The following is a 72,089-nucleotide window of genomic DNA, read 5'->3' as shown; positions in this document are numbered from 1 at the left end:
CCATTCAATGGGAGGGAATTCGTGCCTGCTGTTGTATAATTATCCAAATACCCATAGCTAGAGAAGTCATATAACCCTGAGAAGTTATTACTGCCACATTGCTAACCAGTATCTAACTGCGTTCTAATACTTCTCTTGATACCAACAGATAAGTGTAGATCTCACTGCTCATCAAAGAAAAGCATCAGGTGAAGGCTATCATAGAGAGCCACAACTGGTCAAAATGGAGAAAACAACTGACTATGCGGTGGCCAGCCCAAATTATTAATGCTTACAGTTATGTGCTAATAGACAATTTGTTATAAATGATGGAATGAGATCATATATATTTATATAAAAATTGGTATACATATACATTATACGATTATAAACACAAAGCCAATATTGTTCATAAAGATAATATATTTGGAGTCTCTATATTCATTAGTCTCAATTGTCATGCTTATAATATGTACATAATAGAAAATATTTTATGATATGCATAATATGAATTATATATACAGCTGTATGCACACTATATACAGTCATACAAAAAAATTCTCTGGCATAAGCAACATAATAGAAATGTCATTGAAAATTTTCATCTTTTTTATGGTTCATGGATATATTTGTATATAAATGCACATAAGTGTTTATATGACAAAAATCACCAAAAATCACTAGGCAAAAAGAACTAGACAAAACAAAACTTTTGACTTTTCAAATACCACATATTACACTATTAATGAACATTGCATCTATAAATGAAATCAGCAATGTGTCTAGAGTGTAAGTTTATATAGCTATTTGTTAACATTTATGAAGCTATCCTAGAGACTAGGAACTAAACAGAGATGAGCTACAACTCTTAAGAGATTTATGATTGTTATTGGAAACATAACATCAAAATTGTTAAACTCAAAATGTCTATTTTTATTCTTTCTTCTCCTTATCCCTAGGCAATATTTTGAAAAGGAAAACCAGACCACCTAAGGAACACTGATCACAGCATAAATATAATCTTTGATTCCTTGAAAAACTTCATGTTATAACACTGTAAAGATTATACTAAAATCTTTGAGGAGTCACATACATTTTACATTTATGGGAGGCTTACAAAGAATAAATCTTATAAGTGTGCAAGATTTATGTATAATTAGCCTGGATAGTATCCGTCTAAAGTCTTCTAATGCTTATATTAAAAACTCTCGGCTTCCTTAGAATGTCAATCTACATTTTGTGACATTTAAAGAGAGCTAACGTTAAAAGACAGTAATTTAAATTTTTATGTATCTTGACAGTTTTGCCAAGATTTGAAAAGAACCAGAGCTCCTTTACATTTCTGTTTGGGCTGAACTTGTGTTAACCCACTGTTTATATGGTTAAAGTAAAGCTATTCACACACATGAGGTGCATGTATACAAGCTAACAAATTGTATTTCTAGTGACTTACGATGTTAAAAAATAATTGTATGAGGCTTAAATCTTTAAATATTCTAATTTATAAAAGAACTGTAAATATAGCAGAAGAGATTTAAAAAATTAAAGAAAGGGAAAATAAAAATGGACTTCTAGAATGGCCACACTTTGCCAGGAGGAAGGAAGCAACCTTACCTTGATGGCCTCTACATGCAACATACAGCGCTTTCCCGCTGCTCACTTCTTCCTTCCCGCCTGCCTGTCCCATGCCTAGTCTGTTACTGTCTTTTTCATATGCCAGCCTACACCATATAAAGAGTATTTGCAACAGCCTCCCACTTTCTTTTATTTGCATCAATGTGTTTCATTTGCAAGATTAGTGCGTTTACAGGAACGTAGAAGGTGGGGCTTGGAGCTACTTTTTGAGAAAATTATAGAACAAGTCTCCACCCCTACAGATCTGCCAGTTGATGACTATGTCTGAAGACAAAGAATTCTACCAAGTCTGGGTCTCTTAGACCAATTTCCTCATAGTTCCCTCTACTCCCCAGCCCCCAACAAGACGGTTCCTCTTTAAAAAAAATTATAAGCACTTCTTTGGGACACGTTCTCTCCAATTTTCACCAAGTCTGGGCTTGAGTGAAAATATCTCTTCTACTAACTCTTGTCTCCTGCTTGGCTTGAATACAGATGGTTGTTTATAGGCTTTCTAATGTCCAATAGCATATTATATAATCAGGGCGAAGTGAGGTGGCTTGGTTGCTTAAGGTTCTTTCTGCCTGCTCTGTTTTCCCAAGGTTGATCCATGAAACCCTCTAGGTAGGAGAGAAACAATTCCCCCAAACTGTCCTCTAACCTCTGTGGGAACCATGACATGGGAGCTCTCCCCTATTTAAAAAGAATGTAGCCCACAAACAAACAAAAACCTATAACTATTGTGGAGTGAAGGCCATTAATAAGAAAACAAAGCTCATCATCATCACAGAATTTTCATAAATATGGTCCAGAGATCCCACACTGCTTCATGCTATTCAGTTACGTCATAGTGCTGCCACCTGGAACCCTGGAACCCAATTCTTTTTCCAAGACTAAACATGAGCAACCAGAGGAATATTAGTGTGGCCCTTAAAGATTATCCAACTGAGCAGCCTATACTGATCTTCCAGAACTATGCAGTGAGCATATGGACTGCCCTCATTCCTATGGTGTGAATTTCATACTGGGAAACTGCACTCCCACTAATTATACAAACAATTCTCCAGCAAGAGACCTCTAAAGCCAGTGCATGAGGCAGCTCTTTAGTTGATGTCAGCATGCTCTCTTTTGTGGTACATTTAATGAATTTTTGTTCTTTTTCTGGCTTGAAGCTCTCTCCTACACATAAATGGGCTGGTGAGACTGGGGGAGCTGGCATCTTCATCACCATGATTTACATCAAAAGAAGCTGATTGGCAGATAAGGACTGTTGACTCCTTCCAACCATAAAACAAAACAGGGCATGTGGAAGACAGTCCTGTGGGAGGCAGGTGCTATGTAAATTACTTACAGAAGACTGCTGCTGGGAACCTATGGCTTTGAGTCTTGGATCCAACCTAGCTCTGTACTCCTTTTATCATCCTCTAGGGCAGCTTTCTCCTTCTTGATGAATGTTCTCTATCACCACCCTTTTGTCCCTGCTCCAGTAATCATCTGGAAATATCAGAGAGAGCCCGCTGGAATGAAATTAACCAAGAGGAAATGACAAACTATAAGAAATCAGTGATATCCTGAGGGAAAAAAATTGAGAGGGGAGAAATTGTCATAATCACGAAGGAATCATCTGTCCTAGCCCTTCCAAAAGCAACTAAAACCCAATATGGCTTCTTACCCTTGGCTACTTGACACTAGTCAAATGTCAACAAACTTTGTCTTCTGCCATCACACTTCAGGACAGACATGTTTCAGGAACTTCCACATAAAATATGGTAAAAGATTCAAAATTCATCAACAATTGTTTTTTTATGAGACTGATACACTACTTTTTGGGTCTTATGAATTTTAAGATGTTTGAAATTAGACTTTCTGGAACACATCCATCCATACAGTTATTTCACAGAAAAAAATCTTTTAACTTTCTTATTAATAATACTATCATGTTAAGCAGGGTATAGGGCTATGCTAATGTCAAAGTTTGTATACATTAAATAAAATGGTGTTATAAATTAATGATATGTTACAATAACGAGAACAAAATTACCCTTGACACATTTCTGGCAAGGAAATAGGAGATATGTTCTGTACCACACACATAGAGTTGGATCACGGTAATGAAGCGCATCGTTGCTGCACACAGGAATGTCCAGGAATGTTCTGTACTTGGGCAGATCCTGCCTCCAGTGGGACCAGAAGCAAAGCTAAGCGACGTTCCAGGTTGAACCAATTCTAAATTGTGGAAGTGTGTAGATTAGACTGGTAAGTTGAGGAGCACCACCAGTGAACTCCAGAGGTGACAAATTCCACAGAGACTTGTGTTTGATAAAGACTGGCTACATCAGCAATTCCACAGAGAAAGTTGAGAACAGAAGCAACTGCTATGGGGCTTCTGAATGAAAAAGAGCTGAGCTGTCACTTCTTGTCTATCCATTTCCTCTTCCAACAGAGAAGTTAGAAAAAAAATTCAAAAATTAAATACTCTAGTAAGAGAAACTCTCACGATGGTTTCTATAAAGCTGAAAAGGAAAGGAAGTTCAGTATAGAGAGGGTAAGCTGCAATCTGTGGCCACTGCCTGCTTTGTTAAGAAAGCTTTATTAAAATACAACCTCAATAATATATTTATGAAAGACTTATGGTGGTTTTCAACCTACGGATACAGACAGAACTGAAAAATTGTTGTACAAACATATGGTCTGCAAATATGAAAATACTTATTATCAGGCTCAGCAGAGAGAAAACTTGGCAGTCCATTTTATATGAGGAAGATCAGTTCCAAATAATTTTCCTTTCCATGGATTTATCTTTTTATACCATCAGTTAATTCCCATGCAAATGGTTTGAATTATAGGGCTGGGAGAGATGGCTCATAGTTGAGGTTGCTTGCTCTGCAAACAAGAGGACCAGGGACAAGATGAATTTTAATCCTCAAATGCCAGAAGGTAGCGGCAATTCTGTAATTCCAGCCTTTGAAGACAGACAGGAGATTTCCCAGAGCAAGGTGTCTAGTGAAACTAGCTATGTAAGTGAGCTGTGGGTTTGGTTAGGAGACCTTGCCTCAAAATAAAAAAAATTTAAAAAATGAAAAGGAAGATTCTTTATATCAATGTTGGGCATCCACACATATGTGTGTACATGTATATAATGCTCCAACACAAATGTAGGTGCACACATGCAGACACACACACAGACAAACACACACACACACAGACAGAGAGAATCAAAGATTTCAATTATATACTTACTGCATATGTCTGAAAACTCCATCATTTCATAATTATCCTTTTCTATAACATGACTGTAAAGTGACAAGAAGCATTGAGAAAAGAAAAAGATAAACAGCAACTATTAAAGGCTCATTAAACATCTGCTCATAAAGTCACCTGTGTTTCCAAAGGAAATATTTACTTTTTAAAAATTTTATTTTATGTATTTCTTAAAGATTTATTTTATTTTATGTGCATGAGTGTTTTATCTGCATGTATGTTTGTGCACCATGTGTACATCTGGTGCCTGAGGTGGTCAGAAGACGGTTTGATCCCCTGGACCTGGAGTTATAGGTGGTTGTGAGCTACCATGGAGGTGCTGGGAACAGAACCCAGGTCCTCTGAAAGGCAGTCAGTGCTCTTAACTGCTGAGCCGTCTCCTTACCTCTTATTCATCACCCGTGTGTGTGTGTGTGTGTGTGTGTGTGTGTGTGTGTGTGTGTGTGTGGTGTGTGTGTGTGTGTGTGTGTGTGTATGTGTGTGTGTATGTGTATGTGTGTGTGTGTGTGTGTGTGTGTGTGTGTGTGTGTGTGTGTAGCATGTGTACATGTGGGGTGAGAGGTATACGCATGTCTGTCTGTGAGCAGAATCCAGAAGAGGGTCTCAGGTTGGATGTGGAGCTACAGCCACTTGAGGGAACCTGATTTCTTGAACGGACTCTAGTACCCAAATTCCCCTAGACCTCACAATTGCAAGGCAAGCAATTGCAGAGATGCGGAACCATTTCTCTGGCTCAAAAAGGAAATAGTTCTTAAAGGATGTATTTCAGCATTTCAGACTTTTGTCCAAGTAACTTACAAAGTGGACATTTCAAAGGACTTAAAACTAAACCACATTATATTGACTTTGCTCTCTGGCCCTTATGAAGTGAGTGCTGGAGATAGAACATGGGTGTTGTGAATTTGGCACCCTGCCAGCCTCCCTTTAAGCCTTTCCTATGCAATGTAGTCCCCATGAAAGTCCTTGCTTCCTGTCTCTCTCTCTCTGTCTCTCTCTCTCTGTCTCTGTCTCTCTCTCTCTCTCTCTCTCTCTCTCTCTCTCTCTCTCTGTCTTGCTTGTTTTCTCTGTCTACCTGTCTCTCTCTGAGATGGACTTTCACTCTCTCCCCTCCCCCAATAACCCTCTTGTATTAGATCTGCTGTATGGTGTGTCAAGGGTACGGTTTTTGCTGCTTTATCCTAACACAGCGCCTTTCATGTACTAGGCAAATAGTATACCACTGATCTCTAGCCCCAGTTTACCACATCTTAATTCTTTTAAAAATATGTATGAAAAATGAGTGGCAAGTTACTCCTTTCCTGTAACAGTAGCTACAGGGTTACAGGAAGATTATTATTATTTTTTTATTAGAATATATGAGGTTTATTAAGTGAGCATAGGGGGAGAGGGAAAGGGGGAAGGGGTACCCCCGAGAGAGAAAGAGTGAGAGTGAGAGGGAATAAGGGGGGGTGGAGAGAGAGAGAGAGAGAGAGAGAGAAAGAGAGAGAGAGAGAGAGAGAGAGTAAAGAGCAATTATTATTATTTTTGTTTGTTCATTTTCTGTTTTTCAAGACAGGGTTTCTCTGTGTAGCCTTGGCTGTCCTGGACTCAATTTGTAGACCAGGCTGGCTTAGAACTTACAGCTATCTGCCTGCCTCTCCCTCCCGGGTGCTGCAATTACAGGCGTGCACCACCACACCTGGCTTTATAGGAAGATTATAAACATAATACTTACTTATCTTCTAGCTAATTCAGGGTCAGCCTAGACAACCTAATGAGATCTTGTTTTAAAGTAAATATTTAAAAGATCAGGGGGTGTTTGAGAAGTGTGCTTAGGGTACACTACTTATTATGTGAATGTGAGGACTGCACGTTAGATTCCCCAGCCATCTGTCAAGGTCTGAAAGGCATGGTAGTCGGCTTGTAATTCCAGCACGTAGGAGCCAGAGAAGAGAAAGGGCTCCCTGAAGCAAGCTGGTGTAACCAGAATCAGGATATTCTGGGCTCAACAAGAAACTTGTTCAATAAATAGAGAGTGATCAAGAAAGATGATAAGCATCAACTTCAGGTCTCTATATGTGCATATGTGCACATATACATAGAAACATAAAAACACACATGTGCACAGCAAAAGTAGTTATAATTTTAACAGTGAAAATTTACATGAATGCATCACTCGGTTTTACAAAATATTATTTAATGTTTTTGTCTGATAATTAAATATAAAATAAACTAAATTTCAATTCATATTCATAGTTTTATTATAGAAAGCTCTATTTTTAAATATTCCTCTAGTTAACTTTGAAGTGAGCATAATATTGTCTTGGAATTAGACTTACTTGAGTAAATATTTGGGCCATGAGGAATTCTTGATCATAACAGGCCAGATGAGAAATAGCCAAAAGCAGTGAGAAAGATGTACTTTCAAGTGTTCGTTTCTACTTTCATAATTCATGGAAGATGCCTAGGGATGTTGTGGCCCTTAGACCATAATTTACTTCAAATAAGATTTTCAGAAGATTCTGGTAAGACTAATGTAGTAGTTAAAAAATTTTAGCCCCAGCGATTAGCCATCAAGTTTAAAGTTGATTGTCAAAAACATGTGATTAAAAGTGTGTTAGACTAACTCATAAAGGCCATCATCTGATTCCTTGGTCCAGAGTTCCCCCATCATTAAACATTGGGGTGAAGGGTCTCACGTTGAAAGGTGGTCTCTCAGATTATATTGGGAGTCACTGATTAGCTTAACAAATTCAATCAACATCAATTTTCCAAATGACTACCAAGTCACACTCTTCAAATGTTTTAATTTTTAACTTCAAAGGAGAAAGGGAAGGTTTACATGAGTTAGCATTCTGTTTCATCCTTTAATCTTTGGTACAAAATGCTTTGATAGAAACGGTTTTCTCATGTAGGCTGGGAGAATATTTTAATTTCATCACTTAAATTACTTGTGTTCTTGCTAGGGCCATATTTTAAAGATGTGTTTCTGAACTCTTTTTTTCTTGCCTCCTGGAGTCTGGAATTTCAAAGTTAACATGGACAATGATTTTTTTCTTTAGGGTTTTTTTTCATTATTGAAAGTATTTCACAACAGTAATAAACTAATAAGTATAGCAATCTATGTTTTAATATTTAGGAGAATTAGCCTCTCCTCAAGATGAGCCCTTTAATGGTTTATCCTAAAAAAAGTAGTCAGCCCTGAAATTATGTATACATGAGCAAAAAAAAAAAAAAAAAAGACTCCGCAGGTTATATTTATATCTTTATGTATTTACATAAATATGGGACAATAATAAAGAAAATAGATCATTAATTTGAGGAGTAGGGGGAGGTTGAAGAAAAAAAGAAAAAGAAAAGAAATGCTTAATTACATTTTAATTAAAATTAATTAATCAAATTAAGAATAAGATAAGGGCCGAGCGATGGTGGCACACACCTTTCATTCTAGAACTTAGGAGGCAGAGGCAGGCAGATCTCTGTGAATTTGAGTAAGGCCTGGTCTATACAGCAAGTTCCAGGACAGCGAGGGCTACACAGAGAATCCTTGTCCCAAAACAAACAAACAAACAAACAAACAAACAAACAAACAAATAAAACAGAAGTGGGAAGTTTGCTGCATCTGGAAAATGCAGCTTTCTTTCATGTCATTTGGAAAGACATATGCACTGAATGTGGGTGAACTGAGGGAAGTGCTAGAGCAATGGAAAACTGAATGAGACAGAAACTCTATGTCACCTCCCTTAATTTCTTTTGAAACGCTTTACTAGCATATCTTAATTACATATCACAGTGAGTTGCATTATAACATTTTCATACATGAGTATAATGTATTTTGATGACATTCATCTCCTATTAGCCCTTTTTTTCTTTTACACCCATTACAGTTTTAATTTTGTACCACTGCTTTGGAGATCCATCATAGCTTAAAAGGCAGGGCAGGTAGAGTTAGCTGCATCCGAGAATCCTATTATGGGTGTCTTAGTGTTTCTGTTAGTGTTATAAAACACGACGACTATAAACAACCTGGCAAGGAAAGGGTTTATTTCCACTTATAACTCGTAAATCATATTACATTGCTGAGGAAAGTCAGGACCGGAACAAAAACAGCGAGACCTTGGACATCGGAACTGGTATAGAGGTCATGAAGATTGCTGCTTAGTCGCTTGCTCCCCATCGCTGGCTCAGCTTACTTTCTTATAGCACCTAGGACCAACTGCCTAAGTATGGCAGCACTTCCTGTGGAGTGGGCCTTCATTATTAATCAAGAAAACATACCACATGCTTGCCCAAAGGCCAATTTGATGGAGGCATTTTTTCAATTGAGATCCCCTCTTCCCAAATGACCCTAGGCTATGTGAAATTGGCATAAAAAGTAGCAAACACAATGGGTGAATAGTGAATAGCTATACTAAAGATCAGCTGTTGGGACACCAAATAGATTCTTATCCTTTTCCCACACAGATGGGAGAATTACAATTAGAAGAGAAAACTTTTGTTTCTTTATAAAACATTGAGGAACACTATAATGGAGTATAACTGGGTAGTTAGTAGTATTGGTCGCTGGCATTAGATATATTTCACCAGCCAGTCCAATTGTCATTAGTAGTTGCTCTAATATTGGCTGACAACTCAAATTATTATGGTTCTTTTGGCAGGACATAACTATTCAGAAAGTGCCAAGTTAACTCTTCTCCCTTCATAGAGGTGTACAGAGCTGGCCCATTGCTTTATGGTCGGTCTGACTCTATGGTTGTGTACAGTTTACCCTTGCTCATGCAAATGCTCATTTCTCTACTCCACTATCTGCTTTCAATCTAGGCATGCATTGTGATGTTTATTCTAAGTATCTCCTGTCTGAAGATTGTCTAAACATGCCTACTATTTGTGCCCTGTTCTCCAAACACCAACCAGCCAACGCTGAGCAATACAGAGAATAGGGGGTGGGCGTGGGTGGGACGATCAGGACCAGCAAGTGATGGGGAAAGAAGAGAGGAAATGGAGATTGAGTCATGAGGAGAGGACCAGGAAGCATCAGGAGAATGAACCAGAGATAAGAGGTAATTGAAAAACAAGTATGACTGGGAAATCTGAATGGGAGGAAACAAGATTAGCTTGAAGGTTTAGGATGGAGTGATTATTGCTCAGTATTGTGCTTTAGGCTAACTAAAAATAATCAGAGTCTCCCTGTGTGGTTATTTGGAAACACAGCTGATCAAAGAAGAACTTCTACACTACTAAATATGAATCAATATTAATTAATAATTAACTATCATTCTACTTATGGTTGAATTTGTCCTTTGTTATTTCCCCAACTGAAATTAATTGTTATCTGAGACGTCATTCTTGCATTGCATTTTCTATCTACCTTTCCTCATTCTATTTTTCCTGTATGTACTCGTTCCGTAGTCTGCAATATAACAAGGATCATCCCAGTCACTTTTTTTTCAAAATATGACACAAGATAATATAAAACTTCAACCACATACTAGACTCAAGTTGTCCAAAGTGATTATCACTACTCATATGTAGTTGCATCATTAAAATAATATAAACATTCTGTTCCTTGGCCATCCTAGCAACAGATGTAGATGGAGCAGGAACACTAAGGTAGGTCATTTAATTTAGCTTTTGCCTTAAGGACAAAGTAATGATGAGGAACTTTTGATCTTTAGAGTACCAAGGAAAAACATATACAAAAGCTTCAAACCTACTTGAAGTTTTAAGTAGGTAAAGCCCACAGATATGACTCATAAACAGATAGACTTCATCTCATACGTGAAGTACACAATACCAAATTCTAGAGGCTAGACATACATGCCCCAATCTCTACTGCTCTATGCAATATACCCAGCCCAGCTGTGGTAGTTTAAATAATAATGGCACCATAGGCTCGTGTATTTGAATGCTTGATCACTAGGGAGTGGAACTGTGGCAAAGGATTACAAGGATAGGAGGTGTGGTTTTGCTGGAGGTGGTGTGGCTTTGTGGGAGGAAGTGTGTCAACACAGGTAGCCCTTTGGGTTTCAAAATCCTATATGAGGCCCAGCAACTCTGCCTGCTCCCTGTTCATCAGGATGTAAAGCTCCCAGTTCCAGGCTGTATGCCTTTGTGCTCTTCTCTACGATGAGATGATAAAAGACTAACCCTCTGAAACTGTAAGCAAGCCATCAATTAAATGATTTCCTTTATAAGTGTTGTTGTTGTTATGAGGTCTCTGCACCGCAGTGGAGCAATTGATTAAGACAGCATATTTTTAAAAAAATTATGAGGAGTCAAGAAAAGCAAAAATGCAGCAATCTATAGAGATGGACTCAGATGTGATACAGTCATTGAGATGATGATTTTGGAAGTGTCAGGAGTGTGGGACACCTGTTGGGAAAAGCTGCACTGACCTGAGGGAGAGGTCATGTGTTTTGAAGGTTACAGAACCAGAGGCACAGGGATACTCAAGGCTCGTGTAGCCTAATTGATGCCACTAGGATTTCTTCATGCCAGATGCAGTACATTCATTTTCTCTGCTGGTTTTGTTCTTGTTTCTGCTCCTAACTCTTACTGCTGTGTTCATCTCATTCTTTTTGCAAATCATTTTTCTTATGTGCTACTGTATATTTGATATATAAAACTTTAAAAATTTAATTTTGTAGGTGCTCAAAGTTAAAAAATTATCTCAAAGCTGGGCAAAGGGATACAAACTGGAAAGGAATAAGTCAAAGTATCACTATTTGCAGGTGATATCATGGTAGACATAATAGAACTGAAAAATACCACTAGGGAACTACTACAGCTGATAAACAGGGGAGTGGCTGGATATAAGATTAACTAAAACAACCAACCAACAACAACAACAAACAGTAACCTTCCTATATACACACAGCAAATGGACTGAGAAAAAGACCAGGGAAACAGTTTCACAATAGCTTCAAGTAATTTAAAATTTCTTAGTGTAACTCTAACCAAGCAGGTGAAAGACTTGTATGATATGAAAACAAAACAAAACAAAATAACAAAATCAACCTTCAATTCTTTGAAGAAAGAAATTGAAGATACCAGAAGATAGAAAAGCCTCCCACGCTTGTGGGCTGGTAAGATTAACAGTGAAAATGGTTATACTACCAAAAGCAATCTACAGATTCAATGCGGTCCTATCAAAAGTCCAACACAATTCTTAGATCTTTAAAGGACAATTTTTAGCTTTGTATAGAAACACACACACACACACACACACACACACACACACACACACACACGCACACACATGCACACACACACACAAATCAAAAACAGAACAGCTAGTCTGGAATAGTAAAAGAATTGTTGGAGATATTAATATTCCTAATTTCAAGTTGTACTTCAGAGCTATACTAATAAAAACTGCATAGTATTGGCATAAAAACAGACACTGATCAGTAGAATTGAACTGAAGGCCCAGAAATAAATACACTTACTTGTAGACATCTGATAATTGATAAGGAAGACAGAAAAACACACTGAAGCTTCCTGGAATCTATGAACTTGATCCTAATGAAGACTTCTGGTAATGAGGGATATTGAGTCTCAACTGGCCATTGCTTGTAGACAGACAAGGCTTCCATTGGAAGGACTGGGTGGTATTCAATTGAGTTGTTGCCCAAGAAGATCCCATGGAAATCCCCAAGCAACCCAGGCTGATGCTGAAACAAAGGATTGCTCTGTTTGTCAAACAAACTGACAGTGTGGTCCTATTGCCAAGGACAACATCAACATAGCTCACGGAATATTGAGAAGTCAAGTTGGTGCCTGCACGGAGCCTTTACTTCTAAGTTCTAGTATCTTCGATGTGGGAAGGTACTCTCAAGGCTACAGAAAGAGAAACATGGACACCAACCCAGCCATAAAACCTTAAACCAACCATCTGTACTGGTGTAAGATGTGCTGGGGCAATTGGTGCTGCAGAACTTCTGCGAACTGCCAAGCAATATCTAATTTAACCTGAAGCCCGTGCTCAGCACTGCTTGAGCCAGGGCCAGGAATGGGAGACTGGATAGCCTAGAAACCTAGGGTATAGCCAAACTTGGCTAGTCTAAAATAAGCAAACAAGCAAATAAATAAACGAGTGAAATCATTCCTAATACGTTCTGCTATACTTATAGATCACTGCCCTGACCAGTTGTCAGCAGAGAGGTTTCCTCTGGCCGCAGAGAGGGGTGGATGCAGAGACCCACAGCTAGACATTAGTCTAAATTGGAAGTCTCCATAAGGTCTTTCTACTTGGAGATCAGAGAATCAAGTGGAAGAAGAGACAGAAGTATTATAGAAGTCGCTGGGTTGAGGACATCAGGAGAGCACAATGCACCGAATCAACTAATCAGGGAGCATATGAGCTCACAGAGACTAGTGAAGCAAACATGGGACCTGCATGGGTCTGCACAAGGTCCTCTGCATACATGTTATGGCCGTTAGCTTGGTGTTTTGGGGGAACTCCTAACTGTGGGAATGGGTATGTCTCTGACTCTTGTCTGCTCTTGCAACTCTTTTCCTCCTATTGGGTTGCTTTGCTCAGATTCAGTAGGAGGGCTTTTTCCTTGTCTTACTGTATTTAGTTTTGTCCTCTGTGGTTGCTTTCTCTTGGAGGCCTGCTGGAGATGGAGGGGGAGTGGATAGAGGAAGAGGAGAGTCAGGGGACAGGAGCTGAGAGGAATGGAGGGAGGGGAACTGTGGTCAGGATGAGAGAAGAATCTATTTTTCAATAGTTAAAAAAAATTATGCTTAGTTTACACATTGAAGATGTTAGTTCATTATAAGATATTATTCTCTCTTTTCCTTCCCTTTCCACCATAAACAGTATGTTCTTAGCAAAGTTTATAGATTAGATAACGTCTTAGGAAGTTTTTATTTGAGGAAGAGAAATCTTATTGATGAACGCAGGGTAAGTTTATATAGTGCATACCAGGTTCACAAAATGTTGCCTTAATATTTGCCTCAGACTTTGGGAAAGAACAAGACATCCTAGACATGACCAGATTTGCAATTGGTGATTTCAGTTTTATCCCTTAAATTCCAGACTCACCTTTTCCTCTTTTGACTTAGTTCTGTAGTTAATATTTCACAAGCATTTTATACTCACAACATGGCTGTGCTTACTATCTTTCTTCTTTACTAGGTATTTTTTTTTTACCTTATTATCATGCCTGTTTAATTATATGTAAAAGTGTGTGTCTGTGGGCCTGTGCACATGAGTACAGAGCCAACAGAGACTAGAAGAGGGTGTCATATTCTCTGGAGCTGGAGTTGCAGGCAGTTACGAGCTTCCCAGCGTGGGTGCTGAGAATTAAACTCAGGTATTCCCAAAGAGCAGACTGTGCTCTTAACTGCCAAGCCACCTCTCCGAGACCCTGGATGCTTTTTAAACATATTTTTACAGTTTTAATAATAGGGTTTTCTAAAGATACTCAGACTGAAACATTGGTATCAGTTTCATACAGTCTACTTTTTTGGAACAAGTATAGATGGTGTGGGGTAAGAATAACAAGGGAACTTCCTAAATGTATATAGGATTCTACTTTAAATATATTGAAATTAGAATAATAGAAAACTGTAATAAAAATATACTGTACTAGAAAGATCTATGTTCAATAAAATATAAATAGAAAAAAAATAGAATAATAACCCTCTCTTCTAAGTTTGCTGTGAAATGTGAGCTTTCTTTGAGCTCTTTGTAAACAGCAATGCTTACATTTCAGATCTCCTTCAGAACATGTTCTTGGCTACCAATTTTGTACTTTTTTACAATCTTATCTCTCAAATTCTTTCCTTTCTCTCCTCTTATTTTCGCTAGTTCATTGTTTGTATTTCCTTATCTAGACTGCTTTCTAAATCACCCTACGTTGTTGACTATAGACTACGTCCCATCCCACATGTGTGGTTGAGCCTCCCTACTTTAGGAGTGTGATGAGAATAACCCTAATTTTATTGTGTTACTCTTTGAAATCCATTACGTGTTGGCAAATGCGTGTGATACGGATATGAAACAGCTGCTCCTACTGCTAACAGGAACGTATTTTGACATTTTTCCAGAAAAAAAATTGCTTTATGTACCAGACACCTTCAAAGAGTATTGTTTTATGAGTAATGACATTTATATAGACCAATTCTAAACTTTAAGAAACTGTGCTATAGGTGTATTTTTTTTTTTTTTCGTTTAAGACTGAGCACTAAGTTTCCAAAACTAGCTTCAAAATTACTACGTACCTCAGCATAACCCTGAACTTCAACCCTCCTGTTTCTCCCTCTTACATGCTGGAATTACAGGAGTGCACCACCACACCTGGCTTCATGAGATGCTGTGTACTGAACCTAAAGCCTCAAGCATGAGGGCTGACCATTTTACTGACAAAGCTACCCCTGATGAAATTCTCCCCCTGTCTTCTGGATTTCAGCAATTGTTCAAGAGAAAACTTCCCAACACATCTTCAAACACTCATCAGTGTATTTAGAAGAAAAAAAAATGAGTAGGAAACAATAAGAAATATAAGGCCATCTTTACATGTGCCAAGAGTACAACAATTAATAGCTTGCTCACAGAAGCCAAGAAAGATATTGTCTATATGAAGTAACCAAGATCCAGGATTTTTCACTCTTGTGAAATATGACTGAAAAAAATTTCTTGTGGATCAAAGGAAGTGTGGTTGGACCTAGGAGCACTGAAGAAATGTAGTCTAAGGCCAATGACAGGGCAAACTGTTAGTATCAGGATTGTAGTATGGAGATATGTTAAATAGTAATTAATTTGGACCAGAAATGAGATGTTAGCTTCCTCTCAGCTTTGATTAATGACATCAAAGTGCTACACAAGCTGCTGAAGGAAAAAGCCATCAACAAACTTACTCAGCTGTAGACCCCTAGTGCCACAATACTGAACTGGAAAGCAAAATACATCCATAGGACCATGCCTGTCTTCTACATGGGTCCTGGGATTCAAACTTGAGTCCCCACACATAAACGGCCTAAGTTCTTAACTACTGAGCCAGCTCTCAAACCTCTAGGTTTTTATGTTTATATTTATTGGTGCATATTCATCTCAAAGAAATAATTATATTTTAGTCATGCTACATTTATATTCCGTCTATTGCCCAGACTCATTGCATGCATCTTAAGAATTTACTAAAAGTGTTTCTCAATGAGATGACCACATTATCATTCCATCAAAAATAAATATTATTAGGGTTACTAATTTCATTATTTATTGACTTGGACACACAGGTCATTACTATGCACCATGCAAAGATGTTGCTTTTACATATAAGAGAGACTTTAAGTTTCAAAAGTGAATCATTAAATATTATTATTTTATTATAAATGCTGTTAAAAAATCAAAACTATTAAAGCAATCTTTCCATGATCTTTGGAAGTGCTTCCATTGTCTCCTTTTTCTGACAAAGTATAAGGGTTTGAGTCTTCAATGTCAGTTTTTCATTGCTGTAACAAAACAACAGAGAAAAATCAACTTTAAGAAAAGCAATGATTTGGTTTGGCTCATAGTCTGAGGTTTTAGTACACAACTTCCTGGCCCTATTCCCTTAGGCCTAAGGCAATGGGGGAAATTATGGTGGAGGACAGGTTGTGCAGTTGCTGTTCACATCATGGTGGCCTGGAACCAGAAAGCAAGAAAGAGGAAGTGGCCGGAGTATATTGGTCATGGGAATTCCTCACTGACCTACTTCCATCAACTAGGGTTCTTCACTCTTAATGTCTCAGCTATCTATGGCTAATGTCACCAGCTAGGGACTCGAGTCTACAGTACGTAAGTTTGTGAAGGATATTGCATATTCAGACTGCAACGTTCATAAGAAGTGAGTGCTGCTGGGTTTGGAAAATGGCCCAGTGAGTAAGAGTACTTGCTATACAAGCATGAGGGCCTGGGTTCAAATTCGCAGCACCATGTACAAAGCTAGGTGGGATTACACATGCCTATGACTCCAGCTTTGCAGGAGACAAAAGAGGACAGGAGCATTGCTGAGGCTTACGTCCATCAGTCTACCTTTAGGTTCAGTGAGAACCCTATTTCAAGGGACTGAAGAAGAGGTGGGGGGTGGGGAAAGGAAAGGAAAGAGAAAGAGAAAGAAAAAGAGAAAGGGAGGGGTCAGAGGGAGGGAGACAGACAGCGACACACACACACAGAATGAGAGAGAGAGAGAGAGACAGAGAGAGACAGAGACAGAGACAGAGACACAGAGACAGAGACAGACACAGAGAGAGAGAGAGCATGATAGCAAACACCTTTCTTTAGCCTTAGTAAGCACACCATAGTACATACACCAAGCAGATAAATCATATATTCAAACGCCCACATACATCCACACAAAAGAAAAAGAAAGGAGATGAATGTTGTCAAAATACTTCCAGGTTTATGGGTTTTCTTTCCAGACGAGTGTTATGAAATAGATACACTTGCACTTAGTTTGGTTCTTATCTAAAATTGCCTAGAAGCCACTGGAAAACCACAAGAGCTTTTTTTCCAATTATGCAACATCTTACTCATAACTCGCAGCTCAAATCTAAAGCCAGAGTTCTTGATGGGAGAAAGGAGAGCAGAGAGGGAAAGAAGTAATTAGAGACAGTGGAGGGGAAAAAACTTCTAAGAGAAATCAAATATCACTCCATTAAGATGGGGCCTAGATTTTGGTCGACCTCTGTTTCATAAAAACGTGCTTTTCTAGTTTTGTGAGCAGGGTAGTATATGAATCACGGAAATGATTGCATGCTAAAGACTGCAGGGCAGTGATAAGTTGTGTTTCCAGTTTTCAGAATCTCTGGTTTGGCAGCTTGCTAACTTTTACCAAAACAGAAGACAGGAAGAAACAAAATTCCCTCAGAAATGTCTTTTATTTAAAAATTTTTAATACGTGGAGACAAAAAGTTGGATTTGCTATTCAAAACACTTGAGAAATAAAATTGTCAACTGCTTTGAATTTTTTTCTTTGTTATTTGAAGTTTCTCGTTGTACTGTATGTACTCTGGTTTTTGGTTGAGCCTGACAACTGTGGGCGTATTTAACAAAAACTATACATCTCACCAGACTAAATGATTTTAAATAAATATTTGTCTGTAGGTCTTTGAAGACTTGGGATCTGTATAAAGCAAAGCTACCTACATGATTGATTTGTTGGCAGTGTAGTATTTCCATATTTCCTGATGTAATGAGATACATGATTTGTATTATTTGAGCATGCCATAGGCTGACCCAGACTCACGGGCTGACAGTAGCCCTGTAAGTAGAGCTAAAGTGGCTAAAATAAGTGGCTATATAGGTATTTTTGATAGCTTTAGAATATTTCAAAAGACAATATTTGAAAGAACATTTTATTGTATTTCGACTGTGATTTTTGTTGTTGTTGTTGCTGTTCTTGTTAAAATAGAAAAAAACCTAAGCTTCAAAATTACAGCATACTTTAGTAAGAGGTTAATTTCACTCTGGAGGAATTATTTAATTACAGAACATTGCTTATGTATCATTTTTCTACACATATGTCCTGATAGAATAATAAAATATACTGGAAATTATTTTTTAATATCATGTTGTATTTCCAGAATACAGCCCAAATGCCATGTTTATATCAATAACTCACCCTAGAAAATAAGTGTAATAATTGATAATGTTGACTAGTTTTCTCTGAGTGCTTTGATAAAGATCATCAAATAAAAGCTATTCAGTTATTAATTATGCTAAAAATACTGAATACTATATAAAATGATGGAAAACATACAATCTTTCAGATCTGGTTAACCAATGCAGAAAGATAAGTCTCTGTCCATTGCAAACTGTGCAATGCTAGACAAATTCTTTGTCTATTTTGATATACAGTCTACTTATAAATGAATGAGGAACTAGTCGAATTTCTAAAGCTTTTGAAGACAAAAATTAATAAATGCCATTTCACTTGTAACATACTTAAAATAAGCATGTGTTCAGCTTATGGTTATTATTTCTCTATATTAGAGTAATAAGGATCACAATGTAGGTTAATAGTAGATAGATCAGTGAAACCAACTATTTGATCAGATATAAACTTATTCAAATGTGTTTGAATGGATGTTACATTACTGTAAACTTTTTGACAATATTGGGACAAGTTAATGTATCAAAAATGTGCACAGTATTTAAAGATATCTTTATATTAGTGAATACGTTTAAACTAATTTGGCTTAAAATAAAATATTGACTTACTCAACTATAGTTTGTTTCTCTCATAAACAGTTCCTTAAGTGTCTATGGGAAAGATTTACACATTTTTGTTTCCAGTTGTCTAACTTCAGAGATTTATGTTTTTTAAATGGGAAAAATGATCTGAAATTTTATTCCCAGTGTTGTAGGTTAAGCTGGCCATGGTGGCTCATGGGAGGCAGAGGTAGGTGAATCTCTGTGAGTTCAAGACCAGCCCAATCTACAAAGTGAGTCCAGGACAGCCAAGGCTACACAGAGAAATGCTGTCTCAAAAAAAAAATACTATGAAAAATATTGGTTTGATTTTAAATTCAGAGAAACTGCAGATTTAGTGCCTCAGTTTCTCATATAACTCTGCTCTCATCAATACTTGCTGACATTTTTTGTTCTACTTCCTCATTTGCTCTTTTCATAAACATATTTTTACTCTTCAAGAGTAATTGCAGACTTCAAAGTTATTTTTCAGTGTGTATTTTTTAAAAAACAAATATATTCTCTTGAATAACTCATGAAATGACTAAGATAAAAGAAACATACAATTCCTCCATTGCTTTCTCCAGGATCCTTATTAAAATTTTATCAATTATCCAAATAATAGAAAACATAGTTGAGGTTTTATTTTTTTGGCCTAAAATTAAATTCAATAGTAAGAATTGAGTTTAGCTATCTCGGCCCATGGGTATCTTTTAATCAGAAAACACTCTTCTCATAGATGTGGCAGTTTTGAAAATGCTGGATTCTTGCTAGAATGCCCTTCAGTTTGTTTCTTCTTATTAAATTCAAGTCAGGCAATTAGGATCAGAAACAGATATGAGACTATTTCACAACACATCACAGCAAGAGATGCACATAAAGCTGCGTAAGTTTAAAATTGCTATTTTTAACTGTAGTCATTTCTCTAGGATGATCCTCCTAGCTTTTTTTTTTATAGTAATATTCTATTTTCTCCTTAGTAGTTAATAAAGTGCCCTTGGAGAGGTGTTTTTAAACCATGTAAATACTTTTCTTCTCACAAGGTTCACCTTCTCATTTAAGTAAATAGTATTTTTGCTTAAATTCATTTTTATCATAATCATTGAAATGGTGATTTTTCTTGTTATTATTATTATTAGTTATAAAATATTTTTATTGAAAATAAATTCTTTCCTCACATAATATATCTTGATTATGGTTTTTCCTTCCTCTGCTCCTCCCAGTTCCTGTCCACCTTCCCTCCCATCCAGATCCACACCCTGTCTGTATCTCACTAGAATAAAATAGGCTTCTAAGAGATAACAATAAAACTAACAAAATCAGTCATTATAAGATAAATCAAAAAATATCAAGTCAGACTTGGAGAACCCAAACAGAAGAAAAAGAGCCAAAAGAAGGCACAGGAATCAGAGGCCCACTTGTTTGCACACTCAGGAATCCCATAATAATACTAAACTGAAAGCCATAATATGTATGGCCTGATGCAGGCCGTAAGCATGGCACTTCAGGATCTGAGAATTCATACAAGCCTCGATCATGTTGGTTTAGAAGGCCTGGTTTTCTTGGTAGCCTTTATTCTTTCTGGCTCTTACACTGTTTTCACCTTCTCTTCCACTATTCTATTCATGTTTATATATTGACATTCTACTAAAAAGAATAACATATTTTTCCTCACTTACTAGTGTTTTTTTTTTTATTTACATGTACATGATTCATTGGTTCTTCTTGCAGCCAATGGTGCAGATAATCTGTCACCACCATTGTTAGTAGGACTTCTTGAGCACTCTCTTTTTCTGGAGTGATTTTAAACCAGCTCTCCTTTATTCTCTCTTCTGCATTAGAACACCCAACTTTGTTGTTCACTATGAATAGTTGAGGACTGATTTAAAATGTAGCCATGTTGAATTAATGGTAATTTTTCCTCGTTATAAGCAATTTAAAATTGCAATGGTCTCTTTCCTGTAGTAATAACAAAAGTTAGAGTTTTATGTGGCTTTATTGTTCTTTTCCCACTCTGGTGCATATTTGATAAGACTTAGATTTAGGCAGCTGTTAGTACTACAACTGCTCAAGTCTCTTAGAAGCCAAAACTTAGTTAGCTTCTCATTCCCTTTAGTAAAGTGAACTTGTTTTTGTCAAATGTTTGAAAATATATTTTTCAGTACAATATAAAAATTTAAGTGTGCTGATTTTTAAGATTATGAGAAGAGAAAAGCCAATGTGCTGTGCTGTGAAATGATTTGATTTTAAGAATAATGAAGGAGACCAGGGGAAAAAAGAAACAGATATTGTTGACTAACATGGTAGACTCTGGAGAAAGAGGAACAGCAAGACGCTATTGAAGCAGGGTTTAAAAACAAAAGTAAAACAATATTTTATGTAATATTAAAATTTGGAATATGTAGAGGTCTTATAAGTTTCTCTGTCATTCTCAATAATAACTAACACATTAGATACACACGTACTCTGGGAGGATAATTTGCAGGGTTACTTAGAGACAATATGTAAAGGGCAGGGGATGTAACGTCACTGACATCAGATGCAATGTACTGATAAACATACAGGACCAGGATAACTATGAAGATACAGCCTCAGGGGATGCCGAGGAAGCTTGGTGAGGGCATTGGATTTACCACAGACCATAGGATAACATTTATTCTTCTGTTAGGAGTTTAGGGCAAGTGAGCATGCATTTCATTGACCGATCTGTGACTGAGAGATCATCCCTGAAGCATATTTAGGCAATCCATGTGGGCTGGCTATGAGGGGTCAGAGCACTCGTAAAGGAAATTGCAACCAGCTGGCCCATAGGGAGGTGCTCACCGTGAGCGGTTATACAGGATCTATATCTGGACCAACCGCATTGTGAGACTGGGAGGAGGCAGAGAACTGAGAACTATGTCAAAGGTGACTTTGTTCTGCTTGTGGTATGAGCAAGTCTAATTCATCATCAGAATGGACTCCAAGGCAACATAGAATGATAACACTCCACTACAGAACCGTTTAGGAGTCAGTCTGTAAAAATTATTCTGTTGGTAACAATTCGTGGAAAGGGTTTATTACTCACCCGTGCATTTATTTTCATTTATTCCATTGGCTTTGCAAGTCCAACTCGGAAGTAAGCACAGGAACCTATCATTCTGACTAGATCTTAGAATGAGGTAAGAATTATACACGTTCAGTGAGATAGACGAAGTCATTTAGGCCAGGCGTATTGACGGAGAGAAATTATATGGAAAGGATAACATGAGGAAGCACTTAAGCGTATGACACATATTGGACCTGTTATACTTGGTATTATGATGACTCTCTTCTAATGATGCTACTGATGATTGCTCTCCATCGATCAAGAAAGATGGGACTGGCAAGGTAACATCTGAGTCAGGAAGTCTTTATCATTAGTAACACCTACCATGAAGGCCAGACTTTCTTATACTCAAAGGTAGAAGAATGAATTTGTGGGTGGTTGGTTCTGCGTTCACCTTTTATCTTTAGTATCAATAACTCATTCTCTTCTCTCCTCCTCCTCCTCCTCTTTCTCCTTCTTTTCCTTCTTCCCTCTGACTCTATATTTTGGAGACAAAAATCTCACTGTTTAGCCATAGATTTGCTCCTAGGTTTAGTCTAGGTGACCTAGAACTTGTGGTGATCTGCCTAGTTCTGGGGTCACAAACACAAGCCACCAAACTTCTTTAGAGATTTTTTTGTTTGTTTTCTGGATATGAAAAAGCAATAGGTAAGATTATGGAAATGGGCTGGAGAGCCTTGAAATAGAATGAATTAAAACTGATCCAGAAGCTTTCCTATAATAATATTAAACAATTTTTAAAATTCTCATCTAGCAAAGTCATTCTTTGCTCACTATGTTCAGCCAACACGTAGCTGGCATGTTTGCTGTTTATAAGGGATTCCCTAGGATCAGCCTTGAAGATACTTCAAGACTACTGTAACTCTGGGCGAGGAGCATGATGCTACATCTTGAACTGGTAGCTCAACCTGGCAACATACTTTCTTGGTACCGATGTTGTAACTGTGAAAGACATGAAAACCAGATTGTGGTGGAGACTTGAACCAAGATTGCAGGAAACTTCTAAGGCCCGTAATTGTTTAGAAGGCTTGGATTCCCTGAAGAGAGGCTAGGAAAAGTAATTGAATGACTTTCTGAAGGTGTAGGTTAATATCGTTAAGATGCTAGAGGTGACAACCCTGTGGGATGTCCACCAAGAAAAAACAAATGTATAAATGGGATCTGTCCAACAGAGTGCCTATATGTGATGCAGGCAGCAGAGCTGGAAGGGCGGCTCTACCTATGCCTGTTGGAGCCCAGATAACACGCACAACGTGGACTTACAGGATTTGATATTTGCCCAGTTGGAATTTGGTTGGTCTTATTTTGGCTTGCTCTTTCCTTATGTCATCATTCTTCCCCTTAAGAGTGAAAATTAAATATTGGATGTTTGAAATGAGAATGCTACTGAATATTTGAAGTATGTTACTTGTTTTGCATTTGGTAGAGGCTCACATTTAAGAATTTGTCTCTCATAACAATGGAAATTTTGAGCTTCAAGCTTTTGAACAGGCATGAGACAGTTAAAAATTGGGGAAATTTAGACATATGATAAATGTATTTTGCATTTTGAGATTAAAAAAATGAGAGTCTAGGGACCAGAGATGGGATGCCATGTTTTTAAGTCATGTGTTAAGTATTAGATTGAGGGGAAAAAGTGGAGTTATGATGGCTCACCTTTGTTGCCAATGTGCCTGGATTTAGATTACCATAGATACCTTGGAAGTATCTGTTAAGGTCTTTCTGGAAAGGCTTGACTGAGGTTTTTACAAGATGTAATACTCAGCCAGAATGTGGAGGACATGATCCAGTGGGTGTTGTCTTGATTGAAGAGAAAGGAGAAAGCATTAATTTTTGTCAGCTGTGTGACTACAGTTACAATGTAACCTTTCCTACCATGCTCCTTCTGCCTTTCTGACTATGATAGACTGTATCCCTTCCAGCTATGAGACAAAACAACCCTTTTCCACTTTAAGTTGCTCCTAGTCACAATTACAACAGTAAGACAAGTAATTAATACAATAGGATATAAAGTCAGAAAGGCTACAGAGCCATCCATGCAGGCACAGATACAGGCTTTAGCTTATATTCTGCCTGAGACAGGATGGTGTGGTAGTTAGAACGAAAATAGCACCAAGAGGCCCATAGAGGTGGCAATATTAGGAGATGTGACTTTGTTGGAGTTAATGTGGCTTTTGTGGAGTAGGTGTGGCCTTGTTAGATGAAGTGTGTCACTGAGGGTGGCCTTTGAGGTTTCAGAAGCTCAAGCTAGGCCCAGTGTCACTATCCCTTCCTGCTGACTGCCAATCTGGATGTAGAAGTCCAGGCTACCCCTCAAGCACCAGGTCTTCCTGTGTGATGCCATACTTCCTGTCATGATGACAATAAACTTAACCTCTGTGCTAGTAAGATTACCCCCAAGTCCCTAACCAGATCCAGCCAATGGACAGGACATTCTTCACAGTTGAGTGGAGAGTGGGGTCTGACTTTCACACGAACTCTGGTGCCCCTTATTTGACCACATCCCCTGGATGGGGAGGCCTGGTGGCACTCAGAGGAAGGATAACAGGCTACCAAGAAGAGACTTGATACCCTATGAGCATATACAGGAAGAGGAGGTCCCCCTCAGTCACAATCATAGGGAGGGGAGTAGGGTGAAAGTGGGAGGGAGGGAGTGAGGGAGGAATGGGAGGATACAAGAGATTGGATAATAATTGAGATGTAATATGAATATTATCAATAAAAGTGCAAAAAATTTCCCCAAGTAAATGTTTTTCTTTATAAGAATACTGTGGTTATGTTGTTGCTTCATAACAATAAAACATAACAGAGACAGGAAGGTATAGGATGATTCTTGAGTAAAAAACAGATATAAAGTAACTTTGTACCTACTAAGGTATTTTTCAGCACTTATGAAACAAATATGTGTTATTATTGGAGAGGTAGATGTGGTAAGTAGAAACAAAATTCAGGATTGTGGAAAACAGTAGAAAGTTATACAGTCTCTTCTTGGTAACCTGCTGTCCTTCCTCTGAGTGCCACCAGGTCTCCCCCTCCAGGGGACATGGTCAAAGGTGAGGCACCAGAGTATGTGAGAAAGTAATATCCCACTCTCCACTCTACTGTGGAGAATGTTCTGTCCATTGTCTAGATCTGGGTAGGGGTTTAAGGTTTACTGCCTGTATTGTCCTTGGCTGGTGCCTTAGTTTGAGCGGGACCCCTGTGCCCAAATCTGCCTATCATAATGTTCTACTTGTAGGCTTCTAGGACCCTCTGGATCCTTCTACTTTGCCATTCTCCCATGCTTCTCTCATCTAGAGTCCCACTAGAATGTCCTCCCCTCTGTCTCAGTTTCCTGGTAAGTGAAGGCTTTCGTGGGACATGCCCCTTGGGCTAATATGCAGATATAAGTGAGTATATACCATTTGAGTCTTTCTGCTTCTGGGTTAACTCACTCATTATGATCATTTCTAGCTCAATCCATTTATCCACAAATTTCGGGAATTCCTTGTTTTTAATTGCTGAATAGAAGAGACTTGATACCCTATGAACATATACAGGGGGAGGTAATCCCCCTCAGGAACAGTCATAGGGGAGGGGAATAAGGGGAAAATGGGAGGGAGGGAAGAATGGGAGGATACAAGGGATGAAATAACCATTGTGATGTAACAAGAATAAATTAATAAAGGAGGAAAAAAAAAAGAAAGTTATACAGTATCATAGTGAGGAGATTATGGTATCTTGGATCACTGGTAGATAATGAAGGTGATGAAAAGTCACAGATTACAGATATTTATTGAAGATACCCAATATGACTTTGCATGTAAGAAGAGGAATCAAAAATGCTTTCAAAAATTCTACTGAGAAACTGGAAAAGAAAAAGAATGTATTTATTGAGTAGAGAATGACTACTTGACGAGCCAGTTTGAAAGGAACTGTAAGACTCTCAGTTTAGGAGTCTTTAATTTAAGAGTCCTGTTGTATATTTTAAAGGCGATGACATGCAGGCAATGGTGACTATAACTCTGAGTTTTTGCTTTTTCTTGTGAACATGTAGATAATATTTAAAGATTCCTGAATAGACAGGCTCACTTACAGAATTAGTGTAGATTGATAAATGACCTCCTCCGCTCCTTCCTTCTTTCTCTCTCTTGTGTGTGTATGTATGTGTGTGTGCGTGTGCATGTGAGTGCATGTGTTGTGTGTGTGTGTGTGTGTGTGTGAGAGAGAGAGAGAGAGAGAGAGAGAGAGAGAGAGAGAGAGAGAGAGAGAGAGAGAGAGAAACTCTTCTCCATACTGTTGTTTGAGAAGATAAGAGCGAACCACTGTGGTAGCATGATATCATGGCAGTCCTTACAAAAGAGAGTGAACAGGTCGAGATTTACTGTGAGTCCTGGCTTTTTCTTGAAATTAAAAACAAGTTACGTACTTTTTGTTTTAAATGGGAAGAACCAGGTACAAGTAAATCCAAGCAAAAGCAATCTCCAACACTGAACCCTATAGCTCAATATCCTGCATCTTGGACTCACTTATGATTACCTGAGCTGCACTTCTCTGATTCCCCCCCCCCACAAGACACACAGCTTGCCTTGTAGACCCAGATTGGCTTCTTGCCACAGATGCTGCTGTCCTTGGTAGCCATCCCACGGTTCTAGCACCTCCAATATGCAGAGGTCTTTGTTGCAACTAAGGCTGCACTTTCACCAACTGCCTCCTGGTTCTTTGCAGAAGATCATGCCTCTTGGTGCCAAACCTCCGATACTTCAGGATCATTTCAACCCTGAGGTTTCTGCTGGAGGTGAGGCTGTATCTACACCACTCACCCCTCCTGACCTCTCGCCATGCCACATCCCAGCTGCTCTCCATTGCCCCTACAATCCTGCAGCTCTCATATCACCCAAACCAGCAACAGATGGAAGACTCTTACACATCACTAAGCTCAGCTACCAACTTGAGATGAAGCCTTGACCCCATCCTGATCACAGCTCTCTGTGTCTAACTTGATGAAATACTCCCTTGAAGACTCCAAGTCAGTGATGCTTGTCTATCATGAAGTACATTTTTTCCAGCCCCAGCTAACCTAAAACCTTAATTCAAAATGCACATGAACATCCCTGATAGAGTCTCTGAGAGAATCTCAAACGTCTCTCTTTCAATTCACTTGCCAGGCCTCTATTTGTCTGTGTAGCTCTCAATGTTCTTATCTTACAAGATCCCGAAGAAAGGCCCATTAAGCTTTGAGGTCTTAATGGCTTATGCATCCTCAAGTTCCAAACACTTCCACAATCTTCCTAAACAACAACATGGTGAGGCCTGTCACAGCAATAGTCCACTCTCTGGTATCAATTTCTGTGTTAGTTTGCTTTGCTACTGCAGTCATCAGAAAAAATTTAAATATATGAATTTACTTTCACCACCTTTCCTCGGGAATTATTAGGTTCTTATCCTGGACTGTTACTTTTATTAACAACTAGAGAATAAGTTCTATATTCCCCATATTATAGCATCTGTCATCACTTCCCATATTATTAATACCTGTATTAGTCAGAAGGGCAACTAAAGTTTATTTTCATAAAAAAATTTAGGATTTATCATAATCCCATTATGCAGGGGTGTCACAAACTGAGGATACCCTGGAAGCTATAGGGTCAATTGGTCCTGTAACCATAGCCCACTCGTTCTAGCCTCTATAATTACCCTTAAGTGGTAATTGATGCTGTTGCATTTGGCTTTAGCTCAATTAACTGTAGCCATATATTTATTGCCTTATTTGGTCCAAATTTTAAAAAGAGAGAGTCCTATTGGCCTGGGTGTTGGCAACTCATACCATGAACAAGAGAAGATTCTGTAGGGGAAGGTAGGATACTGTAACTCTTCCATATCATAAACTTTATCTCTTCCATATTAAGTTGTATTTGCAGAGGGAAGGGGGAAAACTGAAGTGGTACTGAAAAACAAGCAATCAAACAAAACACCTCTTACTAAATGGTGAGGAGGCAGCTTTCTACAAGGCAGATTTTTGTGTCTGCTTATGTCATGAGGAATTCATTCATGACTCTAATTCATAGGCAATAATTTCAACTGTCTGGGGCAAATGAGAGGGTGAGAGGGAGAAGGATTTAATATTTCAGTAACATGGTTATTACAAAAAGAGAAGTCCAGATTACGTGGTGAGTCATCAGCTTGGAATATCAATATGACTCACATCAATAATTATGATATTACTTATGAAATGGCATCATTTGCCATATTAAATTAATATTGATGATATAATTCTTAAACCTTCTTGCTTATAAACTTCATTGGGTTTATAGCTATAAGCCTATGGAGTTTCTATTTTTACATTTGTTTATAATTAATTCAGCACACTGCATGTCTCCAAAGGGACAATGTTTTAGAGAAATACCAATCTTTCCCAGCTTTACTTAATGTACATCCAGTCTACTCCAAGGACTGTTGCAGAGATATACTGTGATGTCATCTAACCTAAATTTTAAGAAGCATGCTCCGTTCTTGTTAGGTTTTTTTTGTTGTTGTTGCTAATTTAAAGAAAAATTTTAGCAGATAATTCATCTGAATGTTTAAGAGTTTATATTTTGTATTTAGACAGTGTTGCAATTTTTAGAAAATAACTAGGTCTTTGGTTCATCTCCTAAAAAAATGAAACTAGCAAACCTAAATCATCTGGTTGCATAGCAACGCCACAAACATAAAGTAGCACAGAGGAGGTGTTTGATAAACAGTAGTGCTGTTAAATTGGAATTGCTTATCATGAGGAAGTGGGTTTAACTGAGGAGATATTTCCTAGGATGTCTGTGATTCTGTAGCATTTGTTAGGTGAACATCATGTGGAACCCCAAGTTTAAAGAACCACTTAAAAGGCTTTCAGTTCGCCGAGGGGAAATTATTCAAGGCTTAGACATAAAAAAATGACACCCTCCATATTAAATCCAAATCGCACTGGAGTTAGATGATGACTCATACCCTTGGCTACCTAGTTCACAGTCTTGGCTCTCAAGTTTATGGGATTCAGGATTTTTTACTCCCTCCCTTCCTTCCACTTTCCCCTCCCTCCTCTTTTCCTCTCTCTGTTTATTTCTTCTATTTCTTAAAAAACAAATACAATGAGCATCCAGTATATATGATTTGTCTTTTTTCACTCTTTTCTGAATAGTCATTTGCCTAGTTAATAATAAATTTAGAAATTTATAAAAGCGGTTTTACTGTTTTCAGCTTTCTAGTCATAAATTTTAGTATGTCAATTTTCCAATTAAATGTTTCTTTTTAAAATTCCCCTTATTATAGAAACATGCCAGAAAGAGTTCCCTGTTGCTTCTGGGTATACAAATACAGACTTATAAGCCTTTTTGAATTGGCATCCACAGCTCATCCCCTTAATTTTGAGCATAGTTCAAACCATGTCCCGACTAATATAATGGGAGCACACTGGGCTAGCCCTTGGCATCTTACTATTAGTATATAATGGAGATTTTACTTAGACTAATCAGAACTTGAAACAAAATAAATAAGTGTACCTGATTCCAGAGTGCTTCATTTAATTTGTTTGGAATGAGGCTTGGAAATGTTTTTTTATTTATTTTAAGTATTTGTTTATATATATTTTATTTATTTTATTTTATTCATTTATTTTTATATTTTTACAGCTCTTTAGAACCTTTTATTTGTATTGTCCTACTCCAGGATCCCCATATCAGAGGGAACCTTGTGCTATTAATGCCTTTCACTTACTAAAAGATGCATTCTATGGGTGTCTAAGAGGATATCAAATTGAGAAACACAGGGGGAAATTAAGTATTTTTTATTAAAATTAAAGTTTGTTAACCCTCAAGGCTGGAGTTATCAGGAAGATGGGAGTCAAAACAAAACAAAACAAACACCAAAAGCCCAAAAACCAAACCAAAACAACAACAAAAAACCAAAAACTTGTCTGCTTCTTCATTTTCTTCCTTCCATTAATGAATTTATCATGTTTCAGAAGATATAAATTTACACCGTAAAGTCCTGATTATTTAAACCATTGTGAACTTTTTCAGACATCACATTTGAGTAGATTTTCATTTCCATGTTCTCTATCTCAAAGTTAATGGAGAAAATATGAAACCAGTTGATATTCTGTAGGGCTTGAAATGATAAATAGCTTATTTAACAATTAATTATATATATTCATATACGTATATATTTGGTTTTTTTTGAGACAAGATTTCTCTGTGTAGCTCTGGATGTCCTATACTTGCTTTGTAGACCAGGCTAGCCTCAGACTCACAGAGAACCTCCTGCCTCCCCGAGTGCTGGGATTACAGGTGTGTGCCACCATGCCCAACTCTTTATATATTTTTTAAGTTAGCATACAGTTTAGTACTGAGCACCTCTCCTGTAGATGACTTCAGGACTTGATTGGTGTGAGTTGTTTCATAGTTAAACTATAAGGCAGCTCTCCTATGAGATAGCCAATGCCTAGACATTCTGGGCTATGGATTATTGGTTCTTATCCATTTCGCCTTGGGCTTGCAGGCCCTATAATATACATTACCAATCAATAGCAAGTATATGTAAAGTATTCATTGGGCTGTGCTAAATAACACCTGACTTCTGAACATAAAGAAAATGAAAGCACATAGGTAAGTATGGAGGTTGCATGTGAGAAGCCTTAGATGATTCTGTAGTGTACCTAAATGTGTCTAAGTGACTGCTGAGGAAAAAAAACAAAACAAACAAAAAACTATAGTTACAGGTCAATTACAGATACCGAAGATGCTTGTGTTAGGGTAGTGGGCTTTGAGTGAGGCCTTGAATGATTTTGCATCTTACAAGGTCACTGAGGCCTAAAAGACAGAGGTGGAAAGGTATCAGGGAAAATAAGAAAGCAACATTGAGAGGAAGTTTTGAAGTCAGAGGCATCAATTCTTGTGGTTCTCTAGGGACCTTCAGCAAGTATTATATTTGATTTAGTTCTAAGTCCCCATTGGGCCCCAAACCACTTTTGCTCAGAGCCTTAGTGCTTTCTTCCTCTTCTTGTCAGACAGCTCACTACATGAAAGTATTTAAATGGATTTCTCCTTTCTCCTTAACTTACTACCATCTCAATGAGATTTCTTTCCCTGTTAGTAGATCCAAATGGGTTCAATCTTCCTTAAGGCTTTTTTTTTAAAATTAAAATATAACTGCATTGTTCTCTCCTTTCTTCCCTCTAATCAATTCCATGCACCCCTTGCTTTCTCTCAAATCCACGGCCTCCAATTATTTAATATATATTATATTTAACATTTTATATATATATATTCTGTTCAGTCTATACAATGTTATATATATGTATGTATATATATATATTTTTTTTCAGGGATAACCATTTGGTGTTAGGTAATCAATTTGGGGGTTTTGTCTCTAGGAAGGAATATTTGTCTGGTTTTTAAGAGTTCTTAGTTGCTTATAGTTTTTTCCTATGGCTGAGGTCTCATGATATTTCCTACTCACATGTTAGTATGTCCAGTGCTGCCATCCTCGTAAAATGCAGGGTTTTTTTTCCCTCTATGCCTGCCCTTGCTCTGAATAGTGATGCGGAGACCTTTAGATTTACTAAAAAGCTTCGGGCACTATAGCTGGACAGATACTCAGCAGTTCTAACTGGACAATAATGGCCGGACCTACTCCCCAGCCATGTGGCCTGTTACCTGCCATCTTAGTCTTCCCCTGACCATCCCTTTCTTCATCTGTGTCCTGATGGTGACTCTCTCCTCTCTGGTCCCCACCTGAGATTCTGTCTCTGGGCTCCTGACGTTGTACCTTCACTCTCCAGCTCAGCTATTGGACATTCAGCTCTCTATTTGACCAATCAGAAGGCGACCGAGAATAATGTATTTGTTTTCTAAACTTTCCATGAACATGTTATTCAGGCTGAGGTGAACCGCAGAATGATAATCTGATTGCTGTACTCTCCCACCACCACCACCACCATTTACATATAATGAAACTTTGATGGATCTTATTTCCCCTTTCCCTGATTAATTGTGTCTTCAGCTTTACTTCTGGCTAGTACAGTTAATATTCTGCCTGCGATTTTGTGTTCAGCCAATGGGAGTTAACTTTAGTTCTTCAAACACCACAATCAGACATCTGGGTCTCTTTAAACATCCTCTTCCTTTGCCTAATGTCCACCAACTTTCAATCTTAGCTGCTACTTCCTTCTTGAACTATAGTATTTATCATGCGGTCACTGCCTCTATATTTGTATATCCTATGCTCCTTTCTCCTGAAATTGTGACTTGCATCTTGTTTTTTCAGTTTGCTGTACTCTGTATAAAGCGACTTTCAACATATGATAGTGCTTATCATCGACACACAGTGCATAAAGCTTTGAGTAAGGCTGAGGAATACACTGACATTGTAATAACTTCCAGTTCCTTCTCCATGAGCACATCAATTATGACTCTTATAAGCAAAGGAAATCCAGGAAGGGTATCTTTTTTCTAGCATCCTTTCTAAATGACTTCCCTCTATCTTTGTTGAATTTGCATCATGATATACTCACATTTGATATACTCACTGCATATTTCCTTTCCGTGTCTTTTGAGCTAAAAGGATACATAGTCCAGGATAAACATATCTGATAATATCTACTGGCAAAAATTCAAGGTTACAGTTTAAGTAAATATACAAGCCCAGTTAACACTGTCAATTCTCTTCGCCAGAAATAGAAACGTATTCTACATTATACAGTCTGTAACTTGTATATAGTTCACCATGTTTACCAGCAATGTGATCAAGGGAGATGATTGTAACACACTGAGACTTGGTAGATTCTGCCACCAGCATTTACTCATACCAACTCTGTGGCAGAAATAGAAACTTCTCCTCCATGAGATGTTATCAATGCTAAGTAGCATTTCTTTGGGACAAATATGATAGAATGTGATCTGCTCCTGAGGGAGGTGAATTTGGAATTGTATAATATTGTCTTTTCAGTTAAAGCTGAGGCTTAGCCAACCCCAACAGGCAGGATTTGGCTGCCAGAGCCAAGATACCAATGAAAGAAAAAAAAAAAACTAGTGAAAACTAGAGAAAGACCTATTCAGCGTGCATATATTAAGAAGAAGAACAAAGAAGTAAGCCTATAAACATCAATGTTGTCTTTGGAGTATTAATATGAGGTTTAGACTAAAAGTAGAAGGCAAATATATCTATAATTATGCAGGCCTGGTCAAGGGAGGATCTTGCCTATCACTGACCCATTTTTGTCTGAGCGCTTGTTCATCCAGTATAATGATTCTATAAATTGCTAACTTGTCAATCTGTTAACTGCTAAGCTCTCATGGGTAATAGTCTTCTTCTATGAGAATGGCCTTTCCTGTGAGGTCTTGTCTGTCTTTGAATTTAAGGTAGCTAAAGTAGAAAGGTTAGGAGAGTAATTTACCTTTGTGCTTTCAGCCCAAGGGCTGACACAAAGTGAAGGCAGCAGTGTCGGCCTCTTATCTTGCTTTTAGGTCTCTTATGGGTCCTAGCAAAGAGTAAGTGCATTTTAGCCCTGTAAAACAAAGGATGGTATTATTGCACTTACACTGACTTGAGAAATTTTCTTCTTACAAAAAGGCAGTTGCAAAATATAGAGAGACCTGCAACAACTCATTGCTTTCTTTAAGTGAAAGAATAGGTGTAGTCAATGGTTCATGTTTTGTTTCATTGTTGTATTATTGTTTATTTTATTGGTTGGGTCTTATTGTGTGGGTCAAACTGGCTCCATCCCCAGCCCAAATGCTGGGATTATATCCATGCATGCACATGCTAGACCGATATTCAGTGGTTTTATTGTTCTTTTCTTTTTTCAAATGTTATTACGTGTGTGTGTGTGTGTGTGTGTGTGTGTGTGTGTGTGTGTGTGTGTGAAAGTATCACTCCTTAGCAGTCATGCAAAAGAGCTACAGAAAGTGTTGTAAGAATCTCTTTAGTCTCTTTTCTGCCACCCTCACCCAGAGGCTGTGTCTGTATTTTCCCCATTAATAAACTTCCCATGTGAGACCTGTTACATGTGTGTGGCTTTATGGATTCCACCATACAGATTTTAATGAGCTGGAGTGTGCTTGGAGCCCGTGGATTGCTTATAGAGCAAAATGTTAGGGAAGCTAGGACTCTAAGACTTTTCAAATCACTGAATTGGTCTAGGTTGAAATGTGGGGCTGAATCACAAAAAAAAAACACAAAAAACAAAAAACAAAAAAACCCAACAACAACAAAAACCACAGCAAGCACAAAGAGGAAGAAAAAGGAAGGTCATCAGAACTGGAGAGAGAGATGGCTCAGAGGTTAAGAGCACTGTCTGCTCTTCTAAAGGTTGTGAGTTCAATTCCCAGCAACCACATGGTGGCTCACAACCATCTATAATGAGATCTGATGCCCGCTTCTAGTGTGCAAGTGTACATGCAGGCAGAGCGTTGTATACATAATAATAAATAAATAAATTTTAAAAAGAAAAAAAGAGGAAGGCCATTGCGTTGCCTGCATAGACTCAGTAGAAGTGAATATTCTTCCATTCACTTGTAACCTAATGGGTTACAAGTTTCATTTCCATAAGTATGAAAATATAATGAGATCCACACTGTGGTTTGGTGAGGGAAGGACTGCAGTATGCTTATGCCACAAAGTACTTAAATATTACACTTTAAAACACCCCAACAATATTACTACTGACAGAAGAAGGTACTATCACTTATCAATTTGTAATGAATCAATCAAAATAGGTCATCTTCATATCTTCCCAGCCACTCCCAGCTCCTTTCTTTCACTTCTACTGAGTTTTTTTTCTGCCTAGCTGTATTACATGGGTCTTATGTGACCATATTTATGCCTTAATGATGAGAGCAGGAGACAGAAACTGATAGGATAGCTTTGGAAGCACAGGCCCTACATGGAAGCAGTTCTTAATTTAGTCCTTGTTCAGGAGTAGAAAATATCCTTGGCTAAATTCCTGTCAGAGGATAGACATGCCAGAAAGTGGTTCCGTTCCTAGTTTGTTTTCTCCTTATCTATGTCTTCCTCAAAACAAACACCTCTGACTGGAAGCTGTGTGTTGGGGAGTGACTGACATTCCAGGCTAGGCACTAATCCCTTCTGTAAACAGTTCGGAATTGGTGCTTTGGATCTTCATGGTAGGAACTGGCTTTAGCTAATTCCTCCCTTCCCTCACTTCAACACATCTCCTAAGTGATGTAGTCTCTCAGATCTTGAGATGTTAGGTAGCTAGCTTCTCAGGAATTAGGAGTTTAGAAGTCTACTGGGGATGAACTCTGCCCTCATGGAATTGTTGGGCGCCAGCCCCATTTGCCCTGCTAACACTAGGAAGTTATTTATCAGCTTTGCCCCACCTTGTGCCTGCTGATCAAAAGAATGTAACAATTCCGGTTCTGAGTGGATAGATGACATTCTGGTAGGTTCCAAAGAATAGAACAGTATATACTACTGTCTTCTTTCTTAAGAGCAACTCTAGCGGCACTTGCTAATCACCTGTCCAAGAGACATCTGGCCACAGGAAATCTGATTCATCTGAAGACGTGTCAAGGAAAAGGGAGCTGTAAATTTCCCCTTAATGGAAGAGTGTACCCTTTCCCAAAAGTCCCTCCTCCACACAGCCTGCAAACTCTATTCTTTTCTCTTTTCTTCCTCACTCTCCCCCTCCCCCTGTCCCCCTCTTGGATACTATCCAAAAGCTCAGGATCCAAGCATGCTTCCCTGGCAATCTCTACTTTCTCACTCTATCTCTGAAGACCCCTCCCCCCTCTACCATGTGACTGTTTCATAAATTCATTTCCTGAATCTACCTGCCTCCTTGGACTCAGTTCAAAGGCTTAGATTTCTGTTTTCCTCTTCTCCGTCTCCCTCCTCAAAGATGCTGAGATTCAGCTCCCCTGCCTTGTTTCTCTGAGATTCTAGGAGAACCATCCTAAAGCTTTCCTCTAAGTCCCCTTTAAAATTGTTTTGTTTATGAGACTAGGAAAAAAAAAATCAAAGAGAGACCTCCAAGTCTCACACATAACATCAACAAGTTCAGTAAAACTTAAGATGCGTATGGAAAACTTAATGAAAATACCTCAGCATTTCTTTGTCTATATATATAAAAGCTACATAGACTCAGAGGCAGACATTAGAATGGCAAGCAACTTCTATTGCCTAAATGTGGAGATTGGATGGTATCTTTAAGAGAATGCTTGATTTCCTTTGGCAATAATGAACACAGGAGCTCCAGGCAGCACTGTCCAGCATGGTCAGTGTATAAAAACATACTCTCTGTTATTGTATGTTCTGTGGCTGGGCCTTTGATAATCAGGAGGCAGAGGATGTAGCTCATTTGGCAGCAGTGTGGTTCTTAGCTTCCACGAAGCTCTGTGTTGGGTCCCTAGCACCCATCAAACTGCCATGGCAGTGTATTACCTGTAATCTCAGTGCTTAAGGGTGGAGGCAAATGGAGCATACACTCAAAGATGCTCTCTGTGAATTAGGCAGTTTTAAGCTAGCCTGGACTACATAAGGTCTTGTCTAAAAGAAAGGAGACAGAGAGAAAAATCCCATGTTTTATTTGATACCTTTAAAATGTATTAGTTCTTTGAGAACTTTGTACAATGTGTTTTAGTACTTAGTCCTGTTCACTCTTACTTCCCCAGATACTGCCCTAATCTTCCCACCTGATTTTGTCACACACCCCTTTTCATATCAAGGCTAATTTATGTTTCCCAAATGTGTGTGGTCTTATACTGGAGGATAGTGAAAACTGAGAATTCTTCTCTCAATAGCTAAGAATTGCCTATAGCTTCTTGTTTGGGTTGGAACCTCAACCTGTCTTGCCCCTCCATGCTGGGACTGGACTTGGCTTGGCTTGCACAGGTCTTGTACCCATTGTCACAATAGCTACGGGTTCATACGCGCAGCTGTTACTCTGTGTCCAGAAAACATTGTTTCCTTGTAGTAATCCATTGCCTCTGGCTCTTCCTCTTTATCTCCATCCTCTCTTCTGCTGCACTCCCCAAGCCTTGGGAGGAAGGGGTCAAGTATATACGGCGTGAGAGGGTTCCATTTAGGGCTGGATGTTCATCAGTCCATTTTCCCCCTGTACTTTGGACAACTGTGAGCTTTTGTGCCGATCACCACCTTTTGCGATTACAAGCTTCGCTGATTGAAGTTTGAGAGATGCGCTAGTCTATGGGTATTGCTGGACATTGGACTTTGTTTTAATATTATATCCATTTAGCATAATAATAGTTGTAGTTTCCCTCCTAAGGTCTAGCAGCTCTCAAGTCCTAGGTTCTTGACCAAATAATAGAGCCATGTGTTGGGTTTTATCACGTAGAGCAGGCCTCAAGTCCTATTAGAAATTGGCTCCACTGAAAGTGGTTACACTTCTGTCACCATTGTTCCTGTAGGCATGTCTTACCAGGATAATCATTCCTGTAGCTCACAGGGCTAATGGCTGGGTAAGCTTGATGATTGGTTTTCTCCTCCAGTAGCTTGCACAGCTCCTTCTATCACTTTGAAGCTAGCCAGTAGGAATAAAGTTTCCAGGTCAGTATCAGCCCGATTTCTCAATCTTCTATGACTCAAGTATGGAATATCTTCAGCAACAAGGTCTAAGCATCAAGATCTGAAGGAGACCTAGCAGCAATGGCAATAGCCTGTGGTGTTTGGGGGTCTTTGGGTCTTCATTAGCCTACAGCTCCTAAAGAAGCAATCCATTGTTGGGGCTCTGCTATTTGTTAGCCTCTGGGATCAAGGAGAGGTACTGTGGTCCTGTTATAGGACAACTCCATTTCTATTCTTTTAATGTATCTGTATAGATATACTTTAGTAATATAATATGCTTATATTCCTAGTCCAGAAGACTTTTATTTTTGGAGAAGTCTTTAATGATATTTATGCTTCCCAACCTCCTTCTTCTACCCTACCCCCTTCTACTCCAATTTTTCTCTATTTCATAATTCATATGTTGAACAGAAACAGGGAGAGTGAAAAATATTTGTCTTATTCCTGATTTTAGTGGGAATGTTTTGAGTTTCTCCCCGTTTAGGATCATATCGGCTGTGTGTTTCTGTATGTTTTCTTTAATATGTTGAGATATGTCCTTTGTATCCCTGTTTTCTCCAGGACTTTTGTCATGAATGGGTATTAGATTTCCTCAAAGGCCTTTTCTACATCTAATACGATAATCATGTGGCTTCTGTGCCTTATTTTTGTGGTAAGTTGTTTACTTACTTACATATGTTAATCACCCCTACTTGGTCATGATGGATAATCATTTTGATTTGGTTATTTTTTAGTTCAGTTTGCATGTATTTTATTGAGAAATTTTGAATCTATGTTCATCAAAGATATGGTTTTAGTATCAGGATAATACTGGCTTTGTAAAAGAAATTTGGAAAATGTTCTTTCTATTTTGTAGAATAGTTATAGGAATGTTGGTGTAGAATATGCACTGAATTCATCTGGTCCTGGGTTTTTGTTTGTTTGTTTGTTTGTTTGTAGGGTTTTTTTTTAACTTTTTAAAATTAAAATTGAAAATTTTTACATATACACTTATATTATTACACATATATACAATAAACTACCTACAGCAAGAAGAACGACAAAACAATCAGGAATTATATAAATGTTACATTGATAGTGTTTTGGCTATTTGTGTTTAGCAACCTTGAAGAAAACATCTTTCTTGTCTTGGTGCATCTAAAATTCTCAATGTAAATCAATATCTATCATATCTTGTCATTATCAATTTAAAACATCTATCTAGATCTAAAAACATCTTAACTCCTAAATAAGTAAGCTTAATTGTAAAACTAAACTATCTGGTCTTCAACCCCATCAGAGACTTGAGTGGGAACAAAATTAATTATCTAAGTAAACAGAGAGTGCAGGTTAACGGCTTCCCAACTGAGAAGATGACAGAGACAGTTTGCTGCCTGAACAGTCACCCAAAACTTTCTATAATGTTGGAGCATCATCTTCAGCCTTCTGGTCCACTATATCTGACAGGCATATTTGTGAGGCAGGAACCATTGAGGACTTGCTTACCCTGTTTTGGCAGAGTTTGGCCGTTGACTTTGCCTGCATCCAAGCTTGCCCAGTTTTAGGCAGAATTCTGTCTGTGGTAGAAACAAGGACATTTTGCCCAATAGCTTGTTTGCCACATTTGAAGCCACCTCCATAAGTAGCTTCTTTGATGCTCCTCATCTTCTTTGAGGTAGGCTGGGTGTTGCCAGGAGTTAATCTGTCTCATTGTCAATGAATTTTTAAAATAACAAAAACATCTTGATTTTTGACGAAGAAGCCAAATGGAAAAATAATGGGAAAATGATAGCATCTTCAACAAATGGTGCTGGTCTAACAGGATGGCTACATGTGGAAAAATGCAAATGCCAATCTATCCATATCTATCACACTGCATAAAACTAAAGTCCAAAAGGATTAAAGACCTCGACATAAGATCAGACATACTAAATCTGTTAGAGGAAAATGTGGGGAAGAGTCTTGAGTTCATTGGCATGGAAGACAAGTTCCTGAACAGAATACCAACAGCTCCAGGTCTAAAGATCAACAATTAGTAAATGAGACCTCATGAAACTGAAAAGCTTCTGTAAGGCAAAGGACACTGTCAACAGAAGAAAATGACAGCCTACAGACTGGGAAAAGATCTTCACCACCCCTACATCTGACAAAAGGTTTTTTGTTTGTTTTTAAGTTGGGATGTGTATGTGTGTGTGTGAGTGTGTGTGTGTGTGTGTGTGTACACACACAATTGTGTCTATTCTCCTAGGTGTGATGGATCTACTTAACTTTACTTACCCCATGGCTCAGCAATTAGCATTTGTTGCTCTTGCAGAAGACTAGGATTTGAGTCTCAACATTATGGTTCACAGTGTTCTGTTAACTCCACTTCCAAGAGATTCAACATCCTCTTGTGATGTTCATGGAACCAAGTGTGCACATGGTACATGCACATACATAAATACAGGCCAAACATTCACACATAAAACAAAATGCATAAATCCAATAAAAATTTAAAAATAAAATACTCACTTCATCCTGATTTAAAATTGGTAGGTCATATGACTCTAAAATTCATCCATTTCTCTTAGATTTTCTGCTTTGATGTAACTTTTTTTTTCCAACATATTTTTATCGAATCTTCGGGAATTTCATATCATGCACCCCTATCATATTTGATTCTTAGTATTTTCCTGTCCTCCCCAGCCCATATTACCTACCCCCCCCCCGCAAAACAAACAAACAAACAAAAACAAATAAAACAAAAATAGTTCAATATGTGTTATCTACATATTCACTGGGACATTGCCAGAATCTCAGTGGCCTGCCTCCTAATGAGACTGACGTCGTCTCATTTGTTTGGTCATTGAATGCAGGTGGAGTTAGCTGTGGTGTGAGTCTTGGAGCCCTAGGCAAATAGTTCTCTGGCAGATGGCAGGGATGGATGGAGGTGATGGTGTGGATCCAGTGCCCATCCCTATAGCGGGGCAGTTCTCTGACCATGGTATTGGCAGAGTTGGTGGCACAGGTCTAATATTTTCCTTGGGAGCTGCATCCAGGTGTGTACCACAAGGATAGGTAGAGGTGGGGGTGGATGACAGGGGCAGGAGATTAATCTCTCTGCCTGAAAATGGGGCATACAAACACACTTGGAAGAGATGGTTGGAGTTCGTGGTGACTCTGGGGGGATCTTACATTGGGTGGGAAGAGGTTCATAAGGGGCACAGGAAGGCAGACTGAGGACGTTTGGTTCTCAGGTAAGTGTCATAAGTGGGAAGAGTATTTAACACTTTTATATTCTCACCTTCATAGAAAAAAAAAATGAAGACGTGTGAAAACAGGAACAAGAACTTACATATTAAAAAAAGAAACAAAACAGATTGCTACTTTCCCTATGGAAGGAGGATGAGCAGGCACTGTGGCGGGGATGCTAACGGAACAGAAGGACTAGTTTACTAAATGCTTTTCTACAGTTCCATTGTGGTATCAACAGCCAGTCTTCAGCACAGAATGCTCTTCCCATTGCAGAGACATTGTCTTCCTCATTGAAAATGTTATCGTACATTCTTAGGTAGAAATGGGACCCTCGAGGCCCCTTCTAGCACCTGCCATTTCTGGAGTACTTTCGGCTTAAAGGTAATCAACATACCATAGCACCACGTTTAGGTAGCATGTTTCGAATGCCTTCAATAGCCTGTTTCAGATTATTTTCTTTCTTTCTCTCATGGATGGGCAGGCCTTGCACGTGTATGTGTGGGTGCTCATGTGAGTGAGTGTACATGCGGCAGCCTGCTGTTCACTTTGGGATTCTTGTTCAGTCCCTCTCCATCTTATTTATTGAAAAATGACTTCTCAGTTGAACAGTTGAACTTGGATTTCCTGGTATGGCCAATTTACCCAAACAACTTGAAGTGGGATGTCTTGTCTGTTTTCTAAGCTCAGGAATTACACGTAGTAGCTGAGTGTGTGGGTACTAATCTGAAGATCCAAATTTCTGTCTTCTTGCTTATGGGGTATGTGTATTAACCACTGAGCTGTCTCTGCAGCCATGCCTGTGTTTTCTGAGATTCTATTTGGAGTATCAGAAGATAGAAATCAAACTGTGGACTGGACCATGGAGTTGTTGTCTGGATCTTTGGTAGAAAAATGTAATTATCAGTTCATTCTTGGGGTTTTTTTTTTTTTTTTCAGAATTCAGTTTCCTGTGGTGGTAAGACCCAGACCCTGGTTTGCTGCTATCAAAGGCACTTAGTGTCAATAGATTTCTAACCTTAATATCCAGCCCTGGCCTTTTCCAGTTGGAAAGCGAGCAGTGAATCTTAATTCTGAATGTGGACCTTGAGCATCCTGAAATCCTGTACTGTCTTCCAAAGTCCACAGTGCCTCACTTAAGTTCAAGGTTCTTAACTTCAGCTGGCACTGTTTACCGTGTTACTGTGGATGTTTGTAGTTGAGTGAAGTTAATCCAATGTGAGAAGGCTGAAGAAATGGGAGAGTCTTCTAAGTTAGTATTTTCTAAAGAAATACATCCACAATACTTGGATGCTTCAGACCAAACTTGGGATGTCTAAGATCAAATCCTCTGAGAAACAGTGAACATTTTCTCATATTATGTTTTTCTACCATCTGTAGGAGAATTTTTTAATGCAAACTGTCCCATCTGTTTTTACTTTGCACTTAATGACTCAAACTTTCAGGCACCACTTATTCCAACTATGTCAAGGGGCACTTGGATGTCTTTTTGCTCAGTTCCTACCTAGTGACGGGTTATGTGTATTCATTTACACTTCTCCAGTTATGTTGTTTACTTTGAGTTTATTTTCTCTTTCAGAGATATTTTTCCTGTTGAATAAGATGCCAGTTTGAGTTATGTTGTATTTTACCAAAATCTTGTGAGTGATTCGCTAACATACACTGTGCTCCAGCATGATAATGATTTAAGTAGATAATATCCATTTCAAACTAATAAAGCTTACTAATTTAACAAAATTTTATATTGCTTCTTTTTTTTCATCCATTGGCACAAATTAAATCATGCCATTTTCCTACACTATTTTTTAAAAGAAAACATTTTTATAATTTAAATCGCCAATGTGTATAATAATAATTCAATCATCTAGGTACTAGGCACAAATTTCCTAAGCTTGAAAAATGGAGCAATGCTTTCCATATCCAATATGTCAGCATTCCCCTGAGTTAGCATTGTTTAAAAGTGCCTGTCTTCTTGAGACACTGTTCAGTGAATAACTTTCTGGGCTGAAACTCATCTGTGAAGTGTATTTGGATCATTAGAGTAACTCAAGAGTTTGGCATTAGAAAATAATTGCAATCTCAAAGCTAAGCAATAAAATTTGATTTCAAGCAGACGTATTGTAGCTCAAACCTCACCAGGTAATTTAGTAAATCTCACCTTTGTGTGTCTCACCATATGTGTGTCTTTTTTACAATGGAAGAACTTACAGGTTAAACAATTTAAAAGAATGTTGTCAATTTAAATTTATTTTAAAAAAGTATTCACTTTACAACCCAATTGTAACACCCCCCCCCACTAGTCCTCCACTCCTCCCAGTACCATCCTTCCTCTCTTCCCCGCTATGCCCCGCCCCTAGTCCTCAGAAAGGGGGAGCCCTTCTCCCCTATCACCTGACCCCACTTTACCAACTCTCATCAGGACTTCCTGTATCCCTGCATGCTCTTCCTCTGTTGCCTGGTAATGCACCCCTCCAGGAAGAAGTTATCAAAGGCCTGGGTGCTCTCGATGCCTGGTCTTTATTTGGTGCAGCAGACTCTGTAGGCCCCTTTGGGCCCAGATTTGTTGATTTTATTGGTCTTCTTGTGGAGTTCCTGTCCCCTCTGGGTCTGTCTATGCCCCCACTCTTCTGTAAGACACCTTGCCCTCTGCCCAAAGTTTAAAATGGTCTTCATCTTCCATTTTTGGTCTTCCCATCCTTCTGTATAGTCTGTATAGTCACTACCTAGATTTTATCATGCAGAAACATGATATTCACAGGGGTCACTATGTGGGTTAGTAGGAAGTAGGCAAAATTCTAGTAGCCATCTCCTACAAATGCAAACAATGATAAATTATATTAATCTCAATGGAAACAAAAGTATGACAACTTTTAATTTCCAAAGAAGGGACTTAATTTCACCCCATCGATTTTCTTTGGGCACAGTAATTTGCCCTCTTACATCGTCATCCTCTGGAAAACCTTGCTTTCATTTTCTTTTTAAGAAACAGGCAATGTTCCATCCTGTTTAATTATTTTGGGTGACAATTAGATAAGCAGACCTGTCCATCTTCAGCACTGAGTTGGGTGGCCAGGCAGAGCTGAGACCATCTCTGGCTAGCATCGTTTGCTGGCTCCTCTGAGTCAGCTCTCCATAGCCTCCTTTTATTACTTCGCCTGAAATGCGAATTCCCAGCATGCCAGGCACACCCGTCTTCCATCAAAAGTACAAAAAACAAAGTGCAAAGCCAATCGCAGTTGAATAATTTATTGCCTACCAGTTTGATTGATCTTCCTCCTGGTTGTCAATCTTCCAAGCTTAGTTAGTTTGAAGTCTCAAAAGCTGTTTCTCACTCATCTAGAATGCTTGAGGTCTGTCTTAACAATAGGCCAAAGGTTGTCTTTATTTGATGAGAAAAATACAGTCACCACATAGTTGACTGAAGAGGTTTTCCTACCTAGGTAGGAGACGCCCGCCCTCTCTGCTTGTGAATGTGTGGGACACTAGTAGGTATTGCCAGTGTTGCTTTGGGTGATGTCCCTTTTACAGAAAGAAGGGAAGAGAAGCAAACCCTCGTATCCAATTCTTGCTGCCTTTGGACCTGTTTTCTTTTCTCACACAGGATTAAGGAGTAGGCTTACTGGAGAGTCTATGTTCTGGCAAGCCTGTTGCTGAATCTGGCAGGGGATGTTAAGATACCTTTACTAGAAGCCATGAATCAAGTTCCAGTCCAATATTCATAACCTTCTTTTGTAAACCCCACAGAAAGGTGTGCCTGAAGGGGCAAGTTCATCTTGAGGTGCAAAGAGCCAACAAGCCCAGGAAGTCTTGTAGACGCTGGTGAGGGTAGCTTTCATGTAAATAAAAACATGCCAATCTGTGACTTAAAATTCTGTCTTCAGAGATTCCTAAAATAATAATGTAGTGTGTGTGTGTGTGTGTGTGTGTGTGTGTGTGTGTGTGCAAACTAGAGAACTTCTCTACTACCGAAACTACATACCCAGCTGTAATCCAGAGGCTTGGCAAAATGCCTATATTTTCTTGGGCCTGATAAAAATACATCTGCTCTGTTTTTTTTGTTTGTTTGTGTGTTTTTTTTTTAAGTCACACATGGAAGTAATTAGAATGGGACGTTCTGTTAGTATTCATGTGGAGCCAAGCCTTGAAACTGTTATTTCCAAATGACCCCTGCTTTTAGAATACTAGCCCGAGGAAACCGAAATCCTCAGAGTCGACAAGCCCCAGCTTGCTGCCATTCAGGTTCCTGTTATCTAGAACGGATCTGCAGACAAGGAGGAGCTTCACAATGCTGGTCACAGAAAGCTCATCTGGCTTTTCCGGTGTGGGTCTGAAGGCCCTGGACAGGTGAAACCTCACCTGTGCGGGACTATCCTACGTCAAGCCACACAGATGCATAAAGCTAGGTCAATGCTATTAAGGGTAATTCCAGCATTACTAACATCCTTTACACTTAGTGGGGGAAGGGGTTAGAATTCAAAACAAAATCTGGACTCTGGGAATAATAAAACCATCCTGACAAAGTTCTGTGACAGTTTCCGAAGCCTGCTCCATAGTCAATTCACTAGGAATGTTTGTTACAGTTGTGGAGATAAGTGATTTATAGGCTTAGTGCTTAGCGCTTTGGCTTGCTTATAAAAATATCTTCGTGAGTTAGAGGCTGTTTTAAATATGTGTACAAAGCTCTTCTACAGAGGATAATCCTCTGCTAATGTCATCATCAGCTGTCGCAGCTCCTATCTGAAATTTTGTGGTACCTGGGTAATTAATTTGTTGATTTCTGTATATGTATGTGATTATGTGTTATGCCCCATTAAGTCCAAGATTACCCAAGAATGCACACTTTTTTTTTCCTTCCAGCTGATGGAAAACTCAGGTTAAGTCCTATTGCTTTTGGTGTCTTTTTCTTGCACTTGATTGCTCAGCTCCATGCTGAGGTACTGCCTAGTTATTATGAGAAGAAAAACCAGGAATCAGGTACCTCTGCCTTACCTCTCTGCCTACACTCCTGAAGCCACTGTATGCTGCAAGCATTTGCTATCGTTAATTAGTTTTCAAAATGCAAACTTGACTCAGTGACTCACAGACTTGCCCTTCTCTCCCCTGAGTGGCCATCCACTAAGAATATTTCAATATGTGAGAATGTTCTCTGCTTCCTACTTATCTGCCTCCATCCAAAACCCAATAGATGAGGACGGAGCTTCTGAAGACCTGAGAGAAGTTTGATCGCTTTGCACTGAGTCTGGATAGGTTTTGTTTTTAAGCAGTTGCTCTGTCGATTTCCTCTCCGCAGCTATCCTCATAAATTAACCTGCTTCCCAAGAGGTAGGGGAGACAAAGTCAGTGAAGCCAAGTCTCAGTTTTCAATATAGGATAATATATATTTGCTCTGTACCATGAGGGCTTGTCAGGTTTGGACTTTGCTTGCTGATGTCCAAATTGCTTAACAGAAGAAAATGATAATGATTACGAGGCAGAAAGGGACAGCTTAGTTTTCTTATAAGTTATAAGTTGGAGAAAAGTGCAACTGAGAAAACCTGCCAGGTAAAGGGGTGGGGACCTGGGGTGGGGGCTGGTGTGTGTGTGTGTGTGGGGGGGGGAAGACATACAATAAAAATAACTTCATGAGACAAAGACTGATATGTTTATATAATTTACCACAGTCTGCGCTTATTCTAGCCCTCAAGCTATTTAATGTCCACATCAGGATATCCTCAAATGGCTAGTGTCTAAATATAATGAGAAAAACAATTCTTGAATTAAAAAGAAAAAGAAGAGAGAAACCATGGATAAGTAAATTAAAACTGTAAAGGTGTAAGTCAGTGTAGATATTCACCAACATCTGGACACACATAGTTCATAGCAAATGATTTATGATCGTATAAAATTCCTTTACCCCTGCAAGTAGAGATTTTTTTCTAATATGAAGCACAGTATCTTAAAGATTGTTGATTTTATTTTCAAAACAAATATATGTAAATATGTATGTTTATATGTACATACATGTGTAGATAGATAGACAGACAGAAAGACAGAAAGACAGGATGGGGGTTTGGTTTCTGTAAATATTATTTTTATTTCCTCAGATGGGAGGAAGAGAGGAGAGCTGTTCCCAAGCCTTTCTGGCTCTTTCTGGATTCTTGCTCGATGGGTTAAACTCAGCTGCAAACTGACTTCTCTTGGCTTCTGACTGAATTACTCGGGCTGGTCTTGAAGTAATTCTGGCAAGATGTTTTAATCTTTGGGTTCCTTCTGCCTTCACCTGTGTCTAACTTGTTCTCTCTGCATCCTGTGTCTGTAAAATTGTCCATATAAAAAGCTCTTGGTAAAACACTCCCCTTTCTCTCCCTGAACTGCTCTTAAAAGTAGCCTCTCTTCTCTGTCCTGTTTTCTAAGGGTTGGGTGTACCTGTCTCTGGACATTCTGTCAAATGTCTCTCTGATTTGTCACTTTGTCATTTTCAAACATGGCTACTTCCTTTTATAAACTAACTTTATCTTCATTATTTTGGATTAAAGGTGTGTACTAAGGGAGTGTCTGTATTCTAGCCAGATCATACTGTAATCCTGAGTGTGTCTGCATTCCAGCCAGATCACACAGACCTAGAAGGTCTTTGGATGTGATCCCTTGCCAGAGCAGATATGTTGCTGGATTAAAATTCTTTTGCAGGGTTTTTGTCCTATGATATTTGTTTTAAACAGGAAAGATAGACGCAGTACTTAGTTGACAATATTTTTTTAATTATACTTATTCCATTGTATGTGTAGAAGCCAGAGGACAACCTGATGGAGTTAGGACTTTGTCCACCATGTGGGCCCTGGAACTGAACTCAGGGCCTTCAGTCACCAGCCTTGGTGGCAAGTGCCTTTACCTGCCAAGCTGTTTACCAGCTTCAGTTGTGAATTTTATATTCACAAAACCAACATTTTAACAATAACAAAACTACTTTTAAACATAGCATCAAAGTATTTAAAAATAGGATCTTTATATGAAGACTTAAAAAGTTAAGAATCATACATAATACACTGTATGCAAAACCATATGTAAAACTAAACTGCTGGAATAAAATCCTTGTGACCTACAGAAAATATACTTATTTTTTTAACAGTGTCTTCCAAGTATCATCTAGGCAGTCATTATGTTAACAATGAGCAATCTTAATACTGGATGATTTAATGTCTTGGGATTCTTAAACTCTTTGGCTCATAAAGGAGATTGCACATGCCAACAAACCCATCATAAATTGACGTCTGTGATTAGAAATCACGCTGAATATGCGTACACACATGAAATATTGAAGCTGAGCAACAAGGTGCTCTGAGGAGTGTCCGCTGTTTACCTGCATGATTCTGCACTGACTGGGAGCCCTGGCTCACTGCCTAGTGTCAGGCAGGCCTCGCTACTTACCTACCAGTAGAGAAGAGATTAAAAATCAAAAGCTGAAATCTAGGCTTCTACAGAATGTGTGTGCCTTCATACTTCTGTAAAGTGGGAAGACGGTGAGTTGAAGCAGAGACAGACAGACAGACAGACAGACAGACAGACACACACACACACACACACACACACACACACACCAGTTTTTAAACATGAGGGAAATACTCTCACATTTCAACTGGAAAAACAATGAATGCTATTTTTTTTTAAAATCAGTTTACATATGACATGTCACAAAAGAGCTAGACTTTTAAAATAATTACATCTCTGATAAATTTCTATGTCGATGGAAGGATTTCTGCTGAGTTTCTCTGAATTCTGTCCAGGAGGAGGAGGGAAACAACAGAAGCAAATGCTGGGCAGGTGGTTGGAGGGGGGCAGGGAAAGACAGACTCATTGCTGGTCGCCATTTCTGAGCTCAGCATGGGATCTCTTGGGCTAGCTGGAAATAGAGTATGGGTAACAATGAAAATGACCCAGATTTAAAAAACAAAATAGTGAAATTGAGTATTTACTAAACTCAGATATTGTTCTAAAAGCATACAGTTTGTCTTTCATTAAGTCCCCTCCTCCAGTATTGGCTACTACTGGATTTATCAATCTAGTTTTTTGTATTAAAGTTGAGGTGCAGTTAGTGATTTATTTATTTAGTTTACTTAGGAAGAGAGTCTCATCCAGCCTAGACAGGCCTGGAGCTCAGCTATGTAGTGAGTCTGCCCTTGAACTCCTGATCCCCTTGCCTTCGCATGCTGAGACTAGAGGCATGTCATTACATCCAACTACGATAGTGGTTTAGAGTAAATAGACTTGTTTTTTATTGCCACACAGGCCTGGCTTCCTGACCTAGATGTCGATAAGCTCCTCCTTTTTATCTACATCAGGAAAAAACAGAACCAGGGCTTAGAAAAGTCTATCTAGGCAAGTGACCCAGCATAAAGTCAGACCCGAAGGCGGCAGTTCTTTTTCTGGGTGATAATTATGAGGCGGGACAGATCATGAGGCCTTATTTTAAAATCAAAATAATCTCAGTCACAAAGGAACAGAGCTCATAGCTGCAGGGAAAGTGACCTAAAGTGGCATGACCTTCTGCTATTATCTACCAGCCTCAGGACATTGAGGCGGAGTCCTCAGGAACTGGCCAGTTTATCAACACAGAGGAATGGACTTTGGCTTATATGGGAGACTTAGGTTCCAGCCTGAGCTATTTAGTGAGTCAAGTGGCTCTAAGTGTGTCATGGGGATATTAGGCAATATGTTAAAAACAAAAACTAAAAACACTGTGTACAGGTGCTTTAAAAGCAAGATATTTCAAGCTTCATGTCTTATCCTTTTTATGAACAGAATAGGAAGATAAGGCTATTTGTTTTAAAACTTATTTCCCTAGCCTGAAAACTGTCCATCATCCAAAGGGTTAGATCAGTTTTTGAAAAATGTGTCAGCAAGTAGGTGAGGAAGTAGAATGTTAAGTCAGGTCACCAAGAGCTGGTGTATATTGCAATGTAGAAAACCCCACAGGTAATGCCTGCATTTCCACATGCCTCCATCTTATGTTCAAATATGAGGCTTGTAGTCCAGCAACAAATAATGTTACATACATTTTTAGAACTTAAAAGTGTTGGCTGGACTGAAGAGATGGTTCAGCAGTTAAGACCTATCAGTCTTCCAGAGGAACCAAGTTGGTTCATAGAACCACATCTGGCCGGTCACAACTTCATGAAATTCTAGCTCCATGGCATCCAGTGCTATTTTTGGATTTCCATGGGCACCTGTGCACATATACTCACATACACACAGATACACACCCATAAATAATAAAAATTATACTTCTAAACATCATTATCTACAGTTGTTGGGGCTATTAGAAAGTATGTACAATAAAGTATTAATAAAGTATCCTGCATCTTTTCATTGAAAAAGGTGAGTTTAAAAAGATGAGGCTATTCAGTATTTTGTGCACCAAGAATATTATGGTTTCTATAGATTTTCTTCTATTGCTTTTGAAAATTTGCCATTACATTGAAGGTTAGAAACTTCATTCCTTTAAGTCTTCAACAAGTGACACATTTCAATACTGGCACGTATATAACCAAATCACCTATTTGGAAGTGGAAGAGAAATAAAAATAAGTTGTGTGCGTTGGAGAGATAGGTAAGAGGTTAAGAGCATTGCCTGCTCTTCCAGAGGATGTGGGTTCAATTCCCAGCATCCACATGGCAGCTCACAACTGTCTATAACTCCAGTTCCATGGCCCCAACACCATCACACAGAACATACATGCGGGTAAAATGGTGCCTATAAAAAAAATAATAAAATAAATTCTGAATTTCATCTCATGTATTTTCTTGAATTCATTCTGTAACTGTTTCACCCATCTTCTCAAAATAGATTCAGAGTTCTTGGATAAAAGACAGCACATGCTTATCACCTGCTGATAGGACGTGGTAAGACTTGGCAACTAACCATGTGAAAGCCAACTTCCTGGTAGATTTTTTTTTTTTTGCCAACTTACTTATGAATAACTCATTAGTTCTGTAAATGATCTTTTGTTTTCTAAGTCTAGTATTCTATGTTCCACTCCGTTTGGTTTAGAAGCTCCAAGTTTCTTTCCTGGAATGCTTTGCTAACTCATAGGTTGGGAATGGAGATGTGGAATAAGTAGCGAGGAAAACGCAGCCTTCGCAGCTCCCGTGGCTTCTGAAACCTTGACATTTTCCCACACTCCGTCTACTTCTGCCAGAATCCCGGGAAGAGGTCAGGCTGCTGGCAAAGAAGATGATCTGACGTCTAGAAGCTTCAGCAGTGCAGTGTAAACTATTTCCTGATTAAACCAAATAAAGACAGAAGGCCAACATCCCCAAACTGAGAGCATTTTGAACTTATTCTGCTGACAAATTTGTTTTATCATTTAGATGAGGTGTGTGTGGTCTTTGTGGGATCAACCCATAAGCTAGACATATAAAGGGAGACTTTTCATTTCTAGCAATTTACACAGCATCATTTTTCTTTAATAGTACAACTGTATCCCCAAATTATTGCCTTAAATTATATTTTGAAAACAAAACATTATATTAATATAAAGTTATGTTAGTTTTATGCTTTATTGTATTATCTCTTCCCTTTCTTTCTGATTTTGGCTTAGAAGAAAATGAAAACAGTTTGCTTTTTCTAAAGATAGTTTTCCTAGATCTCTCTATCCCAGGATGGCCTGGAACTGTGTTTGGTGTTCTGTTTTGGTTTTTTAATTGAGCTGAACAAGGACAGCAACAGTAGACATGCTAAAGTGGCTGAGGAGAAGCTCCAGCAGCCTGAATTCCATGCAAAGGATTGCAGGGATGTGGGGATTTTGTCTGAAGCTCTCATCCTTTTGTCTTTACCTTCCAGGTTCTGGGATGGCAGGGACGAACCACCACTGTTTTAGGTATTGATAAAGGGTCTAACTTCATGGGTATTGGGAAACCAATTGAAATACACACCCAGCCCACAATGTTTACTTGTAAGACTTTTATCCTAGGGAAAAATGGCTTTCCTAAAGTGCTTTGTGTAAAGATTTTCTTTCAAACTACACCACGAATACCTGGAAGTCTACCCAAAAGTCAAATTCATTTGATGTGCTAAGAAAAAAAAAAAAGATGTAGGTCAAGGCTAACAACTTGGGAGGAAAGAAAAGGGCTTTGTTTTTCTTGGGAAAGTAAGGTTTATTGACTACAATTGGACCCAGCTTCAGGTATGTCTAGATGCTGTGCTAATACTGAATAATTACATTTTTTCCCCCCTGGTGACCCAAGTAGAGAATTTCACGAAACTGTTTAATTTCCAAATTGGAGGGAAAAGGGAGCAGAGAAGTCAGGCACACATCTTGAAAAGACAGACGGCCAAGGAAATTAATGTCTGATGAAACAGGGTGGGTGGGGCCTGAGGAAAGGGAGCAGGGAGGGGAGCTTTGAGCTTTAGAACATGGTGCCTCTTCAGGTTGTTTGTGGCAAGCTTTTGGCTTGAGTTCACTTCTAGAGCCATGTTCTTACTGCCTTGCCAGCTGTTGGTGTCTGAGTTCATACTTAGGTGAATAAGTAGTCCAAGAGTTAAGGCACAATGTGTCAACATGCCCAACCCAGGACTGGCAATTAAGAAATGGTAATAACTGAAGTTGGATGGAAGATCATTTCATTACCATCCTTTCTTTCCCTCTGCCTGTGCTCTTACTTCCTTTGTAAGTTCTGTGTCCCAGAATACTTTCTTCCTTGACCTTGCTCCACCTAATAAACTTTGTATTCAATTTCCCTAGGGTTCTTATCTCCGTGGGAGAGTCCGATAAACTAATGTGTGCTGACTTGTTTAATGTCAAATAATAGCTTCTATCTTGCCCATCAGACATTGCACTTTCGTATGCTGAGATCTTTTAAAGGTCTCAACTTGAATAAACAAGGTTACATATTTTCTATAATATATGGAATAGAGAATCTGGTTGGTAGAGAGAAAATTTGAGATTACGTAATGTCCAAAACGATTCATTCATCTCTCTCGGCATTCTCTTCAAAACTAGTATCAAATATTTACAAAATGCAGTTGAATTGACTACTGCCTACATGCAGTATCAAGCATGTTTGATTTTGATTAACTGGTTACTTCCCCCCCTACTTGATATGCCTTTCAATTAAAAGTACTCAATTGCCAAAAGTGAAAAATAAATAAATAAAATAAAAAAAAAAATGAAAAAAGAATCACACATATTCAAGGTGTCCAACATAATGCTGTGATATACTTACTGTGGCTTAAATGAGATGAACTCTGTAGTCTTGGGCATTTGAATTCTTGATACCCAGTTGAGCACACTTTTGGGGACACTTAGGAGGAGTGTCTCATTGGAGGAGGTTGTGTCACTGGGAGCAGGCTCTTAAAGTTTAAAGACTGGACCATTTTTAGTTCACTGTCTTTGTTGCGCTTGTAGTTTAAGGTGTGAGTTTTCAGTTTGCTGCTCCAGTCAGTATGTCTGCTTGCTGTGCTGCTTCCTGACTTGATGGTGAGGGTCTCTAACCCCTACAGAACTTTAAGCCCAAATAAATCCTTCCTTATATAAGTCGCCACAGTCACGCTATTTTATCAGGGCAATAGAATAGTAACTAATATGCTTGTATATTTTGTAAGGATACAGCCAAATTATTTTTCTACTTAGTCATTGTGTGTGTGTGTGTGTGTGTGTGTGTGTGTGTGTGTGTGTCTGTTTCGGATTCTACATATGAATGTAAAATATTTGCAGTATTTCTTATTTTATGTCAGATGTATTTCACTTGGCATTATGACCTCCAGTTTCATCCATGTTGAAATAAATGGCAGATTTTCCTTGCTTTTATGAGCAAATAATATTCTTGTGCATGTTGAAATTTTAACTCATCAATTTACACTTAGGTCATTTTTATATTTTCTCCTATCACAAATAATGCTTCAACAAATAGAGGAATTACTTACCTCTTTGAGATACCAATTTCACTTCATCTGGATATATATCCAGAAATAAGATTGGTGGGTAATTCCCGTGATTCATACACCTAAGGCTCAGGGAACATCACAGAATAGGGTCCAGAGGATAGTGAGAGCCAGAGGACCAAGCCTTCTGCAATAATACAGGGTCTTCTATATTTAACAAGGAGCTGCACTCATGGAATCATAACAATACCCAACAACAGTCACCCAAAAAATAGCATTTGACACCTGCCAATATGGAAAGAATTTGCACAAGGTCTTATCCTAGAGTGAAGAGTTATAGGCAGTGGTTGTTGAGAGAGGAGAGTCTGTGGTTGCCAGAGAAGAGCCCTCACTGACAGGTTATCTATCCCAGTGGCCAGCTATAAACAAGTGACAAACACTAAATAGACTCAGAAGGATACAAACACACACACACACACACACACACACACACACACACACACACACACACACATGTATATATGTATGAAGAGTTAATGGACTTGGCAAAGACTAAGGGGGACATGGGAGAAATTGGAGGGTAGAGTGGAAGTGATGTAAATACAGTACTGATATATGAAATTCTCAAAACTAAAATAAAATAAATGTAAAAAATACTGGTAATAAATGAACACGCTGCAATGAAACCTACAGTTTTGCATGCTAATATAATAATGAAATATGCTAAGTGATTGGCAAATTATATGGAAGATTTACTTTTATTATCACTTTTAATTTGATTTTAATTATTTGCTTTTGTTGTGTTTGTTTTGTTTTTCAAGACAAGGTCTCTCTGTGTAGCCTTGGCTGTCCTGGGCTTGCTTTGTACACCAGGCCCCAGGCTGGCCTCGAACTGACAGAGAACTGTCTGTCTCTGTCTCCCTGAGTGCTGGTATGACAGCTGTGCACCACTGTTCCTGGTTTACTTTTATTATTTTATGTGAAATTAAAAATACATATATGTATGTGTGTGTGTGTATATATGTATGTGTGTATGTATGTATGTGTGTGTGTGTGTGTGTATGTATGTATATGTGTGTAGGAAAGGGTGCCACAGTGCACGCATGGAGAACAGAGGACAACTTGTAGTTGTTGGTTCTCTTCTATCATGTGGGTCTCTGAGGTTGGACTCAGGTAGTCAGTCTTTTTGACAAGCACCTTTACATACTAAGAATGAACATCTTAGAGGCCCATTTCTCTGCTTTCTTGACCATTTATATTTTATTTGTATTCTCTGCACTTCTTGTAAATACAATTTTTTTTGTTTGTTTTTTTTTGTTATCGAGTTGTGTGACTTCCTTATGGGTTTAGCATATCAACACACTATCAGGTCTACGGCTTATAAACATTTTCTCTAATTTCATACACTGCCTTTTAATTCTGCCAGCCGTTTCCTTTGTTTTCCAGCAGACATTCAGTGTGATGTGGTCTTACCTGTTTAGTCTTGCCTTTATTACCAGTGCCTTTGATGTTCTGTCCAAAACTGCCACTGCATTGATCAATGTCAAGCTTTTCCTCTTTGGTTCTTCCTGGAGTTTTGTGGGGTTGGAACTTACACTTCAGCCATTAGTCCACTTCGAGTTAGATTTTGCACATGTTGTAGGACAAGGACCCTCCTCCACCCTTCCTTTCCTTAACGCCTTCAGTTACCCCAGCCCCCAACACCAGCAGGCATTACCTGGGGCCACTCCAGATGCACATACCAAGGAAACAGGTAAGCTAAGTGCAAATCTTCACATCTCCCTCGTCTCCTCCAAGTAAAATCCCCCAGTACCTCCTGCAGCTCTGTAGCAGACACCTGCTGTAGGCTCCCCTCCATCCTTGCACCCATCTCTAGGGGACCTTCAACTTCCCTCACACACACACTCATCACTTTTTCCCAGCCCCCCAGCCCCCAGCCAGGGAAAACAGGTAGCCTCTCCCTCTTGTCCTCCAAATCCGTCCCCCAGTCTCACCGCATCTCCGTGGCAGACCACTTCCTGTGGCATCCAGCATTTCTTTTAGTCCTGTCTCAAGTGGATCAGTTAGATCTCTACCACCTCCCATGCCCCTCTCACTACAACCCCCAATTCCCGCAGGAATTCACTGAGAACCCATCAGCCAAGTCTGCCAAACAAAGAACAAAACAAAAAACAAAAAAACAACCAAACCAAACCAAAACAAAACAAAGAAACAAACAAACAAAAATCCAAGTTAGCCATCAAACCAAGTAGTCAAGTTTCCAATCTTCATTCTCTTTCTCTTTTCTTCCAAATGCAGCCTCTTTAGCTTCATCCTCAGCTTTGCAGCACACTCGCTGTTGTGACCTCTCCTCCTCTACCACTATTTCTAGGGAGCTAAGCAGACCCTAGTGGAACACTCTGCTTTCTTCCCTCAGCACCCTCTCCTGTCCCATCCTCATTTCTGAGTGTCTGCTCCCAATACCTAGAAACAGATTTTACCTGAAACCCCCTAGTGGCCACACCTAGCAGGATCTCAGAAGAGTTTCCTACCAGGCAACACACAGCCACCACTTCCTCCTAAGAACCAGGGAAGGCAAAAGAAACCTAGGGAAAAAATAGCCACCAAGCAGACAACCAGATGTCAGCATCTGGAATTACAGTCTTGCCAAAGCCCGATGCCTAGATGCAAGTGTAAAAACACAATCAATAACATTCAGGACATTATGTCTCCACCAGATTCCCGAATCCCTACCACAACAGGCCCTGAGTAACTGCAGCATAGCTGAAGTGCAAGACAAAGACCTTAAAATAACCATTATGAATATGATAGAGGTCCTTAAAGAAGAAATGGACAAATCCCTTAAAATCTGCCTCTCTCTCTCTCTCTCTCTCTCTCTCTCTCTCTCTCTCTCTCTGTCCCTGTCATCTATCTATCTATCTATCTATCTATCTATCTATCTATCTATCTATCTATCCAAATGGATTAAGAAATGAAAAGAACAGTTCAAGACCTGAGGTCAGAAAATCCAACTGAGGGAAAACTGGAAATGACAGAATTTAGAAATTCAAATTGGAACCTCAGAGGGAAGCCTCACCAACAGATTAAAACACATGGAATAAAGAATTTCAGGTCTTGAATGAAATGTAGACAAAATGAATATCCCAGTCAAAGAAAATGTTAAATCTAAAACAAAACAAAACAAAACAAAACACAAAAAAACTCTGACAAAATACATCCAGGAAATCTGGTATACCATGAAAAAACCAAATTTATGGATAATAGGAAATAGAAGAAACTTAAGTCAAAGAAAAAAATCATAAAAGAAAATGTTTCTAACATAAAAAAGGAGCTGTCTATTAAGGTACAAGGGGCATACAGAACACCAAATAGACAGGGCCAGAGAAGGAACTCCCTTCACCACATAATCATCAAAACACAAAATAAACAGAACAGCAACAACAACAAAAAAGAATTAAAAACTTCAAGGGAAAAAGACCAAGTAATGTATAAAGGCAAACCTATTAGAATTAGAAAACTTAAATTCCCAATGGTAACTTTAAAAGCCAGAAGGGTTTGGGGAGATGTTCTACAGACTAAGAGACCCAAGGTGCCAACCTGGACGGTAATCAGAAAAACTTTACATCACAATAATGAATGTACGGAATTCTATGATGACACCAAATTTAAGGATGATCTATCTACAAACCCAGCCCAGTAGATGGAGCTAGAAGGAAAACTCCAACATAAAGAGGTTAAGCACATATAAGAAAACACAAGGAATAAATAATCTCTGACCAAAAAAATCAAAAGAGGGAAAAGCACACACATATATAAAGGCAGATGTTGTGGGATTTTTGGTTTATATGTAAACATGTTTTTGTTTTAATCCCAGGAATGGGATATGGAGCCTGCTCCAGTTTGTCCACAGCTGAGAATTGCCTCCTGAGAGAGAACACATGATGTTTGACAGCTGTGAACTACCTCATGAAGGGGCATGGTCTTTGTTAGTGAGGACAAAAGCCAAACCCAAAGAAAGACTGGGGGCTCTGAGAAAGAATAAGGCTGCTGGTGCTTCCTGCCCTGCTGCTCCTAGTTACCATTGATGTCATATGGCTAGAAGAAATCAGAGATAGCCTGAAGCAAGGATTGAACTTGCCCCAAAGAACTTGATGGCCCTAAACAACAAGAAGCAACTAAGGAAAACTATGCTCCCTCTCCCACCTGACCTTCTCTCTCCCCTACCTGGTATTGGGGTATTAAAAGAGATTGGGGAGGAAAAGGAAGAAAGAGTTATAAGGAACCCAAAATAAAAATAATGTTTTAAAAGTATGCCAACGGGCAGACCTATTAGAATAACACTTGGGTTCTCAATGGGGAATTTAAAAGCCAGAAGCTTTCTAAAATGTATACATATATGTAGGTGGTCTAACTTCAATAGATTAACCAAATAATGTGGGAGATAGAGAGCCCTAACAGGGCATCTTTTGTCATCAAATAAAACCCCCAGTACAGAGACTGGGTAACATCTTTGAATTGTTGGCTAAGACTATCAGTTGCTCTCCACAAACTGATGCCAGTACCCCATTGCTGAAGACAACACCTACACAACACATAGGGCAACATGGAGAAGCCAAGGGGGTGCCTACACGGAGCCTTTACCTCTACCTGCTCACATCCCTGGTCCAGGAAGGCATTCTGCATGCTACCAAAAAAAGAAAGGTAAACATGGACCCAGCCATAAAACCTTTGCTCTACAATCCCATATGGCAGCAAGATACGATAATGCAATGGTGGCACCAAGTTAGTGGGAGTAACTAACTAATATCTGATAGGCCCACTCCAAGAGATAGAACTCATACCCAACACTGCTTGGGTGACCAAGAACCTGAAACTAGATGATCCAGGGACTTTGGGTTAAACCAAATACCACTGCTTTATAGAATAAATAAGTAAATAAACATAGCAGTAAAATGACTCCTAATGCCATGCTGCTATTCTCATAGATCAGTGCCTTGTTCAACCATCATCAGAGAATTTATTTCAGCAGCAGACAGGAAGAAATACAGAGACCCATGCTGGACCCTATGCAGAGGGAGAGGCCTGCGAACACTCAGCTCTAAATAGGATGTCTCCATCAAACCCCTCACTTCAGGATACAGGGAACCCTTAGAAAGAGGAGCTGGAAAAAGTAGAAGAGGCAGAGAGGATGGAGGAGACCAAGGAATTAAGGCCTTCTTTTTTCTTTCTTTTTTTTAAAAATTAATTTAATTAATTTATTCTTGTTACATCTCAATGGTTATCCCATCCCTTGTATCCTCCTCCCATTCTTCCTTCCCTCCCATTTTCCCCTTATTCCCCTCCCCTATGACTGTGACTGAGGGGGACTTCCTCCCCCTGTATATGCTCATGGGGTATCAAGTCTCTTCTTGGTAACCTGCTGTCCTTCCTCTGAGTGCCACCAGGTCTCCCCCTCGAGGGGACATGGTCAAATATGAGGCACCAGAGTACATGTGAAAGTCATACCCCACTCTCCACTCAGACGAATCTCAGGCCTTTCTTTCTTTTTTAAAAATTTAATTAATTTATTCAGATTACATCTCAATTGTTATCCTATCCCTTGTATCCTCTCGTTCTTCCCTCCCTCCCTCTTTCACCCTATTCCCCTCTCCTATGTCTGTGACTGAGGGGGTCCTCCTCCCCCACTATATGATCATAGGCTATCGAAGGCCTTCTAAACATAGTACGGCTGATGCACATATGAAGTCAGAGTCTGAGGCAGCACTCACGGGGCCTGTATTGGTCTGCGCCATTCCTCATCCAGAAGCAATCTCCAATTGATAACCTTGTGTAAATGAAAAGCTAGTTTCTTTCAAGGGAGTTTCATTGGGAAACAAGCTACTTTTAGCGTCAGGCTTCACATTAGCAGTGGTAGATGGCTAACAGAAAATAAACTCCGTGGGATATTTGGAGGTTCATTGTCTGATAATTTCATGTCAGGATTATTTTATTTTTTCAGTTTTAAAAATTTTATCTTATGATCTTTTAATTTTATCTCACATATGAGATATGTGAATATATACATATTCTCTATTTTTACCCTACATGTCTTTTATACATATATTATAGCTTCCTGTTTACTATTTTTATGGGATTCCTGTGAATTTGAACAAGTGGACATTTATTTCTTGTGCTTTTTCTTGCATTCTTTTTTGTGGTCCTCCCTTCCCATGGGGGCCATTGGCCACCAACCCAAGAGGACAAAAGGAACAGAAGTTACAAATGGGCTTCAGGCAGCCATGAGTACAATGTGGACTTCTAGGAGTTGGTTTCAGAGAGGCAGCTCATTTTATCGCCTCAAGGGTGGAAATACATAAGGCATATTAGGGTTACAGTAAGAAGGACTGGTAGGCGTAACACAGTAGCTAATTGTCATACAGGCAGAAAGGGATGACCGGTCATAACAAAGTGCCTAGTAATCTATCATAGAGGGAGGGGACGGAGCAAGACTTGTGTTCTGAGTCACACAGTGCTTCCAGGAGGCTCTGTACATGCTCTCCAGATGAGGTCAGGCAGAGAAGAGGAAGCCAGTCCCACTGAGAAAAAGAATGCTTCATTTTGCCCCAAGCTTGGTGAGCTATCCAGACGTGGTAGACTGCTTTTGTCAATTCTAGTGCGTTAATTTTTGTTTTGTTTTTATTATTATCCCTTACAAGCCTCTTTGTTTTCCAATGACAGTAAGAAAGGGGGGGGTATATTTGGATGAAAGGAAATCTGAGGGAAAACTGGGAGGGGTAGAAGGGGGGAAATCCCCAATTATGTTATATTATTTGAGAAAAAAATATATTTTCTTTTTTTTTTGAAAAATATATTTTCAATAAGAGTAAAAAGGAGACAATAGTCATTGATTTAATTTTAGCTATATTCAATTATTCTTTTGTTGGGTAAGAACAGCTTGCCAGATATTTAAGTATTTCAGCAGTGTATTTGTTGCAATTAACAGACTTCCGAGTCAAACTAGCATAAACAATATGCCAAGTTTCTTTCCTTTCATGTGTGAAAGTCCAGCCATACTTACATTAGTGAAGACTAGCACTTTTCTGTATTCTTCTGGCTGTGATCTTCTCTGAATTTTTTCATTCCGCTCCTACCATATTCACATAATGAATGTGAATGGAAGCTAATTGGAGCACCACTTTCTACAAGCACTGAGCCAACACTTTGAGATTTACTCTGACTGGGATAATCACTGTGCCTCAGAAAATAGATGAACGTGGATAAATCAGGATTTGGAAAAAAAAAAAGCCCCTATTTTGTTTTAATTAGAATAAATACATACACTTAAGAGCTGTGAAATTTGATCCCCTCAAGAGTTCATGGCTGTAGTACAACAGGGAAGGGTCGTGTTCAAAGGAAAATCTGGGTGTAGTTAATAAAAGTAGAATAAACTCTGAGAATATAACAAAATATTATTCACAAATTTCTTTTGGGTAGAGCTTATTCTCTGAAACTCTGAATAGTTGAAAGAAAAGTAGAGGCATAAAGTTCACTGTTTATCAAACAGGAAAAAATGTGAATGAAAATTTCACTTATTTTATAGAACTGGATACACAGGGTTAAATGTTTAAAATTTATTTATTTATGAATTCAATCATATTACATCTCAATAGTTATCCCATCCCTTCTATCCTCCCATTCCTCCCTCCCCCCCACTTTCACCCTATTCCCCTCCCCTATGACTGTGACTGAAGGGGACTTCCTCCCCTTGTATATGCTCATATGGTATCAAGTCTCTTCTTGGTAGCCACACAGGCTTAAATTATAAAGAAAATTATACCATTTAAATAGTAATTAATATATAATAAATGGTACATCTGAGTCCCCATTATATGGGGAAGTTCTGCGGTACTTTGTACAACTGATTCTAGAGGAAAAGAATGAGGATTATATCTAGACAAAGCTTTTTTGCAATTGTTTATACCTAGACTAAGACCAGGGCATATGTAAATATGTACTTGAAACATAATGGAAATCCCTAAAATTTAATTATTCAGAGTCCTTTTCAGATCATATAAATTATTGGCTTTCTAGATTCTGCTATTACCATGTCTTCTAACATTCAGTGTCTATTTTTGGTGATATCTCTATTCTGATTTTGTTTTTAATAAGTGGAATGAATATTACAAATCCAAAATTGTTCTTAATTGTTTTCTACTTTCAGATTATCACATTTAAATAAGGGCCTATTTCCTTGTTTGGTAGGGAAATACGGACCCATAGTCATCACAGTCCAGGGTCCAATTTTATTGCTACCAGGGTCTGTATACCTAAAAATTCCTTTTAACCTTCTGGTGTCTACTGTTCTTAGCTGAACCATCATCTCTGAATATGCTTTTAGGCTTTGCCACAATAAATTGCTTTAAACATATTGAAAACATTTCCAGCTAACAAATATGCAAATTAGATCATTGTATCAAGATTAGAAATTGAAGTATTTGCCTCTTGTTCTTCTGATTCTAGCTTTTTTTCTACATACACACTGTAAAATTCATATTTATAAATAAGGGAACAGGTATGAATTCTATTTTCTAAGTAGAACAGGCAAATATAGATTTTATTTATATGTAGAGTGTATGGTTAGGAAAGGGAGATTTGACTCAGTATCTTAGCTTTATTATAAAGAAGTATAAGAAGCCAAAATCAGGACAGAAGAAGCGGCTTTTCCCTTAGAAATGTCTGAAGTGCCAACGGTCTTAAAACGAATACGTTTTCTCAGAAATTAATGTTTGTATCCAGCCTGGCTTTTTCCTCATCAAATTATATTTTAACATGTCGGAGTGTGTGTGTGTGTGTGTGTGTGTGTGTGTGTGTGTGTGTGTGTGTATGTGTGTGTTTGTGTGTGTGCTCTGTGGTGCTGGGTGTGAACCATATTGCAGAATGGAAGCTACCCAGCACCCTGCAAGTTTGCCTTGTAATGTTTTAGAGGATGAGAAGAAAGAATTGCATAGGAATGATGACAGTGCTTTTTTTTTTTCCGATTGTGACTATTAAACTCCTTCCTTCATGGTGCAGATCAACTCAGAAGTCATATGCATCGCTGCACACTACTGTGTGACAAGGCTTCGCCCCGGAGAGGCCTGGCTTCTCCATCTCAAGAGCTGTGGTTATAATATGAAAGTCTTACGCTTTTGTTCAATTGACTCTGAAACAACAGTGATTATGAACATCTGTGTGCAGATAACTGAATTCAGACATCTATTCCTTATGCGTTTGTGCTAGATTAAATTGCAGGTGCATATTTCTTTGAGAAATGCCCAATTCTCCTCCCAGTTTCTCTATTTTAGGACCCACGTACCCATCCTACCCCAACTAAACCTTCATTTTCTTCCACTTAAAAGAGTTTTATCCTCCCTCTCCGAGCTTCAGAACTTATCGGCAAAGGAAACGGAGTGAGTCAAAGCCCGAGAGCAGGATGGGAAGCACGTACTTTGATGCGTAAGCGCGGACAGGGACAAGACACTGTCCTGTGATCTAAATGTGGATGTCTGCCGTGTCTAGCTAGAGGGCTCCGTTTCATGTGTCTGGGAATAGCAGACAACATTCTGAGCTGAGGAATTACCCAACTAGAGGACCAAGATAAATTCCCCCAATAACAGGATTTGGATTTGACTATGATAAAAAAAACCACAGCCTTGAGATTAGTGACAAGACAAATAAAGATACATTAATGAGCATACAATGCTGTGAGAACTTGAGTCTGTACAGTGAATGTGGGTCAGAGGAAAAAACATTAGAAAAATAGTTAAGAGCCTAATCTATACAGATTACTCTTTCTAAATTGATGATCTCATAAACCTCAATTGCAACGTGTTCACCCCTGTAAAACTCTATGTATCTGTGTTAGTCCCATAAACGCACTAGTCCCTTACTGATTAAGACACAGGAAGAGGAAAAGCACAGCCATGTTTTCACATAGCAGTTTAGTGACCATCAGATAAGGACAATGAAATTTACTTAAGACAACTGATACTCAAAACATCTTCCTGGATAGAAGCCTTCCTGTCCCCACACTTCCCTATGAAAAGAAACAATGGAGTGGTCAGAATTTCATAACTTTTTCACCATAAAAAGATATGCATTTGGATTAATCTAAATTTAGGTGGCCATTATGATTCATTAGAAAGTTCTTGGCTAGAGTGTCTAACGAATTAGACACTTACATGGCCTTTATCATGGGGCCGCCTCAGTAAAAGTAGTGACACACATTTCACAAGACATTCCTACCAAAATAAGTCAGATATTAAATGTGTTGGAGACAAGCAACATTGTAATAGTTTAAAAGAAAGCAAAGTAGAACAAGAATTCCAGAGCCACACTTTGTGATTAAAAAGCCAACCAAACAAAAGGGTATCATTGTAAATGGCATTTACTTTGTATAAACTAAATAGCAAAGTCATTGTTCTATGTGGTAGAATAGCATGTTTACATTGTATTAAACGCCATTTGACCTTACTTCTTGCTTATAGAGGAGTTTTTTTTTTAAGATTGTTGAAGTACACTTTATTTTGTACTTCTCCATTTTCAAATAAAAGCATAATGTTATAAAGTATTTACAAAAATCTTATAAGATAATTCTACCACTTAACTTATATTCAAAAAATTTACATACTATAATTTTACATAAAAGGATGAATCAAATTTCCCTTAAAAGTCCAATTGAGAGAAAAAATATACCCTTTGCACTGCTTTAAAGTTTTGAAACCAACATTTCTTGAGCCATTGATGACTTCTGACAATCTAAAATTATGTAAATGTTAGCGATGGGACAATATGAGAAAATATGAGCATTTCATGTGTCTGTCAGTAGGAAGTCTTGCATTCACACTTACACTTCTGTTTTTCCAAGAACAGAAGGAACATTAAATGATTCCATTCACTCAAAATTATAGAGGAGTTTTGTATACAAGAGTTTAGCTGGTGTTTGGCTGTCCTCGGCCCAGTCATCTCTAACATTAGTGAAATCTTTGAGGACTGTAGCCAGATTTTTTTAAAACTATTTTTTGAGTTTCCTTTTTTCTCTTCCACCGTTCTCCATCCTTATTAACCCCTTAACACCAGATAGGAGAGGGAAAGTGTGGAGGGAAAGGGGGTGACATTATTGTTATCGTTAGACTGCCGCCTGCTGACTGGGGTGTGGGGTTCCCTGGGGCAAGTTTGATCCTCCACATCAGGATATCTAATTTCTTTTTCTCTTTTCTTTGGGCACCAATACTTGACAAACTGCAACTAGCAGCACCCAACCAACAACCAGCCCAAAATAGCAACTCTGCTTCTCAGGGCCATGGTATTCACGCCCTCTGGAAAGTTCCCAGCATTCCAAACATCACACACTTGCAGAAACTATCACCAGCTGGCAGAACCACACCCCTGCCAGAGCATGAGGCAAATCATAGTCATGGGCTGTGAAGCAGCCCTGTATCCCCACACTTGAGATTAAGACAAAAAAATATTCCCATAACATTTCTGGGTGTTTCAAAGAAATAGGAGTTGCACAGTTCTCACTCCAGAGGGCACATGCTACTGTAATTCCGATGGGGCCTCATGGTGCATCTTTTCCACTTGCACTTGTTCATAGTCCCTTCCTAGACCACAACTATAGCTTGTTTCTCTTTCTTATGGCAATTCTACACAGAGAAGCTAACATATTGACTTGGAATAGTAGACATGAAAGGCCAACTTGGGAAGACCTTTTGTGCTATCTTATTTTCAGACTTTCTTATCTCAGGTAGCATTAGCTGCATAACAAAGTAAACTCTCATCAAGGAATTAAACAGCAATCTACTTTTGTTGCTTCTGTATGTCGATGATTTGGGTTGTGTATAGTAGAGAAGGTTTTCTGCTTTGAGACAGGCTTAGTTAACTTTGGATAGGACTCACTTATTTTTGTGTATCAAATTCCTCCAAGTTGTTGTAACATTCCATATTGGAGAGAGGCTAAGGATGTGTGTGTGTGTGTGTGTGTGTGTGTGTGTGTGTGTGTGTATGTGTGTGTGTATGTATAAGGATACATACATATATACATACATGAACACAGTATTTATGTTATATATTATATATTACTACAGAATATATTATGTGCGTATATTATATATTACATACACTACATGCATATCACTATATAATGTGTTGTATGTGTGTATAGAATGTATACATAGATGTATATCTGTAGCTATCTCTATGGTAACAGCTTTCATTATTTTAGGAGTCTCCTGGATATCCATACCAACAACTCAAAAGAGGTCTTCTCATGTTTCTCAGAAATAAATGTAGTAGTCTTCACCCTCATAAGGAAACACACACACACACACACACACACACACACACACACACACACACACATATACATATTATAGAAAACCACAACTGATCAAAAGACAGAGTTATGGAGCTCAGTCTTAATAGATATATCTACAACACAATTCCTGCATTATAGCTAAGCTATCATTGTGAAAATAGGGCCTAGAAGATTGTTAAGAGCTAGAGCAACCAAAAGGGTTGTGTGTGTGTGTGTGTGTGTGTGTGTGTGTGTGTGTGTGTAAAATTGTGTCTCCTAGTAGTATCAGGAGCTAAATCCATGAACTCTGTGGAGAGCTGCGAGGTGCCGCACCTTAATATGGCGTAGGCTTCCGCCTTCCGCCATCCCGACGGCGAGCGCTCTCTAAGATAAACAAGTCCTTATATGGCAAAAGGCTGTGCAAGGGTAACTGGTGATCTGATGACGAGCAGTCCTGCTCTGACTTGGACCTATGAGGAGGTGGCACCTGGCATGAGCTGATTGGCCCTTGAGTTTTACTTAAGCTTGGCCCTTCCCTTCTTCGGGGCCATTCCCACTGAGCTAAATCCTGAATAAAGATCTCGAGAAGAAGTCTGGTTGTTGGCGTCTTATTTCTGCTGGATGGTGCGGCACTGACAGAACTCTTACCAATATGACTGCTTAAATATGACTTGAGCAAGAGAAACACCAATAGATATACTACCATGTATAGCGAAAAGCTCCTGAGGTCTTGACCCCTAGACAAAGAACTGTAGGTATCAGGACTACTCAGAGAAAGAAAAAAGGCTTCCTCATATAATGGCATAGTAATTGGTTATCCAATTATCTGTACAGACACACCACCACCACCACCACCACCACCACCACGACCACCACCACTATCACCACCACCACCACGACCACCACCACTACCATCACCACCACTACCACCACCACCACCACCACTACCACCATCAACACCACCACAACCACTATCACCACCACCACCACCACCACCACCACCACGACCATCACCACCAGCACTACCACCATCACCACCACCACCACCACTACCACCACCACCACCACCACCACCACCATCACCACCACCACCATCACCACCACCACCACCACCACCACGACCATCACCACCACCACTACCACCATCACCACCACCACCATGACCACCACCACTACCATCACCACCACTACCACCACCACCACCACCACCACCACTACCACCACCACCACCACCATCATCACCACCACCACCACCACGACCACCACCACTATCACCACCACCACCACGACCACCACCACTACCATCACCACCACTACCACCATCACCACTACCACCACCACCACTAACAACAACAACATGGATTTGAAAAGGGAGAAGGGTGATGGATGGGATAGTAGTACCTGAGAAGTTTTGGAGGGAAGAATGAGAAGAGGGAAATGATGCAATTATATTATCATCTCAAAACAAACAAACAAACAAACAAAACCTCCCACAAAATGTAAAATAAAACCTTTACAGGCCCCGAGAGAACTAAAGCTTACAGGATCCACATAGCCCCTCCGACATTACAAACACAGTGAAAACAGCTGGGTCAGGAAATTCCAACCAGCCAAGCTGTCTAGAGGAGACTCCCATGAGCTGAGCTGCTTAGGAAACATTCCTCTACCTGCCGAGGTAAACAAGACATGTGCAGCCGACCGAGTTTCCAGGTTTCATGAGTCATCGCCCATGGTGGAGTGGGTTTTCACTGATGGAGCTGCATTTGAGCCATCTCTTCTTCTGTAAGCAACTTAAAGACGTGTGCTACCATGACCCAACATGTCATTCGTTTCTTACTGTGTGTTTCATATTTCCCCAGATAAAGTCTCAAGGCAAACTTGTGTGTATCTGTTGGTATGGTTGGGAAGGTGGCTGAGGAGCTGTTTTAGAATGACCAGTTTAGTGGATCAGGAAGTCCTAGTGTGGGTAAATGCTGGCAAATGATAGCAAACGGTACAGAAAAAAAAATCTTTAGAAAGAGGAAATGGATGCAGCAAATTACATTGTTGTTTTACCTTAAGAGACTTTCATAGCCATCCTGTCCTTCAGTAACTAGCACCCTGATCTACCATCTGCTGTTACCCTTCATGCAAGACTTTCCATCAACAAACTCATTAGAATACATTGAAGGCTCATGAAGGCTCAACTGATCTCTGACATTTTATGTTCACAAAATAAAGTATTTAATATGTGCCTATTGAGCACATTAGTCTTACAGAATTAATATTCTACAAAAATAGTATAAATATAACTTTATAAGCAGGAGCAATCTTACAAACTCATGTGACTCATTTAATTTTGCTATTTATGTTGTTGGAGTCACGTGGCATTGAATCTTCATTATGCCTTGGGTGTGTCTGAAATCATACCTACCTGTGTAGGTCATTATTCACTCTTGTAGAGTGGTTGGACTTTACTAAAATTATGGTTTTTTCAAGTGGAAAAAAAACATAATTTTGCTTTTCCCCTTCATAATGAAGTATTCTCCTTGCCTGATAAAACTAGAATGCTGAGCAAAAGTGGGATTAGTGTGAATTCTTGCTCTTTCCCCAATTCCCCAATCATTCTTGATTTTAACATTTGATCATTTAGTATGGTAATTTTTCTGGCAGGTATTTTATATAAGACTAATAAATCATACTTTCAATTATGGTATAAGTTAAAAATTTTTCATTTGTGTACACAAGTGTGTGTGTACATGTGTATCATATCTGTGTATGAATAGAGACCTTTAAATGTTGGTGTGCATGAGGAAGTCAGAGGGAAATTCTCAGAATCTATTCTCCCTTGTCACTGCGGGATTCTGGGATTGATTTCAGATTCTCAGGTCCATAAGTATCTCTTCCCACTGAGGGATCTTGCTGACCTTGGTATACTTTTTTAGAATATTTGCTGTTGTTACTAAGAACTAAAGTTGAACAGGTAAGATGGCAGCTTGGAAGCCATGTTGGAACTAGTGACTGACTATAGTTGGAGAAATAAAGGGAACAGGAACATTCAACACTCTAAGCTTTCCTTGTATTTTTACTCATACTTGTAACTGGAACTATAGCAGTAGCCATGATAGTTGCAGAATCCAGTCGACTTGCACAGATGACTGAGGATTGGTCTGAAAGATCTCTTCTAAGAATTCTACAAAGCTGCACCAATGGAGATTTTATGGAAGGTATTGGATCCACTTGTACAGCAAAGGAAATGGTTGATTGACTGAAGTGGAAGCCTACGTAATGGGAGAAAATCTTAGTCAGCTATATATTCGATGAAGGGTTAATATTAAGAATACCAAAAGAACCAACCAAACACATAACAAAATAAACAACTAAAAAAAAAAAATAGGTTATAGATCTGAACACTGTAAATAATCCTTTTAAGTTGTTTTATTATTTTTATGGTGTTTGCCCCATCAAGAAAACGCTAATACAAACTACCTACATTTCAATGACTTAAACTAGTGTTATATTTAAGCTTTAAAATATGAGAGGAATGTCAGATACTTTAGATCTTTACTGAGAACCAATGACTCCTATTCTCATTACAAGAGTGGCTGCACAGGTAGGGAGTCACATTTCAAAGCATCCTACCATGCCACCCTTGCTTGTAGGTGGGGCTATTTGCGTAGCTTTTCAATTTATACTAAAATAGAACGAAGCAGATATGAAGCAGGTACGCCTTGTTCATATCTGAGTAATATATGAGACTTTGAACAGAGGTGGAGCTATGAAAAGTAGGTGATAGGAGCCCTTGAATCATCAGTTGAATGCTGAGATACTTTTGTCTAAGTCCCTGAGACATGGGGGTGCATTTCCTACACTATAGTCCTCGCACATTATCCGTGGTTTCAGTGCTCATTGACAACGATAGTCTAAAATGATTAAGTGGAAAAATTCCAGAAATAAACAATTCATAACTAAGTGCCATTTTAGGTAGTATGCTAGAAGGTTGTCTTTTCTTTTATTTCCCCCCCTGCTTGGGACATGTTAGGTTCCGCTGCAGGGTGTGGCTAGCATGGACTGCCCTCTACCTAGGGGCGTGTCTTCCTCTCTCCCAGAGATTCACTCTATAAACCAGACATTTTGCTTCCAGGGTCCCCCCTTTCCCCACCCCCCCCACCTCCCTACCTTCTCTTCTTCTCTTATCCCCTCCCCCCAGTGTGTGCTTCTGCCCTTCCCCCGCCCCCATGCCGCTTCCAATAAACCTGCATTTATATTACAGCAATTATATTACAGGCACCAGATGGCTCTTTTGCCGGGGCGAGGGCGGGGGCGGGAGTAGGAGTCCAGGCCAGGACTCCCCTGGGCTCAGCTCTGCAAAGACGTGGCCATGTGAGAACAAGGCCTCTTGAATAAAGCCAGGCCTTTGTTCTGAGGTAATCTCATGTTCCAGAGATGTCTGTTTGTGGATTTCCCTCGCCAAATTAAGCAATCATGGGATATTGAATTGGGATCCCACTTCCATATTCTTGTGATTGGCAAAGGCTGGGAGACAGGATTGTCACTGGGTGTTTGCATGATTTTTTTTTCCAACTTTTGCCCAAGTTGTTTTAAAATGTGCGCTCTCACCCCTCCCCGGCATGGTCTGGCAAATCCTACTCCTTCCCTCCACCCTGCTGGGGGTTTTAAGGACTGCCCCAAACCCTGTCACGTCACCAGGAGCCACCATTTGTTTAGATAAGCTATATTATTATAGATAACGGTCCTCAAACCTGTCAGAGAATCTGTAGAGTAAGTACATTTAAATGCTTAATACAAAAGCTTAACATGACAGAGACGCCAGCTTCTAGCGGTGACCCTAAGGCCTCCAAGAAGACTTGGATACAACCAGATATGACTCTACCTGGACTGTGAAGCTGCCCCAACTGGCCCACTGCAAAGACCCTGGCCAGAACGGTGGACACCTGGAGAGTTGACTGCCCTATTTTGCCTAGACAAAATAAGGTCGGTCATCCTCCAAAAGTCGTCTTCCGTGGAAAGGCCTCTCCGATTTGCTGGGCCAGGACTGATGCTGCGATGCTGCCCTAAGATCTGTGCCCAGAATGAAGCCACTGACTCCACAGGAGCCTACTGGGAAGACCGTTTGGGTAACGGGTAAGCCTCTGTCGTATTAATCAATACGTAGGCCGCTTGGACTATGCTCCCTGCGGTAGTTTAACTTTCTCAAGTCTCTGATGGGTTTGAAGATCAGTTTAACAACAAAAACCAAGGCTTCTGTTGCAGTCTCAGAAAATTGAAAAGCTTGTGTAAGGTCTGAGCATCTAAGAAGTGTTTGAGGGTCAGAAGGTGTTGTAAGGTTGGTAAAGGTACATAAAAACTCCTCCTCTACTATGCTACTGTTGTATTTAGACTGTTCAGAGCTTTAGCAGTAATCAGATTTTTAACTGTCTAACGTAAAAAGATTCTTGTAAGCTTCAGGAGATCCACTCGAATCCACAGGTCACAGTCCAGATAAATATTTCCTATTTCATATGGTGGGATTCCTCCCCCATTTCCAAAGGGTTGGGGCTCCCCTCCCTCTAACTACCTAGACCATGGGCCTAAAAGTTTCAAATGTAAACCCCTTAACTTTATCTTCTGCCCCAACATAAACGTTTCAGCATCCTGCCAGGCGCCTGCATCCAGAACACAGGTGCTCCACCCTCAACCTCACAGACGGTATCTGCTAGAACTGCAGTTTCTTAGCCACAGATGGTTTCACAGATCATGAGCAGTAAAAGCAATAGCCTGCTCTTCCCGGACTCGGCCAACATTTCAGCCTTTTGACCCCCTGTCGCCGCCCTACCACCAGCCTGAAGAGGTCAAAGGACCATATTTCTGTGCCCCTTATCCATTTATTGTCAACAAAAGCCTGGGATGTTAGGTCCTGCTGCAGCAGGGAGTGGCTGGCACCGGCCTGCCCTGTACCTAGGGGCAGGGCTTTCCTCTCCCAGAGATTCACTCGATAAACCAGACATATTGGTTCCAGGGTCTCCCCTTTTCCCACCACTTCCCTGCCATGTCTCCTTCCTTTTCCATCCCATCCC

The 72,089-nt window shown here is 39.1% G+C and overlaps 1 long non-coding RNA gene across 1 annotated transcript; it reads left to right on the top strand.

Moving 5' to 3' along the window:
* The first annotated feature begins 22,061 nt into the window (after positions 1 to 22,061).
* On the top strand, positions 22,062 to 46,340 carry LOC311584915. The gene is made up of 3 exons (XR_014775034.1): positions 22,062 to 22,170; positions 38,217 to 38,307; positions 45,723 to 46,340. It is a non-coding gene; the product is annotated as an uncharacterized lncRNA (long non-coding RNA).
* The last annotated feature ends 25,749 nt before the right edge of the window (positions 46,341 to 72,089 follow it).

This window comes from Acomys minous (genome assembly GCF_964271855.1).
Source record: "Acomys minous genome assembly, chromosome: 15".
NCBI lineage: Eukaryota > Metazoa > Chordata > Mammalia > Rodentia > Muridae > Acomys > Acomys minous.
The sequence above is the reverse complement of the archived record's forward strand: the minus strand, read 5'-3'. Positions and strand labels throughout refer to the sequence as shown.